General features: G+C 23.1%; 5 protein-coding genes across 13 annotated transcripts in view; 3 read left to right on the top strand and 2 right to left on the bottom strand.

Moving 5' to 3' along the window:
* Nucleotides 1-1,526, top strand: part of LOC112596565 (ATP-dependent DNA helicase Q5-like) — a 3,669-nt gene extending 2,143 nt beyond the window's left edge. Inside the window, exons 2-5 of the mRNA XM_025342322.1 lie at nucleotides 655-779; nucleotides 841-1,017; nucleotides 1,100-1,276; nucleotides 1,343-1,526. Of these exons, the coding sequence (XP_025198107.1) occupies nucleotides 655-779; nucleotides 841-1,017; nucleotides 1,100-1,276; nucleotides 1,343-1,468 (605 nt within the window). The 3' untranslated portion in view covers nucleotides 1,469-1,526. The remainder of the gene's footprint in view (nucleotides 1-654; nucleotides 780-840; nucleotides 1,018-1,099; nucleotides 1,277-1,342) is intronic.
* Nucleotides 1,527-16,629: 15,103 nt separating this feature from the next.
* LOC112596626 (heterogeneous nuclear ribonucleoprotein A0-like) lies at nucleotides 16,630-19,052 on the top strand. Its single transcript, XM_025342389.1, has 9 exons — nucleotides 16,630-16,792; nucleotides 17,162-17,295; nucleotides 17,367-17,487; nucleotides 17,707-17,911; nucleotides 17,976-18,125; nucleotides 18,482-18,637; nucleotides 18,713-18,808; nucleotides 18,892-18,930; nucleotides 19,027-19,052. The coding sequence occupies exons 1-9, from the start codon at nucleotides 16,781-16,783 to the stop codon at nucleotides 19,050-19,052; spliced, it is 939 nt and encodes a 312-aa protein (XP_025198174.1). The 5' UTR covers nucleotides 16,630-16,780.
* Nucleotides 19,053-27,231: 8,179 nt separating this feature from the next.
* Nucleotides 27,232-32,444, bottom strand: LOC112596561. 3 transcript variants are annotated; one of them, XM_025342317.1, is made up of 8 exons: nucleotides 32,424-32,444; nucleotides 28,954-28,982; nucleotides 28,675-28,890; nucleotides 28,389-28,535; nucleotides 27,959-28,163; nucleotides 27,751-27,895; nucleotides 27,575-27,661; nucleotides 27,232-27,519 (listed from the first exon to the last, which is right to left on the bottom strand). In XM_025342317.1, exons 2-8 carry the CDS (start codon nucleotides 28,970-28,972, stop codon nucleotides 27,379-27,381), a joined length of 960 nt encoding a protein of 319 aa, XP_025198102.1. In that variant the 5' UTR covers nucleotides 28,973-28,982; nucleotides 32,424-32,444; the 3' UTR covers nucleotides 27,232-27,378. The 3 variants fall into 3 exon arrangements, with proteins under 3 accessions (XP_025198102.1, XP_025198099.1, XP_025198100.1); XM_025342314.1 differs by lacking the exon at nucleotides 32,424-32,444 and adding an exon at nucleotides 29,744-30,063; XM_025342315.1 differs by lacking the exon at nucleotides 32,424-32,444 and adding an exon at nucleotides 29,934-30,063.
* Nucleotides 32,445-33,138: 694 nt separating this feature from the next.
* Nucleotides 33,139-37,726, top strand: LOC112596553 (protein OPI10 homolog). Its single transcript, XM_025342305.1, has 3 exons — nucleotides 33,139-33,563; nucleotides 33,724-33,853; nucleotides 37,107-37,726. Exons 1-3 carry the CDS (start codon nucleotides 33,513-33,515, stop codon nucleotides 37,529-37,531), a joined length of 606 nt encoding a protein of 201 aa, XP_025198090.1. The 5' UTR covers nucleotides 33,139-33,512; the 3' UTR covers nucleotides 37,532-37,726.
* Nucleotides 37,727-44,111: 6,385 nt separating this feature from the next.
* On the bottom strand, nucleotides 44,112-67,200 carry LOC112596552 (ELAV-like protein 3). 7 transcript variants are annotated; one of them, XM_025342299.1, is made up of 11 exons: nucleotides 66,466-67,200; nucleotides 64,988-65,300; nucleotides 62,928-62,942; nucleotides 61,729-61,832; nucleotides 61,496-61,649; nucleotides 61,371-61,412; nucleotides 60,430-60,688; nucleotides 56,910-56,951; nucleotides 55,205-55,515; nucleotides 54,872-55,043; nucleotides 44,112-44,811 (listed from the first exon to the last, which is right to left on the bottom strand). In XM_025342299.1, exons 2-10 carry the CDS (start codon nucleotides 65,205-65,207, stop codon nucleotides 54,985-54,987), a joined length of 1,206 nt encoding a protein of 401 aa, XP_025198084.1. In that variant the 5' UTR covers nucleotides 65,208-65,300; nucleotides 66,466-67,200; the 3' UTR covers nucleotides 44,112-44,811; nucleotides 54,872-54,984. The 7 variants fall into 7 exon arrangements, with proteins under 7 accessions (XP_025198084.1, XP_025198086.1, XP_025198083.1 ...); XM_025342301.1 differs by having other exon boundaries at nucleotides 60,430-60,676; XM_025342298.1 differs by having other exon boundaries at nucleotides 60,430-60,676; nucleotides 61,371-61,433; nucleotides 61,505-61,649; nucleotides 66,466-67,198.
* Nucleotides 67,201-72,089: the final 4,889 nt, after the last annotated feature.

Here is a 72,089-nt window from a genome sequence, read left to right as displayed (position 1 = left end):
TACAACATATGCTTGGGTATTATTATAGTATATTAATACCTATATTTTGTCATATTTTCAGAATAATACATTAAAAAAACTTAAATTAAGTCCTCATCACTATGTGTCACTAATTAACAGAATATCGGCAGAGATGTATTTTTAATATGTAATAATTTAACAATAATGATTCTTTACACTTGTTATTAAGTCTGAACCATGCATAGTCATAAAACCAACTTAGGCGTTTAGTAGATAAATGAATTGTTTGTAACATAGAATAAGGTTTTAGGGAAAATCTCAATATATTTATTGTTCAGGGTAGGTATAATATGTAAAATATTTAACAAATTTACCCAAAGTTGCAAATTCTAATTATTTTTATTATTTATTAATTAAATATGATAATTAAAAATATGCTACTACTTATGGAAAGATCCACTCTGTGTTTCACACTTAGGAATTGGTTAATTAATTAAATTAAAATGCATAATATAACAAAAAATTAAAATGTTCAAAATGTATCAAGAGGAGGAAAAATTGGTGAGGTATCTATATTATTATTGGTAATTAATAATTTCTATTTATGGTCTTAACATTTACTGTTACTATGATAAGTACATAATCGTGTGTGTGTAATGTGTATATTATTTAATTTATTATTATGTTTTTAAGGAGATTCGGACATAATATTGTCGTTGCCGAAGAACTGTGGAAGAACAATGTGTTTTCAACTCCCTATGCTTATCACCGAGCGGAAGGTATCCATCGTTTTTGTTGGTCTCAAGTCACGGATTGAAGTAATGCATTTTTTATGAAAAATAAATTTTACGAATATTTAGTAAAATTGTATTCTTGTAGGGGCAAATGAACCGGTTGAGAAGAGGAAATCATTGTGTAGAATTTATAGATTCAAGTACAAATGCACGTGGTTGGACTCGTATAGTTAATAAGATACAAAGATATTGTAGAATGTTAAGTGGGAAAAATATAGTGCTTTATATGACACCAGATATAGCGCAAACCGTACTATTTCAGGTTAGTTAATTTTATTAAATCGTCTATAGTTTCTATTATTATTTTATAATGTATTTGTAAATGATTTTTTTTTTTTTTACAGAAATTTGTACATTATCTTGTTAATCAAAATCAATTGGGATATTTAGTGGTAGATGAGTCGTACCATGAAGATTATTGGTTTCTAAATAGTGCAAGAGAATATCGTGGATTAAGAAAACTTAAAAAGAAATATGAAAATATTCCTTGGATTGTTGCTATTTCGAATGGCAATACTAATGTAAATATTAAAAGAATATCTTTAAAAGTTTTAAGAATTTTAAATAATTTGTTATTTTTTGATTAGGTTATTGCACGCATTAAAACCACACTATGTCTTGGGGCTCGTAGAAACGGATTGCCTAGAGATGAAATACCATGTTTTGGTCTCTTTAATTATACTTTAGTATTCCGTGGATTTAGACAATTTTGATTAGAAAGGACAAAAACTAATAATTAATAATTTTCATCAAGTACAAAGCTATTTTTATTTTAAAGTCTATATTTTCAATGTTTTGAGAAGAATACTGAACTAAAAATATTGTACATTTTTTTTTTTAATATACAAACAAAATTTATAAATTGTATTCAAAATATCTTTTACATAAATATAACAAAATGTTTCATTTATTTGAATTATATTTACGTATAGTTTTTATTGATATTGTAAATTTATGAAAAATTATCGTATTTGTAATTAGTCTGTTCTACAGTCAAGAAAACAATATGTTATTGTAATTTTTCATTATTTGCTTATTACTTTTAAGCGGGTTAATAAGTATTAATACAATAAAAAATATTGTTTAACTAAAGCTTTTTTTTTCAGGTTTTATAATCCAATCACACTTTAAATTGAATATTAAAATATTTGCTAATCTAATTAACAAATTCTGATAAATTAAAATCAACATGATATCATTGATTATACATAATATACCATAGTGTATTATACTATGTATAACCAATGATAACTAATTAAGTTTAACATTTATAAATTATAATAATGTAGCATTAGTTTAGTACATAAGTATGTTTAAGTATAATAACATAAATTAATCAATATTGTAAAATGATTTATTTGTGCTTTATATTATTTAGTTTCACAGCTTAAAGATTATTTATATTTTTACAGTTTACTTTATGATTAGCTTAGTCTACAGTTTTATACAGACAGCAAAATTAAAACAAAAGAAATAACTAAACAAATTTAACAAACCAATTCATCATATTACTTTAAATAATTCAGTAAAAATTAAAATCACACTTAAAATAGTATAATGCACAACAACAAATAGTATTTAATCATAAGTTATTTCAAATTTCCATTTTTAATACATTATCAATAAAATATATTTTAAGTATTATTAAAATTATTCTTATATACTTAGTTTAACTGATATGTTTATTTTACTTTTTTTCTCGTATAGATATAAGAAAAAAATACTTGAGGTATTTAATATTTTTCTCATTGCTTATGTAATGTAATAATAAATTCCAACACAGGAAAACGTAACCTGTGTAAACAAATTATAAATTACAATGTTTTATTATATTATTATTATTATTATCATTATTATAAATATATGTATGCACTATGCATGTTTATTTATTTTATCCATTTTGATTTTTACAGTTAATATTTTTGTAATCATTTATTAATTTAAGTTTTTATCAAAATTATTTACAATTAAAGTAACAACTTTTTTTTTTTTAATTAATATTTTTGTATGTACTTTTATCTAATAAACAAATACACATTTATAATATTTTATAATTATTTACATTATTTATTTTTCACTCTTAAAAAGAAAAATATAAATATTTACCGCTCTGTACTGATTTCATTTGGAATATAGAAGTACAGAAAAGTATGTAATAATCCTAAATTATAACGATATAATATTGATATTTGATATTATTACGACCAAATGTACATTTTTACCGGTAGACAGCAGCGAGTGTATGGATAGTATGGGAGATGCCTTAGCTGATTCTGAGCGTGCCGCACTACGACAATCGCTGTAAAATGTAGATGTATAGATTGCGCCATGTCCTACTTCGAAATGTTCGTAGCACAGCAACCACGGTTATCAAAATATTTACAAAATCCTACAGCGTAGACAAGTGTGTATTGATTTTTAGTTTTTAAGAATTACATATTTGTCCTGTTGAGTCGTCTCGGATTAGCATAAATCACACAATCTACAATATTATAGAAGTCTGTGACATAAATATGATGAATTATATTTTATCATATTATTATACAGTCATAGATAAAATTTTATTATCTTATCAATCATAAGCAACTTCTGTAAAAATACTTTTTATCTAATTAATATAAAATATTTTATCGAATTATTTTCTGTCAAAACTTTTTTTATATAATAGTTCCTATGTTGTGCAAAATATTTTAATTCATTTATATGAGTCATTACTATTAGGCAGTAAATTTATGATTAGTGACTGTAATATATTAAAGTGATGCTAAGAAATTTTTTCAACAACTGTTGATAGATAGATTCAGTGCATTTTATACAGTACATAACCCACTGTCTTTATGCTATAATCAAGGAACAAGGGCATGCATTTGTCTATAATTGGATTATTAATTTTCTGCAGTTATGGAGTTGGTAAGTTTTTATAAGTTTTAAATTTAAAAAAAAATATTAAATTATGTTGTTGTTTTAATCTACAAATATAATATACCATATTATACATAATAAATATTGAATAATTTATAAATAACTAATTTAAAAAAAAAAATCAAAATATTGCCCTCCTCTCTTCTATGAATTTATCTCTTAGTTTCTTTGAATTATTTTTTAAATATATTATACAAGATTAAATATTTTTATTTTTTTATTTTCTCAATATTTTATTGATATTTTGTATAACAAATCTCTTAAAAAAAGGTGTAGATGGTGTTTTCTTAAAGAATATATTAAAACTATAATATTTAAAATAAAAAAACCATAATCACTGATGCAGTAAAAACCTAGGTATTTAAATGCATCAAATATTTTAATTTTATGATTCATAAATTATATTAAAATCATTTAAATGTAAATTAATAAAATTATAATATAAATTTTATAGTTACAACTAGTACTGAACTAAATGAATATTTTTTTTTTTCAAAGTATTCTTGGTGACCTTGAGATTTTTGCTGGAAAACAAACACTTTTACTATTCATATTTTACTCGATGAATATATTTTAAATTTATTATTTCATGTATTTTTAATATTTTGTCAACTCTTTGTATTATTTCAAATATTTACTTAAAATAAATATATGTATATATATATATATATATAAGCGTGCATTAGGGGGAGATAATGAAGCTAGCTGCCTCCTCTACGAGATTTTCTGCTTCTCTGAGATCTTATACTATAATACATAATTAGTATAGAATTATATTTTTTTTAAATTGATTAAATTATATTTTATTGATCACTAAAGATATTATTATTAAAAATAACTCATTGAAAACTTTTCTCTTAAAATAGTCAAAATAAGATGCTAATATTCCCCTAAAAAATTGATAATATTCTTCTAATACTCTTTAAATATGCAAAAAATATGCTTTTATAGTAATATATTCTCCTATATTCAAAATATGCTTTTATATTTAAAAAAATACAATCTAATTGATAAATAAAGTTCATTAATTATGATACAGTTCTATACGTTTACTGAAATATATATATATTTTTTTAAATTACTTAAATAAACAATTATAATGTAAGTACCTTATAAATTAGCTTTAAAAAAATGTTAACTTAATATTTTATTAACTCATTTCATATTGTTATTCTATTTATAGTTACCTCAATAGTAACAACTATAAACTTAAGTTAAAAACTTATTTAATATTATTAATAATTTTCATCCCTACAATACAAAATATCCAAATTCTATAAAATTAATCTATATATTCTCTAATATTCTTTTTAATACGAAATATTCTATCATCTAAAAATATTCTAAAATATGTAAAAAAAACTTTTACCATTAAATTATATCATTTATAATTTTTATAAATTTTAAACCAAAATTTGACTACATAAACTAGAATAATATTATTCCAACTTCTACTTATAACTATTAATTCCTGTTAAAAAAAATTAATAGCAAATTTACAAAAAAAAAAAATGTATTAATATTATAATTGTTAACTAATAAAACAATATCTTAAGATTCATTATTATGTAAATATTTTGAAGTTGTTTTTTAATTGTATTAAAACTTAATTATTCTTTTAAAGTATGTCTATAATGTTTATTATTGACTGTACATCCAGTTGATCTTAAAAAGATATTGAATAATTAAATGATACATTTTAAGATACATTTCAACATATTGAGCTAATATAAAATTTTGTAAATTTAGTGAACACAATAAAGCTATATAAATACTAAGCACAATAAATTAAGCTTATTGTTTTATTATGGTATATATTTGTATTTTTATGGTTTTAATATTTTATACATACTATCTTTAAATTAATATACAAATTTTTTAATTAATTGTATTGAGTTTTTTTTTAATTTACATCATTTTACGTATTTATAGATTTTGAGAAAATAAGCATATATATATGTTATGGATTTTAAGTATAATAATTTATAGCCCCAGATTAGAAATTATATTTTAACTTAACTTGTGCTTTGTTATATTACTATTACATTATTATAGAATTTATTATAATTAAGTGTTCACTAATTTTATTATAACTTTAGTATGATTATTGATTACTGAAAACCAATTTTGTTATGTATAATATACCTTTTATTATTCATATAGTTGAAATAATATTCAGATTAAACAGAAAAATTGAATGTCTAAGTTCAAAGTATTGGTAGTCTTAGAATATATTTTTATATTTTCACTTATAAAATAATGCTTTGTTCCCGACAATTGTTTAATTCATGACAAATATTAAACCCTTTATGCTATAGATTTTGACAATATTGTTAAATTCATTAGAAAGAATAAAATTAAATACTTTTAATTAAATATTTGTAACCCTTTTATGATCATGATAGGTATATTATTTATTTTTGTTGTATTACTATGTATAACTGTGTATTACTTGTAATTAATGAACTTGACTTTTAATTGTAATGTAATATTTTTAGGTTTACATAGTACTTCTGAACAATATCCATGTTTCAACTGTTTCAAGTATTATCATAGTCAAGTTTTAGAAGAAAAAAATCAATAAAAGCGTGTCAAGTGAAAGTCATATTAATCTAGTATAGTTTATAATATTTGTATTCTCTAAGTAGAACACGGCAATTTCATATATAGAAGGAGTTATACTTTTAGTTTTTATAGTATAACCTCTATGTGCATGAATTTGCTATTTTTCTAAAAGCTCAACTCCATGGACAGAACAACAAATTTGAGTTTTAATGAAGGATTTGCTTAATCTTATTATTAGATCTCATAAAATACTTATTTAATGATATTTTTATCTACTGTAATCAATATTAGTTCTAGAACAGTATACATATTTTGCACATGATAAACAAAAAAAAATTTCATAATATTTTTGATGATAAAGATAAAAACCAAAAACAATATTATTTTAGAAAATTAATATTCATAAAATTTTCAGGAAATTTTTTTACTAAGTGTTGCTATATCTATTAAATTTAACTTGGATTCATTTAGAAACATTTTATTATAAGGACACAGTATATATTTCAATAATATATTTATTATGTGTATACTTAAGTCAATAGTTATTGTTGATATTTAAATACATAGAATTGTTTTTCATCTGAATCTTAGACAATTACTAAAATTTAATATTATTAGAACATAAAGATAATTTTATTTATATTGTTTTTAACACATTAAAAATGTACCATTAACCTGCATGGTGTGAATTTAGATATTAGGTTTATTTATATAATTAAATAATTTCAATATTTATTAATAATATTTGATTGTATATTTAATTATATGTTTATATATAATGCCAACATATAAATTCTAAGTTTTTGCAACAATAGTACTCAGAAAAATAAAAATAAGTAAGTGATAGTTATTGGTAGTAGTGTAAATTGGTTAACATTTTCGATGTTGCAATTTTCTTTATGTGATCGTGTATATTTAAATATGCATACATCCTTTCCCTTCCCTAATCATAAGCCGGAAAATTTTTTAAACATGAAAATGATATGACATTTGAATAGTTGAGTTCTAAATTAGAAATCCATTTTGAAAATCATCATTCTTAATAAATTCAATTTTCTTTTCCATAATACTAGCTGACAGCTGTTTCTATATCAGAGTACTTCAATTTTAACATTCTATTACAAACTTTAATTTTGGTATTCAGATGATTTAAATCAAAGTTTATCATTTGACATACTTTTATTTTAATCCATTACTAGTTGGTATTCTTGAAAATGTTGTTGCATTTCTCTAATTATGATATCTAAGATCAGAGAGTAAATTTCAATACGATAATATTCTTTTAAATTCAAAGTTTGAGGTCCTTTTTCCCCAACCCCCTAGCTTACATAGAGCATTTTTTCGAAGTATTTTGAGAAGATCAATGTTATTTGTTTTAATCATCTCCATAGTCTCATTCCATTTAATGGATCTAGAACGTTTCGACGCAGGCGATTTGGAGTCAACAGTTTGACGCTAAATAACTGTAGATACATACAAAATATTCATAGTATTCAAATTTATATTTGATAATTATTTATATTTAAAATAATACTGAAAATAATATTCATTTTTAAATGTTTTTGTACCATCTTTTGATGTTATTTATCTTTTATATTTTTTTGTTCTAGTTTTAATATAAAGTATTTGGTGACTAGCAATTAATTTTATACGAGTATATTATCTACTTTAATTTTTCATTGAGCTATAATAGTATTTTGATAAGGCGGAAAAATTTAGTTTTTACCACCGAGTTTTAAGTATTGGTAATCTTAGAATTAGTTCTTTATTTTCTTACTCTGTACGTATTATATAATACATTAGTATTAGCGACTATTGTTAGAATCAAGACATGAATATTAAGCACAAAACAATTTAAATTTTGATAAAATAGTGGAATTTATTTGAAAGGATAAAGCAAAATACTTTTAATTAAATGTTTGTTTGCAATACTTTTTATGTCTGTTCTGTATATATTTATTTTTGTTGTATTGCTTATTAAAATAAAATTATATTTTTATTGTAATATTATAATATTCATAATATTTCTAGGTTTATGTAGTAATTTTGAATAATATCCATGTACGATTTGAAAATTTTTAATAAAAATGTTTTTATGTTGTTTAATTATATATTAAATGTTTTATTTTTATATAGTTTTAGAAGATAATAATATAAGAAAGTGTATCAAAAAGATGTATATTATTATAATATGCAGAACATAACAAATTCATGTACACGGAAGTCATACTTTTTTATATATACAATAAGTATGACTTCCTTGTTTGTGCATTTTGTATGTTATATTAAAAAAAGCTCAATTCTCAATTCTGCAGAAAAAACAAGACTGACAGGAACAATAAATCTTTTAGTATTATATATTTCTATTGAGATAGTTAACAAAAGATTAGGACACAATTGATTAGTGATTATATAAGTTTTGTAATTTATTTTTTTTTTTTCATATTATAATTTTATTAAAACTAATACATCATTTTACTAATTAACCATTATGTTCTAGAAACACAGGATGGATATAATTAATATATATATTATTATTTGTATATTTAAGATGTTTAGATGAAAGAATGTATGTAAACAGGTATTATTTTATATTTATATATACTTTGTAAAACTCTTTAACTTTTTGTTTTAGGAAATTTAATAAATAATATTTTTAATAACATTTTCTTTTGGAGTTATCACAGATTATTCAAACATAATCTGTGATATTTGGTAGGAATTATTAACCCTTTCCATCATATATTTATATTTAGTGAAAAAAAATTTTTTTCAACTAATTTGAATTAAACATAATTTTTTAAAGTTGGTCCCAAATCATTTGGACAGGCTAATCCTGAGATATAATGTGTCCTCTCAATAAGACAATATGACGTAAAGGTATCTATGTTAAATAATACAAAAAATACTACATAATTTGGATTCTTATGAATTTAGATATGCTTTATTAAGAAAAAATAAAAATAAATTAAATTATTGAATAATAATGTATGGAATTAAAATAACAATTTAAAGTTACAATATTACATGGATTAAAGTCAAAATTATATTTAAAACTATTTTTTATTTAGAATGAAATGATTCAAAACAATTTTGCTTACGTGCTATGCATAAGTTGACATTACATTTTTTACAGCTTGCATACGTTTTAGATTTACAACCAAAATTCTTACATCTTCCAGCCTCTTTCTTATCCAGGAATACTGATGGATAGACTATTATTACCAGGACAACCTCTTTTTTTTGTAACGGGTTTATCTGATAAAATTAATGCTTCAGCCGAGTACTGTCTAGAGTGTATAAGATCTAGGATTTTTTTTTTCATGAAGTCCTAAAGAAAAAATAAAAATGCAAGCTTATGACGTCATTCGCAATCATAGTCGTATATTTTGTTAATCATAATATAATATTATAACCTGCCTAAATAATTATTTATAAATTGTGTGGTTTACAGGGTTATCGTTAAAATATCATAATAAACCGACGTAATTACGTAAAAAATCAAATTATCGGGTACTTACTATTTGTTGTTCAGACCACGAATTACAATATTTTAATTCAAAGTTCACAATACAAATTTGTTTCCATTATTTCTAAAGTCAACTAGACATGACAAAAGTCATTTATAAGTTTTTAACACATAAATGATAAATAAACATAATTACAATGAAATTGAATATTTTGAATTTTTATATTAATACTGTATTTTATTAGAGAGCCATTGTATACTAGTAGAAAAATAATAATTGATTAACTAAAATTTAAAATTATATAAATATTAGTTAGCAATAAATATGACACCATCTTTATCATATATAATGTATGCAGTAGGTTTATTTACTTCATTATTTGCATTGCAAAATAGTGAATACATAATTAATTAAATTAATTCTTTAACACTTTATGATATAGACATGGGTTAATATTTAAAAATATTATATTCAAAAAACAAAAATAAAATTATTAAATAATAACTGTCATTGTATTATATTTTTTATTTTGTCATTCTTTGACTAAAAACAAAAAAAAACATTTTAAGTATAACTTCTTATTATTAATTATAAATTTTATGAATTAACTTCTTTAAATAATTCATCAATCACATTATCTGAAGAATATATAATACTAGTATTTTCTTTTTCTTCTTCTACTGTATCGGGGAAATCATTTGAGTCCTTAATAATTCATCAATCACATTATCTGAAGAATATATAATACTAGTATTTTCTTCTTCTTCTTTTACTGTATCGGGGAAATCATTTGAGTCCTTACCGATAGTATTAAATAAGTGTATTTTATTTTTTAATTTGTTTGAAATCTTGTTCAATTTTCAAATTGTGCTTAATACATACAAGTTTGGATGCTCGGTCATTGGTTAATTTATTTCTTCATAGCAGTACTCTGTTAATAATATTATTAACAATAATATAATAATTTATGTATCTTTTGTATTATTTCATTTATTTCAGATCTGAACCTATTGTAAATATTGTATTAACTACATCTGAACTAGTTGTGTATAAAATCATTGAAACTGGAACTAACAAGCATTCAAGTGTTTATATGTCATCAATTATTGAAAAAATTGTTAGTGAAATTGGACCAAAAAAAGTAATTTCAGTTGTTTCTGATAACGGTAAAAATATGGTAAAAGCTTGGGATATATTTAATAAAAATAATCCATCATCACAAATATCTTTTTTTTGGATGTGCTGGTCATGTTTTAAATTTACTTTGTAAAGATATTGTAAATCTACCTACATTTGGAGAAATTCAAAATTAAACCATAAATATTGTTAAACAGTTCAAGTACTCTCATATACTTAATTGGTTGCTTAAGGAAATTCAAACTGCTGGGATTAATACTTAAGATGTTCAAAACAATCATAATATTAACACTAGTAGTTACACGTTGGGAATCTGAAGCTGAAAGTTTAAGGAGCCAAATAATTAATAAACAATATTTAAAGCAAGTAGCAATATCAAATAAATCAATACATTTATTAAGTAAATAATCAGTAAAAAATATATTAGTTAACACAATATTTTGGATTCGTATTGTAACTTTGTATAATCTTTTAAAACCAGTAGCAAATTGGATATCTATTTTAGAATCTGAAACATGGAATATATCTTAAGTTGTTGTAGCGTTTAATGAAATTCAGGAAGTTTTTTCAAAACAAATTCAATCTTCAATTCATTTAAAAAAAGAGGAATATTCATTTTTACAAAAACTAATAAGAAACATATGGCAGTGAAAAAAAATTAATTTAGCAGGTCATCTTCTAGACCCACTATATAAAGAAAAATTTTTGAAAAACAATGAAAGTATTAATGCTACAAAATTTATAAGTAATTTGGCAGAACATTTACAAATTAATATTCCATGTGTCATGTCAGAACTAGCAGAATATCGAACTAACAGTGGATTATGGTCAAAAAACTTTGTTTGGAATAGTTTAAAAACTTGCAGTGATAAAACAAGACTTCATCCTTTAACATGGTGGAAAAGAATTGTACTTCAGCTAAAATTTGTTCTATTGTAGTAGCTATTTTAGAATGCTCACCAACATCAGCATAAACCGAACGTAGTTTCTCAAAATATGGTATTGTTCATACTGCTAGAAGAAATAAATTAACCAATAACCGAGCATCCAAACTTGTATATATTAAGCACAATTTGAAAATTGAACAAGATTTCAAACAAATTAAAAATAAAATACACTTATTTAATACTATCGGTAAGGACTCAAATGATTTCCCCGATACAGTAAAAGAAGAAGAAGAAAATACTAGTATTATATATTCTTCAGATAATGTGATTGATGAATTATTTAAAGAAGTTAATTCATAAAATTTATAATTAATAATAAGAAGTTATACTTAAAATGTTTTTTTTTTGTTTTTAGTCAAAGAATGACAAAATAAAAAATATAATACAATAACAGTTATTATTTAATAATTTTATTTTTGTTTTTTGAATATAATATTTTTAAATATTAACCCATGTCTATATCATAAAGTGTTAAAGAATTAATTTAATTAATTATGTATTAACTATTTTGCAATGCAAATAATGAAGTAAATAAACCTACTGCATACATTATATATGATAAAGATGGTGTCATATTTATTGCTAACTAATATTTATATAATTTTAAATTTTAGTTATTCAATTATTATTTTTTTACTAGTATACAATGGCTCTCTAATAAAATACAGTATTAATATAAAAATTCAAAATATTCAATTTCATTGTAATTATGTTTATTTATCATTTATGTGTTAAAAACCTAAAAATGACTCAAATCAATTTTAATATTATAATATTGTAAATATAGGATCACTAACATAATACAATGAGCAAGTATATAAGTACTAATTATGATTTTCGATTCATTTCTATTTAATAATTTAACATAAAAACAGATACCCTAATACTTTTGTTTATTTAAATTTTTTATAAAATAGATTTTTTACTTAATTTTAGATATTAAATATAACTATATAAGCACTTACTATTTACAAGAAGTAAAAAATGTGGACCAAAAAGTTAATAGATATATTTATATGTTGATTGGCAGAGATAATAAGGCCAAATCCTAATTTATTAAGAACATTTATTTAATATTTTAAGAATATAATTTACTATAAAATATGAATTGTAATTAAAATATTTTAAATTTAAATCATTTCTAATCATTAGGTATATGATTACAGAACATGTGTTACGTGGTACTCCTATATCATAATTCATAATAAATTGATATCATGACTAAATATTAATTTGGTGAATTTGATCTAAAATAGTTCTTATATTATGTATTTTTTTTTTTATTGTTTTCTGACCTTTTAGCCATTTGTCAATTAATAAATTTTAAAATAATTTATATTTCCTTATTTATAATCTGTGTTAAATTTCTGATAATTTAAGGTACTACAAGGTTCTATACGGTATAATACGGTATTATACAAAAAAATAAAATAAAATACCGTATTTTAACATCTCTAGTTATTACTCATTACATTTATAGATATAAAAATGTATTACATGTGCATAGTAAAAATGTATTTCATTTATTTTCATAAGGCTCTTTCTATATATTTCCAGGTAACATTAATATAGCCTATTAACTTCTGGTAATGAATATCTTTTTAGGTGCCCATAAATTTATATTGTCTTTGTTAAGTACATGTTTAGGTACTTTTTTACTTCTATGCTCTGTAATAAAAGTACACTACATAAATACAAATTGTATACTAATATTTATAGTATAGAATAATAAATCAATAAATGTGTAGTATATATATTATCATAATATACAAAACTTTAGTACACCGCACAATTGATTATACTCATAATCGATTATTGAACTTATATAACGCAATACATAATTTTGAAATAACATACTCGTAAATAACAATATATAAACGTATTTTGTATCAGTTGATTTTATTTTATAGGAAATCATAAAAATGCCATAAAAATTTATACTGAGTAGAGACTAGAAAGTATAATAATTAATTTACAAAATCTATAACTTGGAAACCTATCAAATACTACACTTCACGACAATCTTTTCAAAATACCTTAAAAATATAAAATACATTAACTATGATTTTAAACAGAATACTAAATAATATACAATTTAAATGTACACATGTTTTTTATTCATTTATCCAGTTATACTAATTATATTTTATACTGATATAAATCTTCTGATTTCATCTTAAATATCAAATTATTAATTTTATTAAATAATTTACAATAAGGAAAAAAATTGTTAAAATTGTATGTTATCTAACTAATTTGTGATTATTTTAAGCACCCTTTACTTTTAAAATAGTACTAATTGCAGACCTGCGCACTGTTGAAATAATGCTCAAAATTAAATTTTCTTAAATTGTATTTTAATTTTTATATTGACATTTATCAATATTGGTATATTGCCAATTATGATTGTTAATTACTTATTATATTTTAGTTTTTAAATTGATTTTTACTATTTATATTGGTGCAATTATTCAATCCATGTGAAAGTATAAAAATAATTGAAAGCAGGATAATGTTAAAATAAGTTTATCTATTTTTATATGGCCTGGTAAAATTTTAAAATGGCCTGCTTGAAACCTCACACACTCGTAAAAAACCTAAAATAACGCCCCTGATCTACGTTATTTGAACCAAAATTTTATCTGTACCAAATTATTGAATTTATTAACGTATCTTTGTCTCTTACACTTTTCAAAAATACAGCCATTTCAGTAAAATATGATAGGTATGTTAACCGTCGCGTACACACTGATCACGATCAAAGCTTACCTGTAATTATTTACTTTATAAATTATATATAAGTATGTATGTTGTTTATTTTATAGCTAGATATATGTTATGTTTTTAGTTTAGACTGGTTTAGAGTGAATTGATAAACCACACAGTACACAATCGGTACATGGTTATATTTTAACAACGGCTGGATTTATTATGCATTATCTACTATTTATTATTATACAATTTGTGATATCCTAATCCTATCTTAATTACGTTTTAGTGATCAAAAAATTGTCTAGTTGTCATACCTACCAAATAATGTTAAAATATTATAAAAAAAAAAAAAAAAAAATGTACAACAATATTTGACTGAACCAAAACCAACTTTGTTTTTAATTGATAAAAACTAGTCTGGATGAAACGGGAATCAAATAATATTAAAATTTGAGCAAAACGGGTCCCGTCCATCAATAAATAATAGTAGGTAAAATAATTTTTTCAGTAACCAAAAATAACTTAACAATTCAATTATTATTATAATATAATGATTACCTCGACATCAAAATTCTAAAACTATTAGGTTCTAAATAATAACTTTTTTCTTTTATATTAAATTTATTGTTAAATAAAGAGTATTCAATACACTGAATAAGTCTTAGTATAACCGTATTGGACATGAGAAGGTTGCATACTAGCATATTTGCATTATTAATACAAATACTATAAAATATGCGGTGGAATGATCAATTCAGATAATATCTGAAGCTTCTAAAAATAAGAGATGAAGAACAGATAAACCAATGGATACGAAGGAGTGAAAAATGTAGTGGAAGCAATGAAAGGTCTTCTACAAGACCTGGAATAAACTAAAATAAATAAATTTTTATAATTTAAGAAAATGTATAATCATTTATCAAATTATATGCCAAAGAAGGCGCAAAGCTATTGATTTCGTAACAAAAATTAAAATATGTAATTAATTTGATCAATAATATGTACTACTAATATAGAAATTCGTCATATATTATTTAATATGCAATAGCTCAGGGGCGTGTCTATAGGGATGGAGAGTGTTGTATAGAAGTATTGCTTAATATTTGTATATGTTATGCCGAATTTGTGACATTGTCGATTACATGAAATCAGCAACGCTGTAGCTGAAAACGTGAAATCGGCAACTTGGCTACCAACTTCAAGAAATCGACAAATTTTATTTTTGTTTGCTGATTTTATGAATTATACAGACTTTTTTTTGTTGATTGCATAAATTCGGTATGAAATAATTACAAATAGTGGTACCTATAGAAATAACTAATAATTGTATACGTGCTCATTGGCATTACCACACATTATCTTTAACCCAGCATTGTGATCCCTGTCAGTATTACTAAAATCATCATCTGATAATACTTCCTCATCTAAAAAAGAGATTCTGAGCACATAGCTGAAGTGGAACAGTTTGGCTGCTACTAAGTACTGTTCCCTAACGATTGCAGACGTTTAACCAAATTAATATTTTTTACGGGAACTCGTTCGATTAGGATCAGTTGGAATCGGACAAGAATATCGATGTTGTACTTACTTGCCGTACAAATTGCATATTAAAAAACTGCATAAGTAGGAAAAATGACATGACGTGTATTCGGCGTGTCGCCCTGGCCATAGTTGTCAAAATGTATGAATATAAATATATAACCCAAAACACTAAATATATATTCATAACTTTCGATTTTTTTTTTTACTTTTTTGAACACATAATTGATTATATTTCCAGTGTCTTATGAAATATCATGAATATAACACATTAATTTATATTGAATTATATTTTATAATTTTTTTTTAAAAAGGGTGTAGCTGATTTCGTGCAATTGGCAGCGTTATATATAGGTACTTCAAGTTATCGATTTCATGTTTTAGGCAACAGCGTTGCTGATTTCATAAAATCGGCGATTTCCCGCCATTGTTAAAGAAAACATTTTGTGCGTTTTTTAAATAAGTTGTACACACTGTAAATAAGATGAGTTCAACAAACAATATTTGAATACGGTTTTACTTCACACTATTACACACAGACGGCCATTGCGTCTTTTATCCAAATTCCGAGACTTAATCTCATTGTACAGTATAGTGAGCATTACTCTCTTTTTTGTTTGTAAATTTAATTCATAATTATAATTTTTTAAGATTTGTCAATTTAATTGACTTACGTTACATTTGAATAACGTTTACGGCTTTTGTTTTTATTACGATATTCCTTATCGACAACATGGATGCTAACGTAAGTAGACTAAATGTTTTTCAAAAAAATATATTGTATTTTGTACTTAATTACCAGTCTTCTAAAATATTCGAATAAATGAATTCCAATAAAACTATTTAAATACTTTCTCTTGTATTCGAATACTGTTTTAAGTAAATTTTTGAAAAAGTATTCAAATACGTATTCTGAATACTTTAATTTGTATTTTTTTATTCATTAAAAAATACTTTTTTTTGAACCAGAAAAATAGTTCAAAACCATTCCAAAACTGACAAAAATTAGCAGAAAAATAGTATTCTTATAGTATTCGAATACTTTTTCAAATATTCAAATATGTATTCTGTAATTAGTAACTACGTTAACTAGCGATTTTTTTTCAACCGATAGAACGAAGAACATATCAGACAGTTATTTGTTGGTGGTTTAAGTAATCAGACAACAAATCAATCACTTAAAGACTTTTTTGCACAATGGGGTCAAGTTGAAAAAGCTGTTGTCAAGAGATACCCTGAATCCAATCGGTAAACAATCGTTTTATTTTATTTAGTATTTCAATAAGTCACTAATCATTTTTTAATGCTTTAATATCTAGATCTCGGGGATTTGGATTTATTACTTATTCTAAATCGTGTATGGTTGATAAGGCCTTATCAAATAGGCCTCATATATTAGATGACCATGATGTGGAAACCAAACGCTATGTACTTCGTGAAGTATGAAATTTGAACCTTATGTTTTTACCTTAAATATTTTTAATTTATTAAATTAATGAGAAAAAAAATAATGTTATATATTAAGTGAATTTCTTAAATATTGGAGTAATTAATCATCATAAAACAGATAATATGACATAAACCCCAATTAAATATATCAAAGAATATAACTAAATATATTTAGTTTTAATCCTTAAAACATTTTTTTTATTATCTTAGGAACATAATCAATCAAATATCGCCACTCAAAGAAAAGCAATTTATATTACTGGTATAAATGGTCAATCAGAAAATGATCTTTTAAAACATTTTGAGCAGTTTGGCCCTATTAAATATATAAAAATATTAATAACAGAATCAGATAAAAAGAGTAGATATGGATTTGTTAATTTTTATGACTCAGACTCAGCTTACAAAGCTATTAGTAAGTAACTCCAATACACATTTTTCTTTAAATTAAACTAAAAATAAATTTTTGTTTAAATTAGTGAACAGAACACACCTAGTTGCTGGAAAAATATTGAAAGTTAATAAAGCTTTTGATCGTAAAAATGTTGCTGGTGGCTATCAAGGCGGTAGTGATAGAAATAAGCGAGGAGAAATTCCTCATAACGAAACAATGGGAAGATACTATAATAGTAATTATGAATCTATATATTATATATTTAATTACAATTTTATTAAACATTTAATTTTTAATTTTATTAAAAAGTCTATTCGTGGATTTAAAATAACTAAACTGTTTAACTATTATAATAATACATTTAAACAATTTAAAATTAAAATATTCTTTTGTTACTTAAATTAATTTTTGAGATAAAGGATGCAATTTTTTTTCTGTTAACACTATATTGATATTATTTAGCCAACACTTTTATAAATATGAAATTATGTATTAATAAAGTATCATTTATTTTCTTTATTATACTTATTATTATTATTATTATTATTATTATTTTTTTAATGAAATTTATAATATTTTTTTTTCTTCTAGAATCAACTGGTTTTAAAATTCATGGCAATGGTGAATATGGAAGTAATATAAATGCCTTGAAATACTATGGAAATCCATGGAATAACAATTATCCAGAATATTTCAACCAAGGAGGTGGAAGTTATGGTTGGAACATTCCTAAAATGGAACAGCCTAGTAAGTTATTGAATTATTTTTGAATGTAAATATTTTTTAACATTAATTTTTATTTAATTGAACTGAATTTTAAAGGAACCAACAAATGGGGTCCGAATCAATTTTATGGCTGTCCCCCAATTAATCCATGTTATACTTCAAACAATTGCGCTACAACTTCTGGACACTCAGGTAATTTTATTATTATGTTAGTTTATTCAATACATATTTATAAATTATAACTAATATTAATTTGACTATTTTACTTTATTTAGGCTATCGTTCCATGAACATTACTGGTCAACAATTTATTGGTAAATTAAGTTTAAGCTTTATCTCCATGCAACAATTGAGCCCAAATTAATTTTCTAATATTTTACAATTTTAATATATTTTTTTTTAATTATTAGGCACAAATCAACAAAAGAAAAAATAAGAAACTCATCTCAAACCACCCATTAATAAAGTAATAAATAAGTAATTTATAATACATTCCCATTTTTGTCTAATTTAAATTCAGTTTAAAAAATATTTAAGTACAACAATGGTATAATTTTTATTGTTATACTTTTTTTTCAAACTACATATTATATGTATTTAATTTGTTGTATTTTTTAATTGAAATTAACCTTAATATTTAATATATTTTAATCAATCTTATAAAAAGGGAAATTGTACTTCAAATTGTTTTATTATTACACTAGATTAGAAAGGTAATTTAAAATGTTATAAATAAATTCATAAATCACAACTAATATAGTTTATGTATCTAATCTATATATGTAAAATTTCCAAATAATTTAATTTTTACTATAACAATTATAATGTACTTAACCAGTTATTTTACTTAGACATCTCAACATCATAGTTTTTTGTTTGTAATTATATTTAAACTATATATAATTATAAATTTAGATTTTAAGTTTTAATCTTTAAATTAACACTAAAAACAGATATGTTTTTGTTAGTAATAAATTACTTATCGCACAAAGGTGGCCAATGACAAGTAAAAAAAAAAATGTAAACTTTTTAAGTTAACTAGATAGTTAATTGTGTGATTAACCTATTAACTTAACAAATAAAGAATCGATATAGCTCAATATTTTTAATAACAATTTAACTTAATTTGCTTAAGTCAATTTGTTTCATTAACTAATTATAAATTATTTAATCAGGGTGCTTAATTTTTAGATCAAAACCATTGTTATAGATAAAAATGTTTGAAAAGTGTTTCTTATCAATTTAGATACAATACTATAATTTATAATATTAATAATAATAAATTAACTGATTATCTGTTTGATAAAATTGGGCAAGTTAATCATTTTTTTTAACTAGTAAAATTAAGTTACTTAAACATTTGAGCTAATATGTTAAAATATAAATTAAGTTTTTAAAATATCCTAAATTAGTTATAAGTTAGAATAAAAGTTAATAATCTTATAATATAAATGTGAAAACTTGTTTAAATATAATATAATATTACATTAATTAATAATCAGGTATTAATACCTACTGTGTATTTTATATTAATAACTTTGGTTTAACCATGCATTAAAACAAACATCATCAGAACATTTAATATTAATTATTAACCAGTTGGCTCTTAACAGTTTTACATTTTATGGAGATTTTCTAAGTAGGTAAAGAAAAATTAAAAAAAAAATAACTAGTCATTTTTTGTTTTTATCATGTTAGATTAGATTACTTTACAAAATTCAAATTATTAAGTTATAAAGTTATCATGAAATAAGACCAACTAGTTAGTATCTAGCTTTGATACAGGCACAATTTGTTTTTATATTGAACACATTTAATAACTTTGAATAATTTGAACCTTCAATTAAAAATAAATCAATATTTATTTCCACTTAACTTTCCACTTACATACAAATGAATTGTCATTTTTGAGTTACAATAAAAAAAATATAAAAAATAATCGATTTTTTTAACAAAACCAATTTATAAAACTTGGGTATTTTTTTCCAATACTCTAATTATTTAAATATTTTAGACTTTCCAACTAAGCTCATTTTTTATTAGAAAAGATATTAAAGTTTAAAATTAAATCATTCTCTGACAAATTTTTACTAATAATATTAAAAATATTATAGCATTTAAAAAAAATGGAATATTCTAACTGGCCACTACCATCATTGTATTCCTTAAAAAGATAATTTATCTTTTCTTTTATATTTAATCTGTAGTGGTCTAATAGCTGTTCAACTTTAGTTTCGCCTGCTGCATTTTCATATAGTATATTTTATTTATTTTTATTGTAATAGCTTTTAACAAATAAAATAAACATTTGTGCATCTTTTTATTTTTTAAATTTAATTTTTCTATACTTACAATTTTATAATTTTATATTTTAGCTAATTTTTATCTGAAAATATAGTGTAAATTTAGTTATATTATTTAGGTAAAATTATGATGTCATTATCAGTTCATTCCGTAGGTATAAAACTGGTGAACTTCTAAAGTTTAAACTTAAAACTTTTATTGACTACAATAAAAATAAAACAACTGTTGATCACGGAGATCAAATGGTTTCATATTATTAATTTTAGAGAAAAAGCTTAAAATGGAGGGAAAAAAATGTTTTTTCATTTATTTATGGTAACAGTTGTGAATAGTTACATATAAAGAACAGAATAAATCAACACACAAAAATTACATTAAGGACATTTAAAATTAATTTGGGCTTACAAATGACAGAAAAAGTGGTTATAATCAAAATAACTATAATGATACGATTATGAATCGGCTGACAGGACATTTTATTGCACATATACCATCAACAGCATCAAACAAAACTCTAGAAAAATCTGTCAAGTTTGTGCAAACAAAATAAAATGTATAAGTGGTAAAAGAGAAAGAAAGAGACTACATTTTATTGCAAGCAGTGTGATACACCGTTTTGTGTTGACCATTGTTTTGAAAAATATACCATAAATAATTATTGGCTCTCTAAATTAAAAATTATTATATTAAATATTTTATTTAGGAATTCCCAGTAATTTTATTATTTTTTATGAGTTTGTTTTTATATTTGAATATTTTGCTAATAACTAAATTATATTATTTATTATGAATAAAGAAAAATATTATTTTTAGTTTTATATAAAAAAAAAAATTGATTGACTTTATTTTTTATAATTTTTGATCATGTTTTAACTGGTAAGAAAAATATGAAGTATTTAAATTATGAAAATTATTATTGTTTTTTATTTTATTTTTTTTTCATTTATTTTTTTTTTTTTAACAAAAACTACAAAATGTCTACTTTATTGTAGTGAAAATATCGTGAAAATTGACTGAAACACAAAAACATAATGATTGTATGAAAAATAGTAAATACTACTCATCTCCGGGGGGAAAAAGGAGAGAAAATTCGAGGAGTCTTTATTGTACTTAGTTGTATCACACACATCGTGATACGTATCGAATATATGAAGAATTAAGATAAATAATTCAAAATTACTTAGTAATTGCATTTGCTTGGATCTAAAATACATTAGTTCTATAAAAGATAAAGTACTTACAAATGCATTACTAGAATTTTCACTTCTAACAACAATTGATAAAATAAAAATACGCTAGCATATGAATTACAACAATTCGCTTTACAGTTTAATTCTATTAATAAAATTTTTAAAGACACATTCGTATTCTTAAGAGAAGAGTCCTAACCTCCTATTTATGAACATGAATTAGATTTAGATCAAGACCAAGTATCATTAACTGTTGATTCATTCAATAATTGTAAAATATGTAGCTAATAACTGTTTACATTGTACTTTCAATGTATTAGGTAAAAAATATTGAAAGGCAAGCTTATCATTTTTTGCCCCCCTTTTAAGTTAAATATTATTTAAATAATTTTTAATTTTTATAAAATATTTGTGTTAAAATTACTACTTTTGTACAATTATACAAGAAAATTATTTCCCATGTTAATTCAGATCAATATTATCAATATTACCACAAATTAATATAAACTAATTTAAACTTTGGATACCTATTAATATAATATAATGATTACTTTTAAAACATGAAATAACATATTACATTGATATTAATAGTCTTATCAGTTATAAAATAAAAGTATAAGTACCTTTATATTTATTATTTAATTTTTTTATTTTTATTAAGATATGCACAATTTGTATTATTTAACACAATAAGTGTATGTAATGACAGAACAAAAATACAATGAAAATAGGAATAAGAAGCCACCCATTAGTGGTACTTGACAGGGAAATAATTTAAATATAAAATATAAAAATATAGAAGTGTGAAATGTCATCTGATCTTATTTGATAATAAGAAGTAAAACTTCAGGTGGAATGTATTAGATAAGTTGAATATGAGAATATTTTTAAATAGGTCAGTAAATTATGATTAATTTTGGCCCCCTCTATAATAAGAGCCAAGTGCTGCCTATGGTTTCATGTTTATTAAAATCAAATAAATTGTTATAAATTATTTTATTTATAAATAAAAATTTTTTTTGTACCTATATATATATTATTTAAAGTGTACCTATATAAAATATTATTTTATTTTATTTTTTGTCTATAATTTGCATTATTATAAAATGTGTGTTTTTTTCATTATACTTAATTTTTATCTTAATTAATTACAAAAATGAAGGAGAGCGAAGTTAACAGTATTTATATAACCTAAAGGCCCTTTGATCAGATCACAGATTAGGCGTTTGGACGCCAGTTCAATTCTGTACATAATTAAGAGTGTAATAATTGTTGAACATAAAACTAACTATAAAAATTATATTTTGAAATTGTCTACAATCATAATTACTATAATCGATTTAAATAATACAATATTAGTTATTACAATAATATTATACTATAATTATTAATTAATTATTCTATTAAGGAATTCAGTTAAACCTCGATATATTTTAAAAACTATAATATAAAAAATAAATTTACTTACGTAATTATTTTTGAGTGTTCTTTAGTTCAATTTATTGTATGATTATCTTGAAGGCCATTCTCAGTCATACAACTAAAACGCGTCTACAACTTTACTCTAGACAGTTCAAGTAGTTCAACGATAAATAGTATCTATTTATTTTCATGACAGTTGCTATCTTTAATCAGTGATCTTTATTATTCAACTACGGCGTACAACAGCAAAATTTCGCGAAAACATCATCGTCTCTTATCGCCTATTGGTTTTCTACAAATTTAAAAATAGAAATTTCCCAAGAATATAATAAATATAATAGATCCGGCCCTGGTCGTAATTAGTATTTTTGTGCTTACGCTGCGGCAGTTATTTGACAGAACGTTCATTTTTATATTAAAAACAATAAAAACTTATTACCTACAATCTCAGATTAATCAAAGCAAATATTCCAAATTATAATTGAGTTAAGTCTTTTTGTTTCATTATCAAATGAAAATATTTGAGATAACTTCAAGCTATTATTATAAAATATTAAAACCATTCACAAATCAAAAATTAAAAGTCTACTTCTAAAATTAAAATAGTTATTTACTAATTTAAAAAAATATTTATTATAAGGACATATGTTTTACATGCCTATTATTATAAAAAAAAGTTATTACGTTTCACTTAATTTTCCAAACTATGGTTTTAATTTTATTATTAATAGTTCAAAGAAATTTGGTGGACATTCAATGCAATAAGTTCAGGGTAGACTGAATAAAAAATAACAAAAAAAACAAGGAAAAAATAGTTCGAAAATTCGAAAAGATTTAAAAACAATATGTATTATTATTTATTAATGTGTTCATTATCTTTGACTGTTACCATTAACCACTGTTGTATTGTAAAATATATACTATTTTACTATCAGTTGATAGTAAAAAAGAATATGAACATTATTAACTCTTTTAAATTTTATTTTTAATCTCAATCCAAATTACCAACTGGCATCCACAGTCCACACAATTCATCCATAAATATAATGCTCATTAGGTGTTAGGATTCTTAAAGCAAATATCGTCTAAGATTAGGCTTTCTACTGTGAATAAAAAAAAGATGACTTGCAATAATATCAATGGAACTTTACATTATAATGAATAAATTATATTATATAAGCTATCTACTTACTAGGATGTTATAACTTATAAATATAAGCATTTTTAATTAAATATTTATATAATTGTTTTTACTTAGTCTTATATCATTGACTTACCATATTTATTACTACGCACAATTTTAGTTCATATAATTCTGAATTAGTATTATTGACTATTTAAATTAATTTGCATTGTATTAGTTTATATTTATTGTACATTACACCTTGCCCATATTCAACAAATAATAAAAAAATATTGTAATTTATTGTATGAAACATGGTAATGTAATATGGATGTATCAATGTATAATTTTATAGTTCTATATGTTAGATTTATAAGTTTTTACTTAACAGTAAATAAATAAATAATAGTTGTAAATTTGTTTGATTATGATTATATAATATATTAAATTTGTAAAAACTTTACTGAATAAAATTTTCAGTTTCTTAAAATATATATATATATTATGGTTTGTTAATTATATTTTATTGTATATCCTAAACATCTGCATATAATTCATTATTTATTTGTTATGAGGTTGATTTATTTGAGTTCCATATACCAAAGCCTTAAAAACCCATTATCATTTTATAATTCATCATACAAATACAACTATGACATAATAATTTTATATGCAAACATTAAATCTAATATTATATATTAATATATGAAATTGGCATAACAAAAAATAAATAAATAATCTAATTACCAAATAGACATGTAAAAATAAAAGTAAATAAATAGATATGTAAACTAAAAAATAAATTAACAAATTGGGTAAATACAGAAGTTTTTGGTAACTAAAAATGATAACTTATTAAATCTAAAAAAGTACCTATACACACTCAATTACCTCAGATATTAAAAACAGCTCATTTTTTTTTTTTTTTTTGTAAAAATTGTACTATATAAGAAAACCGAGAAAAGAAATGGTTTCCTGAAGTTATCTTTTATAATACTTTAGTTGAAACTATAAAGTGAATTGCATAAATTGATAATGGACAAAATAGTAGCTAAATGCATTTACGTACAATAATATACGGTGGCTTGGCATGACGTGTTGGGTGCTACCAATCGCGGTTTGCGACTGGGAGTAAGTAATGGCCACAGCTACTAGCTCTTGGATGGATGATCATCTGGGTTCATAGTGGTTAAAAACCTTGCCACACATCCATGTGTTTACTATTCAACCGTAACAATCATAAAAAAAAACAACTTACCATACCAACCTTACCCCTACCCACAGTTTATAACCCCTATAACAGCCAACGGCCCTAGTTGTTGGACCTAAGTCCAATAATAAAAATAAAAAAAACGCTATATATATATATAGGTTTATGAATTCAGAAAATATCTATTCACATAAAACTATAAAATGTTCACATAATCACATAAAGAATAAAAATTGTTTTTTGTGTAAATAATACATTAGGTATATAAAATTCAGTGGAAAATAATGAAAAAATTAAATATAAAACTGTGTTTAATATAAATGATTCAGTAGAATACTATCTTAACAATCTTAGTAATTAAAAATCTAAGGTTATTTATATATCTAAAATTATAATTTGAAAAATAATCAATTATCATTATAAATCATGTATTGATGCTTATAAATAAACATAAAATAAATACTAAAGTAAATCAGTCAATCTTATAATTAAATACTTAATTTAAAACAAAACATAATTAGTAAATTAATCACACAATAAGATAACATTACTGATTATGTATCACATTTTAGCAATTTCTACTAACTATTATTTTTTAAATAAAAATATAAATTTATCTGCTTAAGTTTAAATAGTGTACGATACTTCAAAACTAAAAATATTTGTTATAGTTAAATAATTAACCAATAATACATAAATACAGTATTAAATGATAACAAGCAATATAATTATCGTTTAACAATATAAATGAAATCATGTTAATAATTCAAATTTGAAAATAGTAAAAGAATTTATTTTAAAGTATAATTAAATTTTTATCACAAAATATCAGAATCATTGAATATTATATCCCTGTATGTTTTTTACAATAAATAATTGTCAATTAAAAAGCATAATTTATAAATATACAAAACATAAATATTACTATGATAATAATAATAATTATTATAGTAAAATTATAAATTTAAACAAATAATAAAAATCATTTTTTTTTTTTTAAATTAAAATACTGTATGAATAATAATAATGAAATATATTTCAAATGTAATAAAAGGGTAAAATTGTTAGCAGTAGATATGACAGAAATATAATTTAATAAATTATTCTGTTTCATTATTTACATGAATTTAAAGAAAAATATAAATTTTTAGGGTTTTAAAAACTTCAAAACAATTCAATTATATTATACAATTAAACAATATCCAAGTAAATATTAGTAATTATGAGCTAAATTGATTTAAAAAAAAAAAAATACAAAATTTATCAAAACTATACTTTAACCATAAAATTATAAATTAAACTATTATACACAATATCACTTATTTTTAATCAAATATATATATATATATATAATTGTAATGACCAATTTTTTTTCTTATTTAGATTATGTTAGTTGATATAGTTTTCAAGATTCTATTTAGTTTTAATATAGCATAACTTTATTACTATTTTTAAACATGCTATAAACATCACATAAATATTTAATAATATTTACTTATCATAGAAATATTGTTTATGAATCAAAAATCAATTGTTCATCAAAAATAGTATCGTCTTCTTTGTAGGGGTAATAGATTTCCTGCAAAGGAATTTTCCAGACAGCCATAGTGACGTTTGTTACTTCATCAACAAGAATAGATCTATATTTTATTTTCTAAACATAAAAAGTCATTAGCAATAACTTTGATAATCATCAAAAATAAGTTTACCTTAATGGCAGATAAATTATTTTCATCATAATTATCTTTACATCTTCTTTTTTCAAACACACGATCAATGAGACTATGAATTGTTTCCTGTTAATGGATAGTGTTTAAAATTAAATTAAATTATTGAATCTATTGTAATAATTAGTATTTTAAGTATTTATTTTTAAAAACTTTACTTTAGCTAAAAACAAAAGAATATCTTTAACTTGACTGTTTAAAGTAATATTCCATGGAAGAACTTCCAGTACTTGTAACAATAATTTTTCTCCTAAACTACCATGAAAACTTTTTCTTCTACATATTTCAAATCCTTCATATCCCCTAAAATCAATAAATATATAGATACAAATATTTACATCAAACAGTAACAAACAATTGTCATACCTTGCAGATAGCAAAATTGATATATCATTAGCTCTTGTTACACGTGCTTCATTACATTTTTTTATTTCTTCTTCAGTTATATTTATATTTAATTTCAAATCTACGATTGTGTTCCGAAGCTTATAAAAAATACATTTTAAATCTTTGCTATCAGATGATAAGTCTTTTTTTGTAAAATCAATAGTTGCTAAGGCAACAGCTGGATCTAAAAATCATTTTATCAATCATCAGATGATAGAAATTACTATTTTATCATTAATTACATTTACTTGATTTTTTTGAAAACTTTAAGTATATAAAATAACTACTATTACTTGTATTTATATAAACAATATAAATGTTTAAAAACTTATTAAACTTAATAAATTAAATAATGTATTTTATTTTTTAATTGAAAAAATCATATTATGAAACATAAACCAAATAATACCTGATTGTAATAAATCGTCTTCTACATTTGTAATACTTCCAACAATTTCATTTTTAAACGTATCTTGGAGTTCTTCGTTTATTTTTCTAGTTTCTGAGTTTTCAGTATTACCTAATTTACTGAGTTTTTTGATAATATCTTTTAAATCTATAACAATAACATAATATATATTAGTAAATTAATAATACATTTTAAATAACTGGAATACATTTTGTAAAACTATGGTTTATTTATTTATATTTTTTTAGGTGCATTTATAAGCGTTTAATTAGTTATAAGTTCTTACAATAGTATAATAGAACTCGAATAAGAGTGACCTTATAATCTTTTAAGACATATAGTATATGTTTGATAGATATATACTGGTGTTTATGTAAAATTGCAGCTTTTTTAAGTTGGTGAATCAACAAGATCATTTGTTTTAATAATACCGACTTAAATATCTTAACGGTATCTATGCGTGGTAATCTTTCACCTAAACCGTGAATAATTTCACAAAGTTCTGAAAAAAAAATATAACTTTATTTTTAACACATTGGCTTATACCAAAAAAATAATTCCATACCTATGGTAAAACGATCCATTTTTATATTTCTAAAAAACAAACAAATAATGTTAAAAAGATACAAAAAAATAATTAATTAATAAATTAGGTAAAATGAACACAAGCAATCTTTAAAAACTTCAATATGGTAGATTTACAATAGGAAAAATATATAATGCAGCTCAATTATAAATTAACAAACTATTCTAGAACTAAAGCACAATTTTAAAAAACAAAAAATAAATGGCATAATCAAGACTTTTGAATGCTATTCTTTTATGGTTTATTATTATTATAAAAAAATTATAAGAGGAACACTTAAAAACACAATTTATTCTTTTCTATGTATGTAGTACGTTCCAAATAATAAATCACTCATCAAACCTTAATGCCCAATGAGCTGTGTTTCACCTATATATTTAAATTATTGTAAGTTTCTTTATCCACCATAGACTCAAAAACTGCAAGACCATTTACAATAAAAGTTATATTAAAAGAATTTTTGATAATTAGTAAATGATAGTAGTTTAATTTTTCAACTAATATAGATAGCTATATTAGTACTTTACACATAAATTATGTTTAACGAAAACTGAATAAATTTTTGTTCATATATGTATTTGATTACAGACAACAGTGTACAATTAATAATAATAATGTAAAGATATGTAAACATTTAATTTAAACTAAATACAACAATTGGTATCAAATGTTTGTTTGTGTTCATTTAATCCATAAATATTTATGGTGAAATTTAACAATAGCAAAGCATTATTGGATCCGCCAACTTATAAATATATTATAAATTTACCTGTAGAAAATATCATAACAATGAAAATAACATCAATGCAACGTCTTAAAAAAATTAATAAACGTATAACAATTATCTGTGCTTGGTTATTCAAATATGGATGGAAAACAAATCATCGACGACGAAAAACTCTTAGATTTTGTTCAAAACTAAAATTAATTAAAATACTATACAACTAGTATGTACTTACTAACAAGGCATTAGATCGTATTAACATTATTAAACCACATTACTCATTATTTGTTTTCAATATTTTGACGGGTATCGTGGTATCGTTACTAACGCGGGATAATGTTATATTCGGCCGATAGAAACGTTTTGCACACGTTGGGAAACGGTGATTAGTGATAACTAGTTATATCATTTGGAGAAAACACAAAACACTATGCTTATGGAGGTATATCAACTGTACCACGGTAGTACGGTACTCGTTAATCGCACCTCCAGCGGTCGTTGGCCGTTGCGTTTAAAACGCCAAAAAGCCAAACGGTCTTTGCAGGTTCAAACATTAAAATCTATTTCTTTTACATAAAAAATTCAAATTCAAGATCTCGAGATCAACATAATCAGAGACAGAGACAACACATGCGGTTGTGACGTCCTATCAAATAAATATAATTTATTTTGTAATTTATTATGTCCGAAACGCAATTCAAACACAATTTTAGCAAACGAAAATAAATTTTAAAATATAGGTACCTATGAAGTGTATATTTTTCCTAAAATATGTCAAAATTTATAAAGTCAAGTTTTGTAATTAATTTCATCACTTCACAAAACGAATTCAAGTATATCATACACATATAATAAACAACAAATACTAGGTACAAATAAAACACATTAATGTTTTGATTACTATTCACGACAACGGAGTAGTTAACTGTAAATTGTATTCCCGCTATTATTTTAATAATTTAATACATGTAAATAAATTATATTTATTGAATAATTTAAATCTTATAAAAAACGTTTACATTTTTGAAAACCACTATCTTCCATTCCAGTTTTTCAGATTTATTAGAATAACATTATAATATTGAAATGATTAAAAATAGTGGTTATTTTAAAATTAAGACTTAATAATAATTAAACTAATTAAGGTCAATATTATTTTATATTATATTAGTATATTGATACATAAATTCATTGATATTACCTATATTATACTATACATAATAGTAGCGTCAAGTCTTATAAATTTAAGTTCGATTTTTTTTTAACTTTTCAAATCTCAAATCACTTAATATTTAACATTCAAAATTCGAATGGCAGTACTGGTACTTGGTAGCCGATAAACAATCACATATATGTAAAATCATTTTGCCGAGTTAAAAACAACCAAAACATTTTTTCACTACACTTTAAATCTATTTTCAATCAAAACCTACTAATAATAAGAAGAACAATCACTCTATTTGAAATATGTATTCGATGCCAGTGATACATAAAGAAAGTTGTCTCAAAGATTTAATTTGAGTTGTTTTATTGCTTATCATAATCATCCATTTTTTGTTAAATATTATTATGATTATTTTCTTATGTTTTTCTGTTTCTTGAGTCTTAATTTCATGTTGTAAAGTGATTTTCATATTATTATTTAATACCTATTACTGATTTTATGAAATTTTTATTTTAATGAAATGTATCGACATAAAAATTATCTATTTTACTTAAACAAGAAATACCCATGTTAAGAACTTTTACATAATTGTTATTATGTAAATTCTTAAGTTATATGTCTAAATTAAAAATCATAAAATTAAATAAATACAAAAAATAAGAAATTATTAAAATATTTTTATGTTTTATTATAATTTAATGCCATTCAAATTAGTTAATGTCCTTAAACCTAAGTGCAATTTAATGTTTTTATAAAATAATGAGTACTGCAGTACATATAGCTTACAATTAACCTTCTTAACTAAGATTTTCATTAATAATGTTTTAAAAAATACAAAAGCTGGTGTCATACACAAGTAGGTCTACAAGAATATTGGGTTTTGTAAATTATACATTTCTCATTTTCATTAGACATATTTTGAATGTACTAATAAGATTTAATACAACTTAAATTATAAGAAAATAATAATAAATAATAATAATACCTTAATTTAAATTTAAGAATTTGGATGTAACTCTTCCAAAATTTATATCAATAAAAAAAAAATAAAATAGTTACAACTTATAAGCTAAATAAGTTGAAGTATAGTTAAAATAGTTAATTAATACTTGAAATAATACAAATACAATCATTCAAAATAACAAATTCTAAATGTATTTAATATGTGACAAAAAAATGTCTAAAGTGTATTACATTTCCTCGCAAATAACTTGGGATTATCAAGAATAGGCACTTGGAAAAAAACAAGGCTGTTATATTTTCATCTATTAATCAATAGTAAATAATATACTAGTAAAAATATATTATAGAATTATATTAACTACTAAATAATTGTGATATTAGGTATCCAGAACCTTTTGTTAAATTTAATAGGTTTTACCATATCAAAACATACAATTTGACAATTTAGTGGTCTTATTTATTTATGATATTATAAATTTAGACATTTTGTAATATAATTGATATGTAAGTATTTATTAAGTATGTTAAACATTTATCAAATGCATTTTCAGCAATTAGTTAAAAATAATATGCTCATAAATTTTTTTTAAGACTTACTGTAATTTTTCTATACCCACATTCAACATTTATGTTTTCTATTTCTTTATTGTATTATTCCTATTTGCAATGCATGAAAAGAAAGAATTATTTAATCATATATAGTTTAAAACTACACTTTAAATAATTTTTCTTTTTACACATAACAAATGATAGTGATGAACAAAATTTAAAAACTTGACAGCAAACTCAAAATTAATTATTTATATAAATAGGTACTGTAGTATCATCTGCTGGACTCTTTGTGTTGCAATAGTATGATAGGTATTTGACATTCCACTTTAAAATGTAAATGGTTAAAGATAAATATAACTGAATGCATTTAAATATTGAATAATACACTTGGGGTAAATAAGGTATAATATTTAGAAATAACTTGTTTGAAACTTAATTTTAATACATTATTTTATTTTTTTTTTTTTAAATAATGGCTTAACAATTAGTATAAAATCAATGAAAAAGTTCTCAATTAAAAAATATTTGTACAGATATATCATAAAATACATAACGTACTTGAAAATATAGTATTCCAAAATACATAAAAGTTCCAAAAATTTAAATTTGGGTTTTAAGTATTTAAAATGGCAATTGTTAATTATTAGTTATTACTATCAATTATCAATGATAAAAAATTAAAATTTATATCACATTTCACCTTATCACGAGGCACACACATGTGCGGATGTGCCGAACGGACGACACTGCATTTTTTATCACGTTATCTGTCATGAAATTGTAGTATTAGCGTGTAAACCTCGATAATAAATTTGTTTGATCGCGAACTTTCTAGATCATTCACTGGCCACTAAACTCGTCTCTTTTATACTTCTTCTGTAGTATGCTACTCTTCTGCTCTTTTTTCTTCAGCCTCATGTGATTCGAATTAAATATTCCTAAAATACGCTTAAACCTGCTCTTGTAGCTAATATTTTCGCTGTTGTTTTTTTTTACACGTAATTTGAATTGTGCAATCGTCCAGCCATACTACTATCCTGTTTGACGCGAGTCCGATCCATTTATTATATATTTGACTATTTGGCGATCTGATCAATTTCGTTTGACAGTGATTTTGCAAGGTGATTTGTTACTATGGTGGACGCAGTGCCTGCTATGTTTGGCTTATTAGTCAGCGGAAGACTGGTGAGTACTTTAATTGTGTAATCTGATGGTTGTTTACAATTTGTGGCCTATCTGACTATGCTGTATGAGATTTCCATAAAAAATTTTATTCGATATCTATGGAAACAAGTTTTCTATATCTATTTTTTATATTTTCACCATGAAAATGTTTATTATTTAGGTACGGACAGATTTTGAACGTTTAGAAGAAACAAAATTTATGATAACTATCAACTCTGCTGAATCTGTAAATTACATTTGTGTGTTTTTGACCGGTCTTGTGCCATTTCCTGAGGGAACAGCTGGTTCAGGTAAGAATATGTCATAACTTCTAAACAAATTATAATTTTATAGTTAAATACTAAAATATAATTCATAACATCTAAAAACGATGTAATATTATTCTTAAAGAATTATTATTTAAAATATTTAATACTTAATAGTTGAACTTCATGTGAAACAATTTTATTTTAACTTCTTAAGTGTCTAAACTTGGTTAAAACCTGTATTAATGGATAATTTTTATTGAAAGCTATAATAGGAAATTTTGCAAGCAAATTTTAATAACTTTTAAAATTGATAATCAGTATTTGAAATCTACCTAGTTTTAAAATAAATATTTAAGCACATAATAGAAATTAATTATATCCTAATTTTGATAAATTATTAATGTGGTAGGTACTCCACTTCTGTATTGAGACACATTGGTTACATGTTATTTTGTTTCAATAATCCAAAGTAATTAAATGATGCATACACATGTTTTGGTGATTGGTTACTGATTTATTAATACATATAAAAGTATAATTTTATAACTTAATAAATATATGTATAATGACTTTAATGTAAGTATGAAATAATAATTCTTACAAGAAATACATACTTATTTAAAAAAAAAAAAGTATATGTTTATCTAAATTTTAGGAATAAAATAAATATTTGATTGTGCTTAATTTCTTACTTGATATAAATTACTTCAAAAATACTTTACTTGATAAAAATGTTTGGATTTTCCTGTTTTATGGCCCAGATATATTGTGAGTATTTAGGCTTATGTTATAATAATTATAAGTTTATTTTGGCAATTGAAGAATTGTCCCAACTCCCAATAAGTAGTTGTCTTATTTGATTGGTGTATTGGAGAGTATACAACGTATACCAGGATTCCTATTTTTGGATTTATGCGTATACCTTAAACAAAATTTGTCTATTATGGGCATATGTCAACTGAAAATGCATGCATTTATGGATATGTACAAGCTTCTAGTTTATCATTAGTCATAAAATAAATAGTAATAATAATAATAATATACAATTATTATTTTATTATGTACACAATTAGGCTGTCCAAAAATAGCCTCGACCCCATTTGAAGTTTGGAATTCAGAAACTGCTGAGCGTATATACTGTCTGTTGAGTTTAAGTACCAATTATTAATATCAATATTATTAGTTTAAAATGTATGCGTCCATAGCGGGTATTCCAGTGAATTTTATGCTGTTAGAATATTTCTCACTTTCAAATCAAATCTTATTGTTTACATCCTGTTTATTATTAAAATCGCAACTTTGGTTTAACATAAAAAAAAATTCTCAGTTATACAAATATTTGTTGGATAAAGTAAATAAATTTATAAACTATAAAAAAATAAATAAGCAAAATTAAATTTCAAAAGTGTGCCAGTTAAAAATTATTTACGTTGATACATATTATACATGTGAATAGGGAATGTTTGTTATAAAAGATAAAGCTTATTAAACACTATTATAAGCTTTAATATATTTTAAGCGAAGTGAGAAAATTTTTAAGGTACCTATAATATACTACTTTTAGGTGTGTATACCCATAAATTTATTTACCATTACACCACTGATATTAAATAAGATACTCTAATGTTTGATAACTATTGCAAACTTTGAAGACAGTTGATTAAATGGCCTTTGTGTTCTTGGTTAATGAAACATAACATTCATACAGAGTGTATTAGAAATAATAATTTTAAATAGTAAAATAAAATAATAATTACACAAAAGTTTGTACAAAATAATTTGTATTATTTTAAAAGCTACAATTAAGTATTAAATGTTAAAATATAAATTAATAGGTACCAAATATTCTTATTCATAATATTTTTTTTATATTAATAGGTACTTACCTACAAACCATACTTTTTGTCAATTATATTGTCTTGATTTATCAATTATTAATTTTAAAAAACATGCACTACTGAAAATATTTAAAACATGATAAATAAAAATCAAAGGTAACATTATTAAATAAAATTAACTTGGTTAATAAACAGAATTTACTGACAATCATGAAATTTTTGTTTTAACATTTAGTAATAAAATGTTAACACATTTTTAAGTATTTCTTTATATCTAATTGTCACCAAATCTAATAATTTGTAACTATCTAATAAACTTTTTTTGGAACATCTAATATTTTTTGTTAAAATTATTAATTGAACTGTAATAGAAGAAAAATGTATTGTAAATTCAGTAACTTTATGTTCAACAAACTGAATTACCTTAATAACAGTATCTAAACATTTGACTAATCTTTCTTTATTTTTTCAAATTTTTTTTGGTTTTTAGTTGTGAGATCCATAAAAATAAAAAACAGAATCATTTTTTTATTGTGGTTTTTCTACTTTTTTGTAGTAAAATATTCTATTTACTATGTAATGCATAATATGCATATTGCATTATAATAATGTTGTTTTACTTACTCAAAATATATTAATAACTGATAATCAATGTTAAACTAAATTAATAACAAGACTTCACTATCTAGTATGATATAGAATTTTTTGGAAACCCATTTTCATAATTATTAAAATTAGTTGGTGAAAATCATACTAAATTTTAATATATTTGATTTTTTTATCAATACTCAATAAATGCTTTCAACAACTTTAGTCATTAGTGATGATATTATGTATTTCTACAGTTAAATTTTAATGGATCAATCGTATGATAAATGTATCATAGTTTATTCATTTGATCAATTTTAATGTAAGCACGTAATTTGTATAAATACCTACAATGTATATTATTTTATAAAAATATTAATAAAGTGACCTTTCACAAAGGATAGCTGGAGGAAGTTTTTATTTTCCCATTATTCTAATCCATACTTGATTATGTTGAACTAAACATTTTTCCATTGCTAGATTATTAAATGTATTTAATAAATGTTTCTATACTGACACAGCATTAAACAATTTCAGTTCTTATGTTTATTATTATTATTTTTTCTTTAAAAAAGCAAATTAAGCTGATAAAACTTTAATAGAATTTTAATTAACACATAGGAATACCAGTTCTACAAAAATTTAAAATAACTGAATTATGTTTAATAAAATAAATTTATCAAGTTTAAAAATTGATTTAAAATATAAGAATGTCCCAAATCCATTTAGAGTAAAATTTACTCTAATTACTATATTTAATATAGTATTTAAATAACAATAATAATAGTTTGTTATAAATATTTTAATAATTGTATTATTACAGGTAACACTTAAATTGTATATATTTATTTATGTCTGTTTTATTTTAGTGTACTTCAGTTGGCCAGATGAAAATGCAAAACCGAATTGGCAACTTTTAGGTATTTTGTCCAATAACAAGCCGTCTGCCATTTTTAAGCTTTCAAATTTGAAACAACATTTTGATGTAACAAACCAACCAACAAATGCATTTAGCCAATTCCCATCCATTTCTATAAATGCTCAAATTGGTATTTCCATTGAACCTTTATTAAATGCTGAATTGCAAACAACCAGCATAGAACCAGCACAAAATGTATCAACATTTGTAGAGTTTACTCAAAAAATGGTACAAAATTTGTATAATTATGTATCTAGTTATGCAGTTGATGGTGGTCCACAGCAGACACCTATGGTACCACTTTACTTAGTTCAAAAATGGTATGAAAACTTTGAGAGGAAATTAAATTTAAATCCAAATTTTTGGAAATCCTAGTATTCAATTTTTAATATACACCTAGTTTTTTTTTTGATACTTAGTGTAATAGGATTTATTTGTTACTAAAATGATAAATTCACATAAAATAATATATTATGTAACTATTTTACAAGTAATATACAAAGACTGTCTAAATTATTATTAATGATAGTCTTTAGGTTTAAGATATGTGCCTTAAGTTAATAATAAAACTTATCTAAAATATGTATGATGTGTTTACTTTTAAATACTTAGATTATGTTTAATGAAGGATTCATTTTGTTTTTTGCTATACTTTAAATTATTATAATTTTAGTACCTGTAAAGAACCAAAAGACCTTTTTTCTACAAAAAAAAAAGTGTTCATTAAAAATATAGTTATTTATGACAAATGCTTGTAATAATTATTTTAGATAAAATAATTTTAATTTACTAAAAAACATAAAAGTTTCATGACTTATTTAATAAAAAAATGTATATTTCTGCAAAAATTAAGATAAAATACTAATACAACAAGGCACTGTACTTGTTTTTTTTAGTAATTTTTAAAAAATATTTTAATATTATTTTACATTTAAATATAATTTTTTATTTTTCTTTTATCTATGACTAAATATCTATGTCTATTATTTTAATATACCGTTTGCAAAACATTTTTTTGTTTGTGTTCTATGTGTTGTATATCAAATTTTTATTTAGTACAAATGATACCTAAAAATTATATAATTTTACTGTCATATTTCATGATAGAATAGGTGACCATATTAATAATGGACACTTTCTTGCAATGACTAGAAAAAAAATGTATCGATTGTCAAAACATAAAACAATAATATCATGACAACATAATTTATGTTGTAATTAAATTTTTATATAATAATATACCTGTTATAAAAAAAATCATACTTATGTACCTTTGTAATTTATTAATTTTACAAATATTTTGATGTTGCCTGGAATTTTTCTAATTTACAAAGTCGTATTTCTGTGATAAATCTATTAAATCTAATAATTAATTTTTTAATAGAAAAAAATTATTAAATTCATTACAAGGATAATTTTTGAAATTATTTTTTATAATAATTATATATATAAACAAATAACAATGTATATTAATACTATATATTTATGCATAAAAAATATGTACAGTCGGCATCGGTGGATCTGCACTTAGCAACATACTTTACCGAGACTATCCTATGTAATATTTAATTTATTGAAAATACCAATTAAATAATTTCTTAAATAATTTAGAGTAAAGGTTAAAATAAAGAAGAAATATTCGAAAATTAAATTATAACTAAAAATAAATTCGATTGCATATTAAAAATAATTTTATATTTTTTCAATCACTATGTATGTATGTAAGAACACATTATATACAACGGAAAACAGAGTTAATTAATAATCGTTTTAGTGTTTGGACTATTATACTAATATTATTGTTGTAATGTTATTAATATTTATTTTTATCGGCGATTGATTACGTCGTAATTTCGGGGAAAATAAATACCTACACTAAAAATAATCGTCTTAACATGATTAGATTTTATAGAAAAATATCTAAAGCCAATTTATTATAGACGACGTTTTTATCAATCAATAGCTTAAACTAGAGAGTCTAGATAATATATATAATATAATCTAATAATTATCTATGGTCTCTAGCTAAAACCACTTTTTGATGAAAAATCGTATAAAAAACAGAAATACGTCGCGTTTAATTCTGATTAAAAAAACAGGACTATCCTGTTTTATATGTTTATTTTTCTATGATTTATATCAGATAGAATGAATTAAATTGGTTTTTATTATTATTATTTTAGTTACCTTCATATATCATATACGTTTTTATATTTTTATAAAAGTTAAAAAAATATATATACATATATATATATATATAATTTATTTATCATCACAATAAAACACAATGTTTAAAATTCCAGTTAAGATATCATTGTTTTTAAAAATAATGAACATTGTTTTACTATTTGTATTGACATGTTTTTAAAGCTGTTATGCTATAAACTTAATTATTAATTATTTAATTGTATGAATAATTGGGCAAATCCAAAAATCTATTTTCAAAATTTGTTATTAGATTTTAAAATTTATCTTAAAAAACAAATTACCAATTTATTTTAAAAATACTTTACCATAGTACCTTCCACATACATTTATTTATTAGGTCTGTAGATACTTGGAAATCATGGAATGGAATCTAATAGATTCTAAGCACACTAAACAAAGCAATGATGAATGAATGTATGTGTTTTTTGTGGGTGTGTATGTGTGCATTTAAGTAAATTTACATGATAAGTTATTAATTCAAAAATGCTTCGGATTTTAACTTTGAGGGTGGTCTCGGATAAAAAAAATTTGATCTAGTTTGTATTTTAGAGTGGTCAAAATTAAAAATTACCAGTACTTCTCAAAATAACTAGAAACAATTAACGAAAGTTCAATGAACGAAGTTCAGTTTTTGATAAAAATTATAAAATTGATTTTGTTTTTTAGATATGACACAAAAATTTTGTTAGATAATTTTCTATACATAATATAAAATTTAAAAACAATATTTCTCATTAATATACTAATTAAAAAACATTGAAATTACTTAAGTACGTAGTCACGATATTTTTTGTTAACTATTAATAAATTATGAATTTTGACAAAATTCGTTAAACCTTGAACATTTTCAAATTACTTAGTATAGGTAGTTGGAAATTCATAAAAAAATTTCTTTGTATAAATAAAGAATTTAAAAATTTAATAAAAGGTTTTTTGTCAGTTTTTCAACCTTAATAAAAAAATTCTACCGGAAAGTCAAATTACTTTTTTATAATTGTTTAAATTTCATATATTTTAACGACATCATATATTTACCGGTAATATAATTAGCCAATATAATTTTTCTTCAAACGATTTTTGATACTTTGTTGTGATTAAAAAATGAATAACCTTGATTACAAATATTTCTGATCTTTTTAAGTTATTTATAGACCATTGAAATTTAAAATCATAAAAGTTTTTAAATTATTTAACAGTAGAAAATGAATGAAATATAAAATTTTTATAGCTAAGGCTTGACAATTTAATACAAAGTTCCTTAGAAGTAGTTCATACTGAAATAAAAAAATGTATAAGCATATTTTTTTTTTTCATAAACATTTTAAGTTCAAATTTTGATGAAATTACAAATTTGAACTATGAATAACAATATTTATTATATTTTTTTTATAGTTCAAAATCATTCTTGAGAATATAAAGACAAAAATCTATTATTAGATTTTTCTAATATCTTCTAATTATCCTTTTTTGATTTTACAATTTGGTAGTGTTTTAGCTCAAATAGTGAAATTGCACTACTCAGAAATAGCCGATTTGCGTCAACAGGTTTTAACTTTACCTGACTTCAAAAGGCAAAATGAAACAATAAATTAATTTTGTTCCAACATAAAAATATATTTACAAAATACTTACCAGTTACCTATCTATTTGATATTTCGATATTATTGTAGAAATCGTATTACTGTGAAAATGTGTTTTTAAATGAAAATGACGATAAATGATGATTGAACTTAATAATAACCATCTATACATTTTATTTTAAAAGATATTATTTATTTATTTGTTTTCTGTAGAAATCACCAACATTGCAACATGTTAAAATTTTTTTTAAGTAAGTAGCTGTTTCATTTTACCTAAAAATATTGGTGACTTTAATCAGTTATTTTCTATTTTCATAATTTTTGACCAAAATAATTAATATAAGGGCTTGAACTACTCACTAATATTATGTGACAACAGATGCGTTTTTTGTAGACCTGTGCAATTTTTATTGAGCTCAGAAAACCAATTATGAAGTAATAATAGTTCAAAAAATCATAACAAATCACCTTTAATAAGTTAAGTTATATATTTTACCTGTTAAGGCGCAAACAAAATTATTTTTGATGGAACCTACCTTATAATTCATTTATAATTTTAATGATTACTTATATAATTACATAAACAATTAAAATTTTTTAAGGTAGAAAAAGCCATATGACCGACTTTATTGCAAATTAATAAAACATATTTTTGTTTCTCTTTCGTTTTATTGAATGTTTTATAATTCAGTTAAATTATTTTAAAGTAGATATGTTTTGACGAACTGTTTGTTCATAAATGTATAGATTTTCGGCCATCACACAGTAGGAACATTTTTTTTTGCACATTGCCTACGATTTTTACTAGATTTATTTATTAATAATGAATTATTATTACCTATTATTTTTTTTTTTTGCATACTTTTAAGTATTATAAAGATATTAGCGAATAGCGAACAACTAATTGCCATTTTATACCAATAAATAGAATAAAAAAAAATTTGGGTTGAAAAGTTTGAACTTTTAATTATCATTTATGTATAAAAAAAATTAACTTATGATTGGTCGAGTCAATTTAAATCTATTTAGGTTGGAACTTTTGACTTTCATTAAGAAACTATTCTTGTTGACTTTTTAACGTTAAATTCTTAATTAGTTCATTAACTCTATACCAAAATGACTCAAATCAATGCAATTTCTGCAATCTAAGAATAATATATATATAATATAGTAAAATTAATTGTAAATTTTCTGCATTAATTTTATACGCACAGTAGTTAGTGAATAGTGACCCAATGGTATATTTATGATCATTTTTTGTCTGGTGAAGGAGATTTTATCTTCGTTTTTTATGCTAAAAAATAAATTTGTGATAACAAATTTTTGATATATTCAAGTCTCTGCAGAGGTAGGTCCCCTAATTTCCAACCATAAATATATCATTATACTCTACAGTAACATACAATATACCAATGTAATACCACTCATTCATAGTATCAAAATACAAACCTTGTATTTAAAATTTAATAATATGATGGTATCTGGTCTGGTGGTTTGAGGTGTACCTTCTCGTATAGTAATTCACATATTGTAGGAAAGGATAAATAATATTACACACCTAAGAGTGGTAGAGTAATAAATTATTTTATCAAAGCTCTTGCATTTCCCACCTACGCAGGCGAGCGTATTGTACATGGTATTAAATATATACTAGTATAGATACTATTGTCTATTAGCATGGAAAAACAGGAATAAAAATATACATAGGTACTAATTATACCTATTGACCAATCAAGTAAAAGCAATGCGCGCGTGGAAAATGAAACATGTGTAGCAAACGAAAACCAGCAAATAATGATAAAAATATTATAATAATAATTATATACTTGACAAGTACAGTAACACATTTTTTTTTTTGTTTATGTTAACCGCTTATATTTGAAAAAAAATTAGTTGAAAATAAATAAGTAAATGATAATAATGACAAACATAATATATCATAATATTATACACTTATATACGTGAAAAAGCGAACGACGCCTAATAAAACACAAACGAAACTAAAACTAATTTAATTTGAACAAAAGCGATAAATTAATATTGATTAATATAATTAATATAAAGATTATAAGATTACATTTGACAGAAATGTTAAGGAAAAATAATTTAGAGAATATTATTCAAACAAAATATAAAATAAAAATCGTAATAATATGTATATATATATATAGATGTATATGAGGTAGTAAAGATAAACACAACAGTAAATAATAAACATATTACTGCTATGATATTTTAACCCGTTACAAAAAAATTAAAAAAAAGGTTAAATCAAATCATATCTAATAATAATAATAATATTGCATTATCTAATAATAATAATAATAATAATAATAATAATATATATAAATATTGGTTAACTACACAATTTAAGAAAAAAAAAAACACGTTTACATTAATATCAATGTAACAATAAAACATTTGAGATTTTATTATGACTTTGATCTTACGCGGTGACAAGAGATGGGGAACGGGGTAGGGGTTATAAGTAATGATGTACGTTTTTTTTTTTCATAAAGTTTGAACGTATAGGAGGGTACATATGTATATTAATAAATTATATAATATATTACTTAAAATGATAGGTATATCTATAAACATTATATTATATGTAACAGAGAAGTAAATAAAATGGCGTTTAAAACGACAAATATATATTAATATATATATATGTACAAAATAAGTATATTATTACGTACGCTCGTTGTACGTTTTTATATAATATAATTAATTACGGTTAAAGAAAAAGTATCTACGGAAGAAATATAATAATAATAATAATAATTTTTAATAATAATAATAATAATAATAATAATAATAATTAGATAGTTTAATATTACATATATATAATATTAATATGTAGATGTATGCATGTACATGTTCGTGTAAATAATATATATTTATGTATAAAAGCGTATAATAATAATAATAATAATAATATTAAATTAGGTATTTAAATTTTTACATTTTACGCAAATCGTTCGATTTGTTCAGCGGATAATCGCGTTTAGAATTGTTCTCCTGCTACCGCTATTACCATTATTTATTTATTATTATCATCATTATCATCATTATCATCATTATCATCGTTATTTCATTATATAATACATTGTCATTAAAAATTATTTCAATATTATCACAGAGTTTGAGTTATTTAGAAAATGTGTATGTGTGCGCACTCCTCCACACGGGGATGATATTATGTTAAGTACATATATTATGATATTTTAATTTTTTATCGATAGCTACAGTATTCAGTGAATGGCTTATTCAAAAAAAAAAAAAAAAAAATGTTATTTTTTAACTCTACAATATATTTTGGGTAACATTTATTTCTTCACTACACGAGGACGGATTTTACTGAATATAATATTCCATTGACAAGACAATCGCACATTATTTTAATATATAATACCTAATTGCACAAAGTATAGTGCACACAACATCTATATAGTATACCTAATACCTAGCTAACCTATAATGTATTATTGCTGTCTCTGTATACCCACCAACCCACCTACCTATATATTATATTATAATATATAAACAATTATACAAAGAATATACATATGTAGATCATATCAATTACCAGTTATATCGCAGTCAATACCTACTTTTCCAGTCACGACATACCATGGTATTAAAAATGTCGTTGCCTTGACGAATGGTGAACGCATGATTATAATGTGCCGACGAAAACGGCAACTATTTCTATACTATACACTACACAACATCATACATTGTAAAGAAGCGAAAGAAAAACGAAATAAAAGTCCTAAACATTATTTACGGTTAATATTGAATAAAATATTTTATGATAAGTTGCGGGTTTCCGGCGTGTGGATTTATAAACTCCGACCGGGATTCCTGAAAAAAAAAATTGGGTATTTGACGAACTGAAGTTACGTCAGTCACAGTGAAAGGAGGAAAAGGAATAGAATGAAAAAATTAAAAGAACCCGTGGTTTTTTTATATTTATTATACGAGAAAACAATTTGTTAATACTTTTTATTTCGTTCAACAAATATTGTACGTGTATATAATATATATATATATATATTACTTTTTGGCTTCTCACTGCACCCCACGAGGCCATAACACCTACATCCAACTGTTATTTCACTACTGGAAGGACGATGCCCACAAAATTAATAACGTAAAATATATCTTTAATTTTAATGGATCTCATACATAATAAACATACTATACATACGCTCAAAGTAAAATAGACGTATATCATACCGTCTAATATAAATACATAATAGGCTCTAAATCGATAACGAGAGGCCTCTCAAAACTTGACAAGTAAATGCCCGGCAAAACATGGTATCGCCAGTCTGTGAACTAGTGATATTGGTGTATAGCGTAACGCAAGTGCAGTGATTGTACACGTATAATACATGTCAATATGTCATCCGTGTCATGTCCTACTACAGAACCAATAAGGACTTGGAATAATTGGAAGAGCATAATATAGGTATAATATACATAACCACGGTCCACGGAGTAATATAATAATACCAATCAATAAACGGATTGTGTTGGATCTCGATTATGGTAAGTATTTATACCTATATCATACTACATTAGTTGATGTAAGAGTAAAAAAATTATAAACAGCCGGCAGCCGAATCAAAAATACAAAAAAATTTTTTTATTGTTTTCGTATAATTAAAAACGATTCGTTGACACGGGATAATGTAACACAATTAACAATTTTTTTTTTTCATAATATTATAATCACTTGAGCACTCATTTTGTGCACTGGTAAAATATTATATCTATATGTATGGATTATTTTTAAATATAAACTTATGACTACTCGACACGCAAGACAGGAGTGACATTAAAACAGCTGACCCGCATTTATATATTATAATAACTAAATAAGGGATAATCAAAAAAAAGAAATTAAAAAAAATTAGTCGAAAAAAACACAAACTCATTTAAAGTTTCGTAAGGTGCTAAATTAATAGTAATAATTAAAAAAAAAAATTAAGAAAAATTCAAACATTAATTTCAGTTTATAATAAATTAATAAATATTAATTATCTAAGATGCACTAGTGTTTCAAAAAAAATTTATATAACACACGAAGTTTTGTTTTTCTGAGTATTAATACACTTCAATACCAAATACTGTTTTAATTTTAATTTAACTTCAATAACTTGATCGAAAAATCAAACATTTAATTGGTTCACAAACAAATGGGCTTAAATTAAAATATAAAGTCTAATATTAAAGTGAAACCATTAAATTTATATTCATTATTATATATTCTAGGTACAATATTTACGAGTATATCCGTGATCCGTGTATTATATTATTGTTTTTGAAACACCTAAATTATAAATTAAAATTGAAAAAAAATCACACACACATACACAGACATTAATGATGATATTTTACCAAATAGAATCGAAAACATAAATTTAATAAAAATGAATTAAATTATTATAGTTTATTTTTCATTATTATAATGAGAATGATAATAATAATAATCATAATAATTATATCTGTAATAATATTATATAGTAATAATAATCATAATAATTTTAACAATAATAATAATAATTATTACTATTTAAACACACACAATTTAAATCAAAGCTAAAATGTTAATAATGTACATAATACATTTGGTAGACCTAAGTAAACATTTTGAAACAATTTTATAACATTTAATTATATTGTAACTGTTATACAAAGTGATTCGATGGAAAGTTGACAACCCACATGCAAATTTTACTAGGTACAAAATTAAGTAGATACACAGAACGAAATCAGATTGGAAGACAAAGGAGTTCATCTTATTGTGTAAAAAACGTTGCCATAATATGAAAATCATATTTTTCTTTTTTTGAAGAAGAAGAAGAATATCGTGTTGTTCAGATAATTTTGTTATAGCATTTAAAAATCAAATGCATTATTAGGATTTTTTGTTATATCATTATTATTATTATTTTTTTTTTATTAGCCATTAATTTTTGTCAAAAAATACGTCCACATAACAAATTCAAAAAAGAGATCTGTTATTAGAGTATGTAGGTTATTACAAAAATTAGATGCTTTCTCCGGTATATAAAAACGTATGTAATATTACCAAATTTAAATTCATCTTATTTAATTGAGGAGAGACGCTAAATATTAATATTCTTCACAAATAATTATTTATTTGCATAAAAAATATATGAATCGATTAAAGTTTTAACAACTGTGGGGAGAGAAGAACAACAATAATGCAGATAATATCGTTTTTAATAATTTTTTAACAAGATTTACGTTAACAGATTACCATTAATCTCGACTTCATAAACATTTTAAAAACTAAAATCAATTATGAAAAAGTAAAATGAAAAAAAAATTAAGAATTATACTTTCGGAACAAAATGAAATTTGTGGAACAGTATTCACACACATAGGTAATTGAAGAAAATAATTTACTGGCAATGCTCGAGCAACGCCATAACAAAGATAAAAGAAGTTAGTAGAAACTCATGAGATCACAATGACATGGTTGTGGCGACATTAAGCGCGTATGCTTTTTTAAAACAACCTGGTTGGGTGTAAAAGTGCAAATATCTTATTGAGCTTTCACAAAATCTACAAAAACTCAATGAGCCAAATGCTCAGAGCAATAATGTTTCAATACATATGTTATATTATTCGCGCGAGTGCAGAAAGTCAATTTTTTTCTGATCACTCAAAGCTAAAACACTTGCCTACATACGTATAAAGAATTATATTCTCGATCGTACACATATATATTAACAGTCTAATTATCCAAAAACAAAGAGTTATTATACTTTTCATCAACGTTACAAATCCCACTTGAAAAATTTAAAAATATTTTTGGTAAATGCTAAAACTTAACCTGCGAGGGATTATAAATTTGAATTGTTCATCATGAGTTTTCAATCCTCATTAGATTTTGTGTGTTCATGAATACTTGATTTTTCCTTTTTTAAAACCGATAAAAAATAAATAAACATCAAAACTTTTTCAAAATCAAGAGCTAGATATTTTAAATTTGCATTACCTACATTTTTACTCTAGATGGTGTAGTTTATATAATTGTTTAATCCATGGGACTTTCAAGAAGTAAATTAATTATTAAATGAACATTTTACTTTTACTAATTAGTGTAATTCATACAGCGAAACACGAGATAAATATAGCATATAAAATTACCAGATAAACCATTCCTAGTTTTCATTTTTATATTGTTTCGAGCTTTATTTATTTTTTCATTATTTATTGTTTTAGAATTTTTATAAGGATATTAGAAAATGTGATATTCTTAATCTTAATTATATAATAATCATTAATCTTTATTCGAGATTTTGATGAATAGTGAAATTAAATTTTTGTATTTGTCATAATAATGACATTCTATTACATACAGAAACAATAAATCTGGCATATTAGTTTTTATTTTTACTTAATTAATTACAAATGCATTAGATATATATTTGTTCAATTACGTTTATATTTAAAACCATTCCCTACAAATATTGTAGACTATATTAGTGGATAACAAAACAAGCCATTTAAATAATAAACATAAATAGTAAGTTAGATTAAATAAATATAAGTTTTTGCCATCTAATTCGAATCATTAGACACAAATTGAACAGCGAGTGAAAAAAATCACTTCGTGGTTTATCATAGATCATTTCGAAAACAATATTTGAATACTATAGGTTAGGTACCTATATACTCAAAAAATTCAGAGACACGTGATCTTAAACTGTAACTACCTAGGTAGATATAGGGAATACTGCGATAAGATAAATTTTTGTGACCATCCTGAATAAAATAAAGATCTAGAATACCTAGGGTGTAAAACTCAAAGAAAGAGTTAAATCAAATCGATTTTTATTATAAATAAACGTATAACAGTGATTATGTACTCCTTTTATTTTTCATTAGATTTGTAAATATAAATATTATACTTTGACCGGTTTCGTGATTGTGTAATACACATGTATATACATCTAATAAAATTGATGTTGAAAATTGATATTTTCTATACTTTCTTGATTGTGTGTGAAAAACGCGGGAATCGTCAACAAACGCGTAATAAGTTGTACATATAACAAAATAATAATCGTAACAACGAATTTAAGATGATCCCTACAAGATTAAATGTTTAAATTTTTGCGTTTCGCGTTGACGGTTGTCATAATAAAGCCGTTCCGGTATACACAAGCAAATGGAAACATGTTATTTTAAATTATAATACAATACATAAACGTATTTATGTGTTTTACACAATACCATCATATTATACCAGCACTATATTTGTACACAAAGTTATGAATCTATACTGAAATTTAATACAGAAATGTGTTAGGGACCGACTTACATCAAAATATTGGTACAAGAACTTTTTACCTAGTTGTTATACACTTATAAGCACCAAAGTCGGTATTGCGTACATGCAATAACCTACCACATATATCGTTGACCACGGTATCACCAAATAAAATATCTATATTATTTATATAATAATTCATTATCAACATATAAAAGTATTAGTCGATTTTTGTTTTATACTTTTCCGTTCTCTTACGTCAATTTGTAGTGTTTCGCCGATATAGTGGCACGTGAATGAATTTATAATTTGTTAATTTTAAGAATTTGTTCGAAAATTTATTTGGCGTAACCAAACACGAAATATAATGGATCACCTTAGTTAAAATATGGCCGATGTTACAACGGAATAACGCAGTTATATAATATTTTAATATAGGTACATACTGTGATTCATACGATGTTAATGATTTTTGTAATGTAAATAAATCGCAATTCGCAGATAAGTTATAAATTTTAATTAATAAATCATATTAGCATTGTTTAACAGTTTGAATTAGGGTTTTATAAATACATATACATTCAGATACCTTTTATCGTTCTTTCTCAAACTGAATATTATAAAATAAAAAAACATATACAATATTGGTTTAATCGATAACTAATGTTTTTACATATTAAAATGCAAGATTGAATCACACTCAGATATATAATATATATAGATTACATGGACCAAACCAACCCTTTTACTCCTATCCAGATCCTTAGAAGAACAATGTCCCGACACTGATGAAATTATAGCGGGTTTTGGTACTGAAATCATTTTTTTTTTTTTTGTATCAGGAAATTTAATGCAAATTTTCAACCCTATAGTAAAAAATCTAAAACCCTGCTTAAAATCTGATAATTGGAAAGACTGCATTATAGTATTCGAAGTGGTTAACAGAAAAACCACACTTTATTATTACTTTATAATATTTATATTAGTTATGTAAAAAAATACGTAACTTTATTATTATTATTATTATTATTTTGTTGCTTATTTTATGTATGATGTTCCAGAAATTTTTTCCATTTGTTTATATTTAAAAATATATTACGAATTCCAAAATAAATGTAGGTATTATATGTAATATATAAAGTAATAGATTCTGTAAATTCCAATAAGTATACCGACATATAAAATATGAATTTCTTATACAAACCATGTTTTAAGTTTCGAATTTTTTTTCGTTTTTTTATTTTTAAAGAAGTTTACTAAATAATTTACTTGATTACATAATGACTTCATAAGAATCTATATAAAATTGATAAAATTATTTACTAAAAAAATTTATCTAAAGACCAATAAGAATATTAAAGTATATATATATATCGAAAAGTTAATGTAAAAATACTACAAAACACGTCAGAATTTCTATTACGGAATTTTATTAAAACGAATATAAAATATTAAAAGTTCCAAATAAAAACCTCAAATACAAATAATTAGTATTAATGTGCGTTATTTAAACTAGTATAAATTTATACACGTTAAGTTTAATTTTCTTTGCAATTTTTTTATTACTTATCCTTATAGTAACTTGCAAATTTTTTTTTATTTTTTATTTCAAATTAATAATATTTAACTTCTACCAACGTATTATTAGATGATTTAATGTTGTTCTTTATTTTACTAATAAAATTAAATATTAATAACAAGAAGTATTATTTTTGAGTAATTTCTGAGAGATGTTCAAATACAAATACATTATATTTTATTAGGTAGGTAGTTACGTCAGTGGTGACATCAGTAGGAAAACTGGATATTTTTAATACTTTTATTATACTTAATTTATTTTATAGTTAATATTATTATTATTATTATTATTATTATTATTTTTTTTTTTTTTTAAATCTTAAACTGGAAATATTATGGTACAGCGGAATTTTATAATGAGCCAAATTGTTATTTTTATTATTCATAAATATTGATTACACTCTCACTCAGTTTAATATCCAAATACTTACCAATAAATTCTAATAATATAATATTTTAATAAAGAGTAAATTATAAATGCCAATATGTATAATATAGTATGTAGTAAATTAATTAAAACTTAACCTGATCGATCTATTGCACGGCTAATATATGGTAACGAACTATTATGACTATGACTGTAAACAATTAAATTTTCTAATTAATCTATTACTTTACATGTCTAAAACTTTTGTCTTATTTCTTTTGAAGTACAATAAAATACTTGGGGTATATTCATAATTCATAAATATTAAATTACTAACTAAAATCACGCAAAAATATCGAGTGGTCTGTTTCCTTGACCGAAATAAAACTAAATTAATAAAAGAAAAAATATGTACGATATATTTGAATAATTTAGCACCGAAAACAAAAAAATAAGTACAGATATACACATATGACTAGAGTAAATTAAGCAAAATTGCTTTTTTGATTGACTTTTTAATATTTATGATATTTTGAAAATAAGAAATTAGTGTGCACATTACACGCTCATTGTATCGGAAATAGAAATGTTTATTTACTTCTACATTTGAGTATAAATGTATATACTGCATAACTGTGAAGATACATCTTTTTATGAATTGATAATTAAGCAAGACCAACAGCAAATGGAAAACATTAACATCTATCCATTAAACATAAAGTTAAATAAATAGCTCAATATGTTTAAAGTCTACAGGAAATGTTAATTAATTATGAGTGATTTATTTAATTTGATATTTTTACAAATACTAATTTTGATGTTCACGCACTGCACATTATAAATTCAAGAAAAAACAATTACATCAATGTTAATCATATAGGTACATCAATAGCCAGAGAATATTCAACCGAATCGATTGAGCGTCGAATATAAAAATAGATTCGGCAATTCGGTAATTATGATCAAAAAAATGTTTAGGAAAGAATTTAATTTGAGCACTAAACTTTTTTTAATTTTACTCAACAGAAAATAATTAATAATCAATCTTATTCCAATATTTGTAAATTTAATTACATGCAGAACTAATTTTCGATGAAATATCTATATTACAAAAAACAATTTTTATCTGCTCCAATTTGAATACATTTCACTAAATTGCGTTTTTATTTTTTTAAACTTACTAAGATTAGTTAAAAAATGCTTATCTATTGACTAGAATCTTGTAAAAACATTGGTAAGTAAGTGAAAAAAAAATATATCTAAGAAATTTATAAATATTATTTTCTATATGTATAGGTGTACCAAACATTATTTTATATTTTACCAAAAGCATTTTTACTTGTAACATTAATTTTGAAAATTTAAATTTAAATTGTAATTAATATCTTACAGAATATACTATTGCAATACAGACATTTGATAAACTTAAATGAATATTTGAATAACTATCTATTCATTTTTGTGTGCAGAAATTAATAAATATAAAGAAGTAAATTTTTTTTGAACCTAACCAACATTTTTAAAATTGTTAATTAAAATATGTACTTGATTTTTTTAAATTTATTAATAAATACACCTATTACATTTCTACAATCATAATTAGATAATTTAACTGATAGGACATTATGTACATAAGACACTAATCTAAAACGGTTGAATTAATGATACACGAATATTTCCAGATTATAATAGAGAAAGTTTTTTTTTTAAAGGAACCAGAAACTTTTTAATAAATAATGTCATGGTTAATATTAATACTACGATTTATAACTTTAACATTTTTACGTACTTTTCCTAACTTGTATACTGATAACTAATTTCAGTCTCTTTCTCGTTATATTATTTATATTTAAGTCTTTTCTTATTCCATACGTTTTTATTATAGCTGATAAAATAAAAAACTTATGAACTTTTATTTTTGTTATCCGTGTATATTATAATATTTTTACTATCAAACACCATGCTGGAATGTTAAATTATGAAGGAAAAATTAATTAGATCAATAATTCAATCTAAAAATTCAATTCAGCTGGCATAATCAGGTACTGGTGTTTTAAATTATAACTACACGGAAGATAATACTAAAAAGACTTTAAATTAATTAAATACAGTTAAAAAGCAGAAATTGAAAATGGTGACTGAAGAAACTTGGTGGACTTACAGAAGATTTAGAAGATAACAATAACAATTTTAAAAGCATTTTTTCTAAAATGATTCACTGATTTATGAATAAATTAAGTGTGTTATTAGTAATTTTTTTAAATTAATTTTAGTTTATGAATAATTTAGTTTGAATATTTTAACACTGTAATTAATAGAACTGTAAAATTTATAGCTCCAACTTGATAGTAAAATAAGCAATGTTTTTAAAGTTAAAATGATGCACTCTTATTTAAATAGTGAATAATATACAAATATTATTTGTGATTAAAATTACAATACTTAGGATTTGTATTAAATAAATATAGCATTAAAAATATCCAGTTTTTACAGATGGAAATTTGTTTCGTATTAAACTTGCCTTTCTTAAAATTACCCTGTGGTTTTAAATTAAATTATTAACTTTTGTTAAATAATCTCCAATAAGTCCACCTGTTATAACATTATGTACTACAATCAGTACTAATTAGATTTATACGTTATTGTTTTTAAACAGTGTAGAGTACTGTTCATTGAGATCAATAATCACACCGGTTTGTGTGCAAGTAAAAACAAATCAAATAATTTGATTATGTACTAGCACAACTGCGTACAAGCAACAAAAAAAACAAACAAATATGTTCTTAATATTACATAGGTACGTTATAGAAATTGACTGGATTCTTTCAGAATTATTAATAAATGCAAAATGAACAAGTTTTCTATGAATAATAGTTTTTAATTATTACATTGATATATTCTCAACTGTTGGTAACAACTTTCACTCAAAAATATTTAACAATAAAATAAGTTGAAAAAATATGAAATTGTATCAGAAATTGTCTTTTATTGGAGGTGGAGGGGGAAGATAAGATTATTTATTATTAAGTACATAAAATGTATTGTTTTTTCTTGTACCTAACGGCATTAATAGAACGAGTAAAAAAGTAAAAATATTACATTGACTTACAAATAGCTTCTCGTGGACATTTTATGTAAATTGGTAAATATGATATTTACCTAGATATATAGTAAACACGAATGAATTTATATTTAATATAAACACACTTACATTGTTATGTACACACATAATACACGCACACATATAAATGGAATAATAGCAACAAAAGAAAAAGAAAATATTATAAATTATTTACGAATTTAAATTTAAAATATAAAATATTAGGAATATCTTAGACTAGCAACGTTAAATAGAACAGAACACTATCAGTCAATATGCTTGCGCAATTATTATTTAAATCTGTTCCAAAAGTATAGTAAAGGAAAAATGGGAAATTTTTTATATAAGATGGGTACCAATAATAATTATATTGCACAAACATTAACAAAATGTTTTAGGAAATATTAACATTATTTTTTTTTTTCAGGAAAAAAAAAATTATAATTTGTATATTATTTATAATATGCATTGAAAAGTGTTTATTTTGATAACGTTATTATGGTGCACGCGATTTAATTTAAATGTATCTAATTAAAAATATAATTAATAAATAAACATAATTTACCTTCTTTAGACATGATAAATATCAGCGAATTTGCAATTCAGTTAAAGATGTATTAGAAGGGAGAATGAATTATGTAAACATTTGAAAATATTCGAAGAAGATTGATGAAATTATTAACAGTCAGTTAATGAATCAGCAAGAGACATTAACAAACTGGATGCATCTCCTTTGCCTAAAAATTATAACATGTAAATTATTATAATAAGATTGCGTATTAATTTATTATATATAACTGTTTTTAACACTTTACCATCGATACATCAACAATTTATTTTCATTTATTTTAAATTTTTTTTCGAAATAAATATTCTAAATCGCTAATATCATTTTTACCTTTATTGGTTTTGAAAGATACTTGAAGTACGCGGTTGCCTAACGTATATCCATTAAGAGATTGAATGGCAACAACTGCTTCATCATAATTAGTCATAGTGACAAATCCAAATCCTTTGCATTTGTTTGTTTGTAAATCTCTAATAACTTTTACACTTTGAACAGCACCAAATGGACCAAATAGTTGCCACAATACATTTTCCTCTGTTTCTGGTGCCAAGTTATACACGAATATACACCAGCCAGATCCATTCATTGAATTACCAGGTAACATAGAGTTTGCTAACAGATCACCCGCTAATGGCGAATATCTAAAATTAAATTATTGCATTTAATTAAACAGTCAAATAATTTTCTATTTAAAATGAAAACTATTGAACTCAATTAAATAACTGATACAATGCGAAAACTGTTTTGATAAAAAGTTATTAAAAATCTTATACTTGTTTATATTAAAACCCATCTCCCTAGGCTTTTTAATTTAAACATATTTTTGATCTAAGAGCTATAAAAAAAAAGTTTAATAGCACTTATAATTGTTTATTTGACATTTAAATATAGATTAATATTTAATTTTAATTCTTAAGAATTAACAAATTTGAATTTTAAAAATTCAATGTGTATTTAAAACAAAAATTTAAGTAAAATTGAAATATTTAAAATTTCTATGATGAAGAGGATTTTTACCTGCATGTGTTATATGTTTTACTAACACATAACATAGACAATTTTATGCTAAAAAAATCAATTTTGCCATATAATTTTTTTATATTAGAGTAAATTAACCTATAAATGATACCTAAATAATATTCTTATCTTTAATTCTTAACTACATGTATATTTTATATATCTAACTACAACACTGCACTAATAATTATTGAAAATAAATAACATGTGTAGTTAAGGGTTATATTTAATAATAAGTTAATTTATTCTAAAATTAAAAATAATATAGTAAAAAGGATTCTTCTTAATGCTAAGTTATGTGTTAGAAGCATAGATATAACACATATAGGTGAAAAATCCTCTTAATATTTTATTAAATAAAAATTTCAACTGCATTTTCAAGCCTTACGTATTAGAACTAAATATTTTATACATTTTAACTTAAGTTTTTAACTTTGACAATTTTGAATGAATATAATCAATATTTTTTTTAACTAATGAGGAACCTTAGATTATATTTTAAAACTTTTTGATAAAGTATGACACTTTCTATCAACATTATATTTTAAAAAAAATTGCATAAATATTTTTGTTTTTAGTTATTATAATTTATAGTTTTTCTTGATTATTAGTAAATTTAGGGAATTTTTAAATTAAAACTATATCCAATTAGTTACTGTAAATAATTTTTTAATTGAAAAATGAAGCATTTTTACTGCTCTAAAAGTTGATGAAAAATAGAAAAATAAATTTAATTCAACAATTAATTATTGTAAAATCAATACTTTATTCCACTAAGAATCTAAAATTTTTAAAAAATCTCAGTCAAAATATCATAATACAGTTTGTTTGAAAATCTTCACCAATATGGTTTTAATAATAATTTAATAATAAGCTTCTTATTACACTACTTTCTAAATTATGAAAATATTATTTATTTGTTTTAAATATATGGACCTACATTAACATATACACACAATTATCTTTTAATTATATTTATCTTTATGTTTAAAAGTATTATTTAAGAAACTACACTGACCTTTGTAAGCCTTTGTTTATGGCAAGCATGGTTTTTCCAGTGCTAAAACAAAATAAAATAAAATAAATAAATATTTTTTTATATATTTATAAAACAATAAAATCTATATGAAATAAATTGTACAACGAGCGGCAGCTTTAAAAAAAATTTAAGTTACAAAAAAAAATAAATTGTGAATTGTTCTCTAAACAATTATTTGATGCAACAAAAAAAAAAGGAGGTAGATACAAATCTTCTTGATAGCATATTGTTAAAATGTTATTTATCTATAGAAAATAATACAAAATATGTTCTTAAAAATTGATTAACAAACTATTATACTTGATTAAATAATCCTATTTCATGTAATTTAATATATATTTAAGAATATTATTATTGATTTAAAAAAAAAAAATCTATAAATGAAGCAAATAAAACTTCATTTATATAAATGTTAACAATATATAAATCAAACTCAATCTTTCACATATTTAATATACAAAGAAATAATAATTTATAACACAAATTATTTATTCAAATATAAATAAATAGCAGCTTAAAAAAATGAATCTTAAGATAAAAATAAAAATTTCTTTTTCTTTAGAAGCCAATAATCACATGCATATCAATGGAAAATACTATATACCCCCTCTTTCAGATATGAACATAAGCTTGTTTCACATGTTCTATGTGCTTAACAAAAGTAATTGTGTCAAATTTAAATAATGTCTGCCTACCAGCAATTGTGTGTGCTTACTAGCACTTAATACAAATAATTGGAAATATATTACCTATGCCATCTCGTGATACATCAATCCGTTGGTTATTAATTACACTTTGCTACAGATCCAGGAATGGTATGGACAATTTCTCCTCTCCATTGATTGGGTTATTGAGTTTTAAGTCAGATTTTAATTTTTTTTTTTTTTTTAATTTTATTTTTAAAATCATTTATGAATAATGTCAATAATGAATTTAAATATAATTTTGACCATCATCCGTAAAGGAATTTTTGGAGTAAGAGTAAACAACAGTTAGTTATTTTATTAAAAATACATGGTAAATGTTTATTTAAATAACAAATTTAATTTATGCTTGAAAATGGTAAATTTAATAGAATTGAATTATAATCCCACTTCATAAATATTCAAATGATACACATAATTTCAATGCTAAATAGATTAATTTAAGAAGAAATATTTATTTAACTATCACACAACTGGAACTGAATCCTCCTAGCCCTAATACTTTGCTGTAATGTTCTTTAAGTTTGTAGATTTAAAAGTAATTGAAGAATAAAATAAATACATACATGATATAAAAATATGAAACTAAAAAAATGATATTCATTAAATACCAGCAGAATAATATTATTTTATTTATGCACTAATCACGTAATAAAATGTATGTACACATAAAAATAGGATTTTCAGTAAATATTTAACTAATATGTATTAATTACATTAAAGCAGTGAATTATCTAAATACTGAACTTAGGTACAAATTTAATGAAAAAAAATCAATTATAATTTTTAAATAATTTAATTTGGTAGTTGCTATTGTATTAAACAATGACATAAATCCAATTTTTATATTGGAAATAATTATAACTATAAACTCAAAGTATACTTAAGCAAGTGTAGTTTAATACTTCTCGTTTGATAAACAAGAATGTTTTAAAAATATTTATTTATTCAATTTAAATTATATATTTTTATAAAATTAAAGAACATTACAACATTATCAACACTTGAGTTACTAAAAATTAATTTTATGATATGTACATTAATATATTGGTAGATATAGAATAGTATAATGTGCAATCAAATAAAATAAAATTGTAAAACAACACTATTTATAAGCTGCCACACTTTGTAATATAAAAAAAAAAATCAAAACAAAAGACAAAATAAAAGTATATACTAAAACTTGAATGATATTAAAGAATAACAAATTTAAAAAATACTGTAATCACTAATTAATAAAAATTTAAATAATCAGGAAAATGTTGGTTCTTTAATAATAATATAATTACGTAAATAATATTAAGTTAAAATAAATGAAGGGTGGATGATTTATACATTAAATTAAAATGTAAAATGTATTAATTATTATAAAATATGAGAATCATTTTACAGGAATACATTATTTTACTTTTGTTAAATAAGCAGTTAAAAGACATAAGTCATAATATATGAATTAACATATAATTAGAGCCTAGAGGTTCAGTATACAGTCACAGTTAGCAATTGAAAACATAATGTTAGTATTTCAGACATGCGTTAAAATAATATATTATATTGTAAGTAAAATTTAGTGTATTATTAAAATATACCGATTCTTCACTTGAGAATATAAAATTTAAATATGATATTATCTAATATATTACTAATTATATTGTCAAAATTATCAAATAAATGCAATATTATTTAGTCAGGTTAAATAGTTAAAATAATTATAGAAATCATTTTTTTTTTTTTTTCATAAAAAAAAAAAAAGAATTTTATTTTATTTTTAATTGAACATCAATATTATTGAAGAACATTATAAGATTATTTTACAACAGATTTTAATTTATCATCAATTATAGATAAAACTGTGGATACCTCGTGATACCGTGTATCTCTATGTATTATGTCTTTTATAACTTTAAAATATTAAATTGGTTTATTACAGTAATTAGTTATGATGAATAGTTCAATAAAATCATACTTGGGTATAAATTTATTTTTAAAACATTGAAATAACATTTTTATAAAGAATACATATAAGTAAGTATGAAATCATGATTTATTTTAAATTTTTTACTCAACATTGATTAAAAATTATTATACGCTCATTATATATTTAACATATCAAAATTAAATTAAGAAAATGTTTGAAAACTTTTTTTTCGATGTTTAAAAATATTAATTATAAATTTTACTTAATAAATTTTAAATATGAAATTAAAAAAATTCTACTTAGAATTTAAATATTGTTATTTAGACATATGCCTGTAAAGTAATATAAATAAAAAGTATTCAAAAAATATTACTAAATAAATTTGTTAAGTGAACAAAAGCACTTGAATTTTCATTAAAAAAAGAATAATTAACCAATTTTTGATAAGCAGATTAAACAAATAAAAAAATTACAATATAATACTTAAATCCTTCACTAAAATATTTAAATGAATATTAAATATATTATTTGAAAAACCTAACATTTTATCTGCTAAGTTTTATTAATTAATTTCCCCATAATCAATAAATACTAATTTAAAAATTACATTTTTAATTGGTAAATTTTTTTTATTATATTTTATCATTAACATTTATTTTTTTGATCAAATTATAATTTAAGCGTTTCATATTTTTGGTATATTATTGTAGTAAATGTATATTTAACGTAATATATTTTTCGTTTTATCTAACCAAATTATTATTTAAATTTCTTTAATAGTAATTTTATTGAAAAATGGTACATTTGAAATGAATTGTTAATGAATTGATTCTAATAATATCACTGTAAAACAAATGAAGAGAAGAAATGGTCATACCTGGATAAAGGGGAGAGTGGAATATACCTGAAGCGCCCAGTAGGGTGATGAATAGGGCCAGCAGCAAACCTTCGAGCTCCTTGAGGAGTTAAATAAGCTGCTAATGCAGGTACTGCTTTATTGCTACTAGGATTGTTGGCAAACTTCACAGTAATTGATTCTGTTGAACCTTTGGGAACAGTTCCATTTAATTCTTGAATTGCTCGTTCGGCTTCAATTCTTTGATCAAATCTTATAAAACCAACACCTTTTGAAATTGCTAAAAAGAAATTGTAGTAAATAAAATGTTTAACACATTTGACCACTTATATATTAAGTTGTCATACAAAATAATAACTTGTTAATTTTTTTTTAATACATATATTAAAACTCATTTAACCCGTGGTCTGCAGCCCCCTGGGGGTCTGCGGCAGCTTAACACATAACATACATCAATACGCAACATATTGTAAAATAAAGGTATTTGGAAAAAAACTAGCAAGGGGGTCTGTGAATTCTAAAAATCTTTGATCAGGGTTTGTGATTTACAATAAGTTAAGAACTAATGTACTATTATACAAATAATAATTTAGTAATATAAATATTTCAATATTTTATTGTGTATACTAACTACTAATTAGAACTAATTTAGACATATTTTAGATACTTTTAGCGTATTGTTAAAAAAAATTTATATTGATATTTTAATAAATATTTGTGAAATAATAAGTTCATAATTTGTTAAATAATAATAAATATAAATTTTTATTAAAATCTAACTTTAAATACAAAACAATTTTACCAAGAGTATAAAATTATATTTATTTCAGATTTCTTTAACTTAAATTTAAATCTGATTATGAATATTCAAAATTTGTTTAATTAGTTAAAAACTAGATGATTTTATTTATGAATAAATATTTATCATGATATAATTATTATTATTAAAATCAATAACTTACACGGCGAATGATCTCCTCCAGTATTTCCCACAAATTGTCGAACTGTGAACATATCAGTCATATTTCTTCCATTAGAATATTTTAAGGCTGACAATAAAATAATAAAAATATAAAACTAAACTCATCAGTCATATTATCACATAAAATTCTTGATGTTATTATCCGACCATATGGACTAAATAAATTTTCAAGGTCTTGTTGAGTCATATGTTTTGGAAGACCGCTGACATATAAATTAGCCCCTTTAATTGCTTCACTACTAGGTCTTGCAAAAGATACCTTAAATTGTTTTTTATTACAATTAATTACTAGGGCATTGATCAACCAATATCATGAATAAGTATAAAATGAATTATACCTTAATTGTTTTATTTTGTAGTCTTAGTCCATTTAAAGTATTAATTGCTTTTTCTGCATCTTCTGGTCGATGATAGTTAACAAAACCATAACCCAAACTTTGACCTATAAAACCAAAAGTAATAGAACAATTAATGTATGTACATAAATCACTAGTAGTAAAAATGACCTAGTATAATAAATATAAATAAAATAGTTAAACAATCATGTATTAAATTAACATATTGAATAATTAACTATATAGGTATGTATGCACCTATATGTATGTATGTTACATGATTTCATGTTGATATCTATAATTGGTATTATACATCAATATAAAATTAAGTGTTATTAAAGATAAATAAAAAATAGTTTTATGTTGTATAGACATATATCTTTTCATTAATTTTTATTTCAATAAGTATCAGTTACTTTTAACAAATTATTATGAATAGTTTATTGAAATTGATTATAAATTTAATAATAATACTAAAGTGAACGTTAATATGGATATATTTTTTTTTAAATGATGGTAATATCATATGATTAAATTTATATTTAATGATTAGATTTAATAAAAATGTCTAATTTTAAATATTAATTGAAATTAAAAAGGTCAATAATTTTTTAAAGTTATAATATTAAATTAAATATACAATTATGTATTAAAAAAATATGCTATAATTTTATTTTACTAAATAGAAATTAATTAAATTTTTTTTATAAGCTTATGACAAATTTCAAAACGTCCTCTCTAAAGTACCATCTGTATCCAATTTCTAATCTATAGAGAGGCTATATGAAACTTTAATTGTACTAATTAATCCTCATCACTCCCCCCTCACCCACAAAAAAAAAAATATAATTAAATAAACAGATTTACAAAAAATTACATAATAGAAGAAATTAAACCCAGCTTAGAGATTGAGTCAAAAAAATTATAAAACAGGTTTGATAGCGAATTTATACTGGGAAAACATATATAAAAATAATATTTTTAATTTATATTTTTGGTCTCAAATACCTACTTTACAGTACAAATATATTATTCGGTCGAGTATATATTATTTTTGAGAACTAAGTAATTATTTTATTACAAACTAGTTTGGGCATAAGTATACAAAAATAATACATTTTTAAATAAAGTAAAATTATACATCCTAGTTTTAAATTAAAAATTGCCATATTAAGAACTAACAAGGCTTTAAATTACAGTACCTGATGGAAGAGATCCTGTTGTGAAAAAGCATGAAAAAATAAAAATAAAAATAAAAACATGTTATAAGTACCTATATTTTTAAAATGCCATTACATAAATGCTCTTTCTATAAATGAAATATTTTTAAGTGTTGTTTATTTAAAATAAATGAAAAATTTTAAAATCATAAATATAAATTGTTATGTAACCATATTCCTCTTGTAAATAATTATTTTGTAAATTTAATTTTAGTGTGTATAAATTTGATTTAATTAAAAGTTGAAAAATTATTTTAACGGTAAGTTCAATACCAAATAATAAATATCAATAATTTTAATCATTTTCATAATAAATTCAATGGTCAAAATTAAATTAAAAAATCCTTCTAAAATTTGTTAATATATTTTTATTCTACACTACCTAATAAGACTAATTACAATTATTTTATTAAATTATAAAAATAAATTAGTAGTTGTATATCATTTTAATTGAGAAAGGTTTTAAATATATTTTAAATTTGATTATATTCATAAAAAGTAATACATATTTAAAATTAAATTATTATTAACCAGGGAATATATTAATTTAAAATACAAATAATTCACACATAGGTACATCATGGGACACGCCCTTAAAACTAACAATAATTTAATTGTTCTGCAAAAAATAAAATAAAATATTCAATAATAAAATTTATTTTTTTATTTTTTAAACATTCTATTTAGTAGTAATTATGAAATATTATGAAAGTTTGAATGAATAAACTTCATAAAGCAAAAACATTTAAATAAATCTCCATCAGGTACAATATGATAAAAAAATGTTTAAGGGACATTGCTATAGGAATTGACTTTAAATTAACAAAAAAAAGTACTTATTATGATTCACATTTTATTCCAACATTTTTTAATAATAATTTAAATTTGAAGGAGGATTTGGCAAAAATCAAATCAATCTAACTCTTAAAAACAAGTAATTAATTTAATCTAAGCATATAATTATTATAGTAACTGAACAATTATAGGCATTGTTACAAAAACGATGCAAACTGGAGATACCTACCTATCACTATAAATAGACGTACTATAGTGACATTTTATAATATACAAAAAAACATAATAAAAATATTAATATCAAGATTATTTATTTTGAAAATAATATTTTGTTATATTTAGAACATTGACATATATTTTTGTTAAAATTAATTATATTATTTTTGTAGGTATATTTAATTTAATAGACAAGACTTATACTTTAACAACATATTACATACATACATACATATAAGCATACATACATTTTTTTAAATAATTTTTATTAAATATCGACTGTTCTTGTGTTTAGTTTAATGAATATTTTTAGAGCATTTTCAAGTATTTTTTTTCAATTTAAAATTTATATGTATAAATTTAGGTATTAATAATAATATTTTATAATCAAACTGTTTTTCTGTATACCTATGTGGAATAGATATTCTTAAAATACCTACTCATTTATAATACATAGATAAGCTTTTTTTATTTATAAATTCTACATTTTACATATTATAATATTATTATTTTACAATTATTAAATAATATTATACCTACATTATATAGTTAATCATAATTCAAAAATTATCTGTACTCATATAATAAACAAAATTTTAAAAGAATGTTTTTACAAAAAAATTCTACATTTTATAAAAGAAAATAAACTAATAAATAATGAATGTTTTGGGTAATTTTATTTTAAAATTTTTCAAATGTTTATGTTTTCAGTTATCAATATTTTAGATATAATTCAACGAGTAGTGTTGTTTAACAAATAAATTTACACAGATTTATACTACATAAGAATTAATAAAATTAAGACCATCTACTTTACATTTATTAAAATTCCTAATAAAAAATATTAAAACTATTTCATTTATACAATTATTTTCTACACTACTATAGCATTTTATATCTGACTAAGTAAATTTTCTTTTAAGTACGTATTCATAGAAGTTAATCATAATCATAATCATAACAATGTTAAATATTTTATACTACTACAAATTACCATTTGAAAAAATATAAATATAAATATAATAGCTTACCTGTGACTTTATCTCTAATAAGCTTACAACTTTCAACTTCTCCAATTGAAGAAAAAAGTGATCTAATTTCTTCTTGAGTCATTGTTTGAGGTAAGTAATTTACAATAAGGTTGGTTTTACTTTCTTCATTTAAAGAATTTCCTTGTGATGCATGAGAATTTGTACTTGATGTATGTATTGAACCATTATGTGGTAATGAATCCATTCCGTTTTGCATCATATTGATAATTATTATTCTTTATAGATTTTTTGACTAGTTGTTTTTTTGTTTTCAGTAAACAAATAAAATAAGTGAAAACTAAAACAATAAATTCTGAAATGAAATCAAAATTAAAAAGTTAGTTGAGCTATATTAATTAACATTCGTTAATTGTTAATTTATTATTGATATTGAAACATAAGTAGGTATGTAAAAAATGTTTTGAAAAAAAAATTCAAGTTAGCATGGTTAATCTAAGAAATTTGCTACTGATTTTATTGGGATAAAACTTTTTTTGCAAGACTGATAGCACAAGAGCGACTGTCTCAAACAACAAAACAATGACAATTATAGTTTCAAAATATTTAGAATATTGACTGTATGTATTTTCTTATATTAATCTAAATATTTTTAATATTTTTTATCAGGTTGCATGACAAATTGATTAATTAAATTTCCAAAAAATGTAAAGTGATTATTTATGTAACTCTGCACTAATCTTACACATTTATTATTAATATTATTAGTTTGTTTATGAACCCTGCAATAGCAATTAAAAATTATTTTCATCTATAAATATGTAATATTACATTATAATAAAATCTAAAATTAATTCTTATAAAAATATTTTTTATCATTATCAGATAGATGATATCAGAAGAATTACAGAGAGTAACAGAATTTTAAATAGTAAATACCTACACATAAAAAAATAAAATAATCAACACTATTTTATAAGTACTGATAACTTTTAAGTATTAAGTAGTAAATAAATAACCAGAATAATACTCATTTATTTTTTTTTTTTTACATTAGGTCATAAATATAATAAAAATACCCTAGCAGGTACATCGGATCATAAATATATCTTTATTATTGTATTTCTGTAATAAATCATTAGAAATACTTGTAAAACAACATTCATAAATATATTTAATAGACCTACCTAACTGCAATCCATAATTTTTAGATAGAATAAAAATAAGTAATAAGTAGGTATTCCTATTTTATAAAATATTTTTTTATTAAAAGTTGGAATTCTTGTTAGTCAAGTACCTAGATAAAAAGTAATATTTTTTTTTTTTTTTACAAGAAGTTTAATAGAGGTACACAAAAATAGTGCTGTTAAATATAATATGATAAATTTGTGGGATGGATATTGCCGAGCATTACGGTCGAATCTTCTTGAGGCGAGGAGTTAAAAGTTCGGGATTCCGCGGTTATTGAGTGATAAATATGGAATGAGGTATAGACAAAAATAATAGCAATCGTTACCTACCATGTAAAAATATATTGTTAAGTACAGCCAAAACAGCTGATAGACTAAAATAATATTATGAATTATAATCGTTGACTCGCAACTTGCAGTCCGTCGAGAACCGCCCAAGTTCAGTTGCATTTTCCAAACGCACAAGTACCGGCACGGCGAACTACAGGATCAACTGTCGGCAAACGCATTTTCGGTCGACTATCAAACGAAAAAAAAAAAACGGAAAATACGAAACGAAGAAAAACAAATAGAAAAAAAGAGACAGTGACAGCGCAAGTAGAATAAGACGTGTGAGCGGGAGAGACGACAAGACGTCCGGGCGTCCGAGAGTTAGCGAGCGACGGAGAGAGTGCGTCAAAAGTGAGACGCGTCTCTCTTCGATGTGTGCGGCGGCGGCGGCGGCGTCGTCGTCGTCGTCGTCGTCGTTGCCGTCGTCGACGTACAATATAATACGTGCTTACGTGAGATATAATAGAAGAAAGTCGCCTAATTGCCTAAACTTCGATTTAACCGTTAAACGAACGGTATGTATTAAAATATAATAATAATAATAATAATAATAATAACTTTCCGCGTAAACATGTAGGTAACTACTAACTACTCTATTATACTACTAAGTAGGTGTATAGATCGTGTAACGACAACTTTACACGTTCGAGTATAGATGTCGTTAAACGCGGTTAAATTTATGTAAATATAATATACACATGACCATTATGATTACGATTATGATTATGGTTTGATGATTGTGATCGTGATTATATTATTATGTTAATAATATCGGTACGCGATACACACATGCAACGGACCCGCGCACGCGCACCCCAACACGCACGCGCGCGCGCGCAGACACGCACACCAGCTAGGCCCGGTGAGTCAAGCACATGACGACGGTCGACGTCCCGACGATAACGACTGGTACGAGAGCGTATAATGGTTACGGAATAATAATATTTATAGGCTCGATTTTTTGAATTTTGGCGTACAACAGCACTGGCGAGTCTGTAGTTTTTGTGGACTGTGGTGCGTGAAGAGAAAATAAATTCATTCGTAATAATTATTATAATATTGATGATAACGATAAAAATGGAACAACTGTCGAGTGGCGACGGACCGTGCGCGATCGGACGTCGTCAGGCCAAGGGCGCGTGCGCACACGAACGAGCTTCCAGATCCCTCCGCTGGTGTAAAGCTTACAGAATTCTTTTCGGTGCTACTGCTTATCGGCGGTGGTCTCGTCTCTACCTCGCCCCCTCCCGCTCTTCTATAGGACCGTTACCGACCGACAGACCGAGAGAGCTCGAGCGATCGACGGCCCGGTCGCCGCCGCCGCCGCTGCGTGACCGATTGCGCGAGCTCGAGTAGAGCCGTCCGTCATCGCCATCGCCATCACGTATTTAATAGAATGGTATTACATTTATTCTTAGCCTCTACACCTCATTCTCCCGAAACAATAATATTGATTATTTGAGTGTGCTAGTACCACCAATTTAATGGGGCTCGCAAACGCACTCCGCTCACTTTTGCATTAGTCATATTATTATAAACTTTACGGCGGGGAAGAGTTATTAACGCTTTTCAGGGAAATTTTAACGCGTTTAAGGTTACATTATTCGTGCTATACATAATATTATACATTTTCAATATATTGCAACACACTAGTTCAGAGCTGGATTTAAAACGAGCTGCAGGTTACGGACCCCAGGTTTCCATGAAAGTATATTTTTTATTTTTCGTTGTAAAAATAATTATAATATTTTTAATTAGTCAAGTAAATTTCGCTCTGCTGTATATCAGGTGTCGAGTGGAACTCGTTATTGAGTAAATCATTATAATGGATTTAATTGAATTTGAATTTGATTATAACTCATTGTATGCGATGAAAAACGATTCTGTGCGAAGATTGTTTAAATGTTGGTAACCATAATATTACAATACAATTATTTTAATAATAATATTGGATTTGCATAAAAATTCCAGTTTTTTTAAAATTTTTTGTTTGTTTTTCCATTTATAAAAAGAAGTATAAATTTCTAAATCTAATCTCTTTAAGATATAAGCTAAAATCAATTTACTATCCAAAACCGCACCCTTAAAGTGAAAATTCGAAACATTTTTTAATTTTTATTGATTACTTATTGTGTATATAGTCACAAAAAACACACATCACTGTAAAAAATGTAAAATCAATACAGTATCACACCACTCTAAAATATTGAATATTAGTCGCTCATTTTATCATCAGTCTTAAAGCCTTATACCTATTCCAATGGACAATCAATTGATATTTTTATTTATAAGTATTAACATTTATACTTATTTTCGTTGCTGATTCAATGGGTATCTGCTACCTAATATTTTTATAGTATTTAATTTTTATATAGGTATTAACTAAAGGCTTGTATTTATTTAAATATCGGTATTTACTTCTATGGATACCAATGTATTAACGTGTTGTTATTTATTGGTTTTCACTTTCAGTTATTTATTTTTTTTTTTTTTATTTGTTTAAATAGTGTATAGAAATGATTTTTTTAAAATTTATTTTCAAATCTTAAATACCTTTGGTTTAGTGTTCAAGATTACAATTGTATAGTAAATACATTTTTACGATAGTTGACGATTACTGTGTTAAACACGGCCTTCGTTTTTTCATTTATAACGACAAAATTTTCTATCAATTTTCATTGAATTGACAATTGAATATTTATTACTATTGTTAATTATATTATATTTCTTGTTAAATAGTATGAATAAGTATACTTAATTAGGAAATTCGATCTGCCATGTATTAAATCAATGTACAATTTTGTCAATACTTTATCTACAAAAGTTTAAACGCTAATAAAAAAAAAAAGTGGCTATGTATTTTTAATATTCTTGAGTCATTACAGGAAAAATGTATGAAGTACCTACCTTGCAATCAATTTTCCTAACCTATATAAGATATTAAATTTTACAATTTTATAAATTTTTAACTAAGCCAGTCAAATCAGAACTCGTTCAGAAAATGGATCAAAGTAAAAATTTAAAAAAAAGTCATTGATATTTTAAAAACTTTATTTGTAAAAAATAAAATATAAATAAGGAATTTTGATGAAGAATATAAGAAAGTTGGGCGTTACTATCGGTGAACACCATGTTAATGAACTTTAATAAAGTAACTTATTATTAGTAAATTTGATATACGCATAACTTTTTAAACATATCATCTGAAAAAGAGCGTGGGTTATACTCTTTAAACATTTTAATATAAATTTTGAATTTATGAATTATGATTAAACTTATATTGTGTAAAAAATTTAAAAATTATTTAACAGTATGAAAATAATTAGGTACTATCTCTGTAATTTATTATTTATATTTATTACCTTTTAATTAATATGCTCTAGTTTATTTATTTTTATTGATTTAATTTTAATTTTTTTTTATAGAGTTTTGAGCCTGCTGAATATTTATTTTTAAATATTTAATTTAGTAACGTATTCATGAAAAGAGATTTATATTTATTTTAATCAATAGACGAATGCCGATGATAAATAAACATGTTTTTCTATTTAATGCAGTGTATACATCGAAAGGAATAAAATTTACAATTTGTGAGTTACTAAATATTTTTTTTAAAGTTTTTTTTTTTATATTATCATACAAAATTTGGCCAACTTCCCTTCTCGGTCTTCAACTAATTACAGGGTTTATACACGATACAATAACATTTGAGTGAAAGAGGGAGCAACATGTAAGACCGAAACGTGGAATATATTAGTTTATAGTGATAGAATATTGAACTCGTTTATTTATATTTTTTTTACTTATATAAAATATACTTATAACTATAATTAAGGTCAAGTTGTAGCAATTTAGATTTTAAACTTTTGAAATGGGTTTTGTACAAGTAAAATACTTAAGTTTCAATAAAATAAATGATGAAATAATGATTTTGAACTATAGTTTAAATTTATTTATTGAGAATATTGTGAAATACGTTACTAATAACTGCAAGGTTAATGAAAATTAATTAGAGTTATGATTGTATCTTACTCAGCAGTCTAGCATAAGCCAAAATCTAATAGCATTTAAAGTATTACCTAGATAATAGGTATGTATTTAAACATATTTAAAACTATTGATAAATGATAAAATGTAAACTGTAAAGCATAAATTACCATCGTATGTTATGTACATTTTAGATATTTAAACATTTTAAACACATATTAGATCCAATCAAGAGCGGATCCAGCATGTATTTATGGTTGGGGCACTTTATAGGAAAAATTTTAATATAGATATATCTCCTCACAAAAAAAAAAATTCGATACTAAAATTTTTATTTTTTTTTCCAACGGGGGTGGCACTTGCCACCAGTGGCCCCCTCTAGATCCGCCCATGGATCCAATTATAATAAATTACATTGTCTTAGTAGTCAATATTTTATTTATTGTAATATAATTGTCATTATAAGTAATATTGTAATTTTTTGTTTTAGCTTATTTATTTATTTATTTATTTTAATTAGATATATTATATTACACATACATGTAATACTATTATTTTTGCACATAGCAACACTTTTTACACAACTAACATTCTATTTTAAGAAATTGTTTATTTTAGTCCGATATGAACATAAATAAAATAGAATTCATTAGTAACATAATATATATTCATTTATTACTTGTAAAGGTCCGCTAATAATGTTTGATACCGTCATAATTATTATTGTACAAAAATAAAATATTAATGTTCGGTTATAACGTCTTATTATTTATTAATAATAGGTAAGAAATAATTAATAACAATATCTTCCTTTTTTCTTACATTTACGCATTTACCTATAATTCATGATTAATTGTATAACTGATAAGAAAAACACCACTACATTTAGATGGACGACAAGTTCGAATTTATTAGTTAGGTATAAATATTTTATAAACATCATGCCATAAAACAGATAGGTATTTACATTTACTCGTAAAAATTGGGTTTTGATGAAACCAAATGAAATCATTTGGTTCTTAAAATATGGTTAGAAAAATAAAGATTTTAGTTTGTTAAAATTTACTTTATATGATGTTAATATTCTATAACAGTAATTAAATATATTATTTAAAGTATCAATATACATTTTCAATAAATAACATTAAGACTGATAATTTTATTTATAAAACAATTGAAGTGATTTTATTATTACATCGTCGTCCATCGCGATATAAGCTTAATCGTATAACAAAATGATATATATTTCTGATTCGTTGATGTCTATACACAAATGTTGGTAGGTACCTAGGTATAACATACAGAGTTACAATTATTATTTTTCGACTAGAACAAAACACTCCACTGTGATCCGAAATAAATGATATGCCTATTTCATTAACGTCAAAATTGATTTTGTCATTTAATTCTATATTCCTTTATGAACCATAAATTATACACATTTTCCACTCTCGTTCAAAAACTTAATTTACAATGGTATATAATATGTACCTTCTACCTACCATAAAAAAAAAACCATTCCGAGTTATACAAGTGTATAAAAGACGAACGATCTACGTACAGATCGTACCATTCGTACCTACCAATAAACTAAAAAACACGGATATAAAAACCACACGCAATATAACGCTGTAAAT

This window comes from Melanaphis sacchari, unplaced genomic scaffold (genome assembly GCF_002803265.2).
Source record: "Melanaphis sacchari strain LSU unplaced genomic scaffold, SCAv2.0 Contig32_pilon_pilon, whole genome shotgun sequence".
In the NCBI taxonomy this organism is placed as follows: Eukaryota; Metazoa; Arthropoda; class Insecta; order Hemiptera; family Aphididae; genus Melanaphis; species Melanaphis sacchari.
This window is presented reverse-complemented; position numbering and strand designations above follow the sequence as displayed.

Bases quoted from the DNA above. Each gene is read 5' to 3' on its own strand.
- LOC112596561 (XM_025342317.1), bottom strand. The intron at 28,536-28,674 runs GTAAGAACTTAT...TTATTGTTATAG, and splicing joins TCGAGTTCTATTATACTATT to ATTTAAAAGATATTATCAAA. The intron at 27,662-27,750 runs GTAAAGTTTTTA...ATCCATTAACAG, and splicing joins TTCTTTTGTTTTTAGCTAAA to GAAACAATTCATAGTCTCAT.
- LOC112596626 (XM_025342389.1), top strand. The intron at 17,912-17,975 runs GTAAGTAACTCC...TGTTTAAATTAG, and splicing joins CTCAGCTTACAAAGCTATTA to TGAACAGAACACACCTAGTT. The intron at 18,931-19,026 runs GTAAATTAAGTT...TTTAATTATTAG, and splicing joins TACTGGTCAACAATTTATTG to GCACAAATCAACAAAAGAAA.
- LOC112596552 (XM_025342297.1), bottom strand. From the start codon at position 65,207: ATGATGCAAAACGGAATGGATTCATTACCACATAATGGTTCAATACAT. The intron at 61,434-61,504 runs ATATGACTGATG...CTAATGGAAGAA, and splicing joins ATCAAGAATTTTATGTGATA to ATATGACTGATATGTTCACA. The intron at 60,689-61,370 runs GTAAGTTATTGA...ATTTCTTTTTAG, and splicing joins TGGAGGAGATCATTCGCCGT to CAATTTCAAAAGGTGTTGGT.
- LOC112596553 (XM_025342305.1), top strand. From the start codon at position 33,513: ATGGTGGACGCAGTGCCTGCTATGTTTGGCTTATTAGTCAGCGGAAGA. The intron at 33,564-33,723 runs GTGAGTACTTTA...TTTATTATTTAG, and splicing joins TATTAGTCAGCGGAAGACTG to GTACGGACAGATTTTGAACG. The intron at 33,854-37,106 runs GTAAGAATATGT...GTTTTATTTTAG, and splicing joins TGAGGGAACAGCTGGTTCAG to TGTACTTCAGTTGGCCAGAT.